The following is a 55,921-nucleotide window of genomic DNA, read 5'->3' on the forward strand; positions in this document are numbered from 1 at the left end:
GGGACGTGATCGTTCCCCTCTATTCGACATTGGTGAGGCCTCATCTGGAGTACTGTGTCCAGTTTTGGGCCCCACACTTCAAGAAGGATGTGGATAAATTGGAGAGAGTCCAGCGAAGGGCAACAAAAATGATTAGGGGTCTGGAACACATGAGTTATGAGGAGAGGCTGAGGGAGCTGGGATTGTTTAGCCTGCAGAAGAGAAGAATGAGGGGGGATTTGATAGCTGCTTTCAACTACCTGAAAGGGGGTTCCAAAGAGGATGGCTCTAGACTGTTCTCAATGGTATCAGATGACAGAACGAGGAGTAATGGTCTCAAGCTGCAGTGGGGGAGGTTTAGATTGGATATTAGGAAAAACTTTTTCACTAAGAGGGTGGTGAAACACTGGAATGCGTTACCTAGGGAGGTGGTAGAATCTCCTTCCTTAGAGGTTTTTAAGGTCAGGCTTGACAAAGCCCTGGCTGGGATGATTTAACTGGGAATTGGTCCTGCTTCGAGCAGGGGGTTGGACTAGATGACCTTCTGGGGTCCCTTCCAACCCTTATATTCTATGATTCTATGACACTAGCCAATATCTCTGGTCCTAGATAGAACCCTGGGAACCTCCATCTTGCAGTGTCCAGTTATGCCCCCTGGCCTGGACCCCTGCCGGCCTCGCCTGGCGGTCCCCTCCCACTGGCACAGCCCTGTCAACTGGGGCCCCCTGGACTGGCGGTGAAACCCCTCTCGGTGGGTTTCCATCCAGTTGACACCCCGCGGGTTCTGCTTGGCCGCCATTTCCTTCATCTTCAGGCATTGTGCTACCTTGTGTCCCTTTTGGCCACAGTAATTACATTTCAGGTCCCTCAGGTCCCATGAGGGGGGTCACCTGCCCCAGCATTCCCAGGCAACCCTGAGTTGGGCTTCCTGGAGTCCCACCTTTGAGAGGTCTCTGGGTGACTCCCCTTCTGAGTCCCAAATGTGGGTCTCCCTCCTGCCCCCAATCTGCTGTCCACAAACTCATCCGCCCATGCACCCGCACTGCGCAGATCTTTAGGCTTCCAGTCCACTAACCACACCTTAAGGTCTGGAGGGCAGATGTCATACAGCTGCTCCTGTAGTAGTAGGATTTATTGTTTGTATTTAGTATAATTTAGAATGAAGTATAAAGAATTAATAAGATAATAATGTAGCATGTATTAAATGTATTGATGTATGATTTGACCATATCCTGCCAGCCACCCTCTTTGAATAGCAGAAAGGAATGGCCTAATGGACCATTTGGTAAAGACGCATCAGCCGGAATCTGTGTCTGAGCTGATTTCAAGGCAATGACAGACCTTTGAGGTCATCACTTTGTTGTAGGTTTAGCATATTAAAATAAGTAAAAGAATGCCATGATTGTTTTTCTTCTGCACTGCAATTTGATGTTCCTGTTCAAAATGTTCTGTGTAAATTAATTCTGTTTTGTGTGTGAATGAGGAGTTGGTGTTAAGAGATAAGTGTGAAGGCCATCGCTGAACCAGAAGTTCTAGGGAGCACCGGAGACAGATGCAAGGGCGCAGGAGGCTGCAACACGCCCCTATTGAAATATCAGAGGAAGGCAGATTGACGACTCTAAAGATGAGACAGGCACCTATCAATGGAGACAAGATAGCTGTGATCAAAGCCAGCATGGGGTAACTCCCTGAGAGACTTGATGAAAGAACAAGATAAAGGATAATAAGGACAATTTAAGAAAACAAACAACAATTGATTACAGCATGACGGAGCAAAACTCATTGGTCCCAATGAAGGAAAATCACGATATAAACAGGGGGCCTTGCCATGAAACTTTGGGTTCGTCCTGCCAAGACTTCCCCGGAGCATTGTGTCACGACCGACAGAACCCGGCTCCTACCTACCTGTGATCCATCTAGCTGGCCACTAGATTGATCCAGACTCTGGACTGGTAAATATAACATCAACTGGCAGGGCAGTGTGTGTGTGTGTGTGTGTGTGTGTGTGGTGTGATTGAATGCATATGCTAATTGTTGTATCTTCAATAAATGCGGCGTATTGCCTTTTCCCCTGAAAAAGATCCTGTGTGCTTCTTATAAGCATAACACTCCAACCCCACCAGGTTATACACGTCCTCTACGGTAGTGGCCCCTCTGCCCTTCCCCCACTTGCGGAGCTATTCCCCCAGCAGGTTGGTGACCTTCTTGTAAGTGATGCCTGAGGTCTTGTGTACATCATGGAATCATTTCCTGTATGCCTCAGGGCTCAGATCAAACTTCAGAAGCAAAACCCGTTTGAACAGGTCATTGTCCTCCATCTCAATACCATCCATTTGGCTGAACCTTGGGACCCAGCAGGGGGATCAGACAGTGAAGCCTGTCTGCAGGATCAATCTGGTTCAGATCACAAGCTTTCTCGACATCAATATCCCCCCTCCCTTCCTTAAACTGGGGCAACAGTTTGGTGTCTAGATTCCCCACACTGGCGTCTCGGGGCCCTTCCCCACTTACCCCCTGGCAGGCCCTCTTGGCCCACATCTTCTCCAACTCCAACTCATGCTTTCGCTGTTCTGCACGGTCCACCAGCCTCCACTTCTCCAGCTCCAGCTCCTTCGCTTTCAGCTCCAGCTCCAGTCTCCACAGCTCCTCCAGGAAGAAACCTGACTGGGGTCCCCCTGTGCTGACTGGGGAGTCAGGTCTGATAGACACCCGACTGCTACACAGACTGCCCCCATGGCTACTCCCTGGCTCTCCAGGCACCTGGGATCTGGAGCTTGTTCCTCGGACTGGTCATTCTCTACAAGCTGAGCCATCAGTTGCTTCTTAGTGAGCCTCCCAAAGCTCAGCCATCTCCCCGTGCACAGACAGGCCAGGTCCCTCTTATGGAGCTGGTTATAGGCTATTTCCGCCCTCGTTCCTTTAATTCCCTTGTTTTATCACTGGCAGCCACGCACTGCAAAGCGCCTGCACTCACAGCCAATTGTTTACAGGCTGCCTCCGCCAACCATCCTCTGCTACCATGTTGTCATGGACTTACAGGTTGTGCCCACTCCTGGCCCCGTACGGTCCCTGGGGGGAACCCCCTTCAGTGTGACAGCCCTTCTCAGGGGTCCACTCTCTTTCGGGGGTCAAGCCCCTCTGCCTCCTGGAACCGCACCTCTCTGAGCCTTAGCATGCCTGTCTCTCGCTCTGGACCCCTGGGGCCTCCACTCCAAGCGGGAATAATGCAACCCTGATCGCTAGACCAGAGCAACTTCCAGCCAGCATAAAACAGGAGGGTTTATGGAGCGTCTGAACACAGCATAGGAAACTCTCAGGGCCTCAGGCCTGACCTCCCTCAGCACAGTACATTCAAGTCTCTCCTGCATCCAGGTGGGCTCTTCCTGCTCTCTCTCTCAAGTCCCGAGCCCCCGCCCCGTGCTTTCCAGCTGGGCATCCGATATCACCTCCCCCAAGTCCAGCCTCTGTCCATTGTCTTCTATCCAGGTAAACAGGGTCGCCTGGGCCTTCTCTCCTCTCATCCGTCCTCTGGCCCCCTCTGGCTGGAACCAGCTGGTCAAGTCACAGGGGTCCTCTCTCCGCAGCCCATTGTCCTCCCACTGGCCAGATTTGGTTGTGACTCCCAAGCTGGCCCTCTCAGTCACCAGGTTGCTAGTCGCTGGGGTATCCATTCTCCAGGCCATTGGCTGGGGTCCCAGTTCCATCGTGGGTCCTCTGTAACAACAAACTCTCTCTCCCATCACCTCATTAAACCAATAACACCCAGGGAAACTGTGTCCCACCCCCTCTGCATGCAAACCATTGACAAAATCAAGAAAATCCCCCACTTTGTCACACTCACAAAGGCTCACATACAACATAACAAGGGAATATCCCCACTTCGTCACACACCCCCATGGGCTGGGCTGTTCCCCCCATGGCACCATGTGAGAGCACCCCCGCTGTGGGCCTGGGCTGTTCCCCACATGGCACTGAGCCAGAGCCACCCCTATGGGGCTGGGCTGTTCACACCATTGCACTGAGTGATTGCCCTCCCCCATCGGCTGGGTTGTTCCCCCATGGCACAAAGCGAGAGCCACTCACATCAGCTGAGCTGTTTCCCCATGGCACTGAGCCAGGGACACCACCCAGCGTGGGCTGGGCTGTTTCCTCCATGGCACCAAGTAAGACCCACCCACTTGGGGCTGGGCTGTTCCCCCTGTGATAGGTTGGACCCCTGGGGGTGTCACCTCGTGTGCTTGGATGCCAGTGAGTCAGACTATTCTGCCAGTATGGGCCTCCTTTTAGCTGGTCTTGGTGGGCTAGACTCCCCTGCTTTTTCCAGCCAAGCACACAGGCAGGGCCATACCCAGCTACATAGAGGGACAGAGATCGGCTCTGAGAAAACTCAGCTTAAAGGGCTTGCCACAGCACCCAGATGTCCACCCCCTCCCTTGGAGTACAAACCCAAAATTATATGAAATTCACCTCTTCCCTCAATGTGGAAGAGGGTATACACAACTTCCCCCCGCCCCCAGTTAGAAATCACATAAACTGGGTTATACTGTAAACCAGAAATAAATTTATTGACTATAACATGTGTATTAGTAGGGGAAGCTAAAGTGGATGGGAACCTGGGAGGCAGTGACCATGAGATGGTTGAGTTCAGGATCCTGACACAGGGAAGAAAGGAGAGCAGCAGAATACGGACCCTGGACTTCAGAAAAGCAGACTTTGACTCCCTCAGGGAACTGATGGGCAGGATCCGCTGGGAGAATAACATGAGGGTGAAAGAAGTCTAGGAAAGCTGGCTGTATTTTAAAGAATCCTTATTGAGGTTACAGGGACAAACCATCCCGATGTGTAGAAAGAATAGTAAATATGGCAGGCGACTAGCTTGGCTTAACAGTGAAATCCTTGCTGATCTTGAACACAAAAAAGAAGCTTACAAGAAGCGGAAGACAAATGACCTGGGAAGAGTACAAAAATATTGCTCGGGGATGCAGGAGTGAAATCAGGAAGGCCAAATCACACCTGGAATTGCAGCTAGCAAGAGATGTTAAGAGTAACAAGAAGGGTTTCTTCAGGTATGTTAGCAATAAGAAGAAAGTCAAGGAAAGTGTGGGTCCCTTACTGAATGAGGGATGCAACCTAGTGACAGAGGATAATGTCACTCAAAAGATAATGTACTCAATGCTTTTATTGCCTCTGTCTTCACGAACAAGGTCAGCTCCCAGACTACTGCACGGGGCAGCACAGCATGGGGAGGAGGTCACCAGCCCTCTGTGGAGAAAGAAGTGGTTCGGGACTATTTAGAAAAGCTGGACGTGCACAAGTCCATGGGGCCGGATGCGCTGCATCCGAGAGTGCTAAAGGAGTTGGCGGATGTGACTGTAGAACCATTGGCCATTATCTTTGAAAACTCATGGTGATCCGGGGAAGTCCCGGATGACTGGAAAAAGGCTAATGTAGTGCCCATCTTTAAAAAAGGGAAGAAGGAGGATCCGGGGAACTACAGGCCAGTCAGCCTCACCTCAGTCCTTGGAAAAATCATGGAGCAGGTCCTCAAGGAATCAATTCTGAAGCACTTAGAGGAGAGGAAAGTGATCAGGAACAGTCAGCATGGATTCACCAAGGGCAAGTCATGCCTGACTAATCTAATTGCCTTCTATGACGAGATAACTGGCTCTGTGGATGAGGGGAAAGCGGTGGACGTGTTGTTCCTTGACTTTAGCAAAGCTTTTGACACTGTCTCCCACAATATTCTTGCCAGCAAGTTAAAGAAGTATGGAGTGGATGAATGGACTATAAGGTGGATAGAAAGTTGGCTAGATTGTCGGGCTCAATGGGTAGTGATCAATGGCTCCATGTCTAGTTGGCAGCCGGTATCAAGTGGAGTGCCCCAAGGGTCAGTCCTTGGGCCGGTTTTGTTCAATATCTTCATAAATGATCTGGAGGATGGTGTGGATTGCACCCTCAGCAAGTTTGCAGATGACACTAAACTGGGAGGAGAGGTAGATACGCTGGAGGGTAGGGATAGGATACAGAGGGCCCTAGACAAATTAGAGGATTGGACCAAAAGAAATCTGATGAGGTTCAACAAGGACAAGTGCAGAGTCCTGCACTTAGGACGGAAGAACCCCATGCACCGCTACAGACTAGGGACCGAATGGCTCGGCAGCAGTTCTGCAGAAAAGGACCTAGGGGTGACAGTGGACGAGAAGCTAGATATGAGTCAACAGTGTGCCATTGTTGCAAAGAAGGCCAATGGCATTTTGGGATTTATAAGTAGGGGCATTGCCAGCAGATCGAGGGATGTGATCGTTCCCCTCTATTCAACATTGGTGAGGCCTCATCTGGAGTACTGTGTCCAATTTTGGGCCCCACACTACAAGAAGGATGTGGAAAAATTGGAAAACATCCAGCGGGGGGGAACAAAAATGATTAGGGGACTGGAACACATGACTTATGAGGAGATGCTGAGGGAACTGGGATTGTTTAGTCTGCGGAAGAGAAGAATGAGGGGGGATTTGATAGCTGCTTTCAACTACCTGAAAGGGGGTTCCAAAGAGGATGGATCTAGACTGTTCTCAGTGGTAGCTGATGACAGAACAAGGAGTAATGGTCTCAAGTTGCAGTGGGGGAGGTTTAGGTTGGATATTAGGAAAAACTTTTTCACTAGGAGGGTGGTGAAACACTGGAATGCATTACCTAGGGAGGTGGTGGAATCTTCTTCCTTAGATATTTTTAAGGTCAGGCTTGACAAAGCCCTGGCTGGGATGATTTAGTTGGGAATTGGTCCTGCTTTGAGCAGGGGGTTGGACTAGATGACATCCTGAGGTCCCTTCCAACCCTGATATTCTATGATTCTATGATTTTAAGTAGTTAAGGAGGTAGCAGACAGAACAAGGCAGCTAACTACGAAAATAAAATGGAGCGTGCAAACTAAGCTTAATACACTAAAGAAACTGGTTGCATGTAAATTCTGACCCTAAATGTGGTTCTAATAATCGTCTTCACAGGCCAGATGTCCTTCCAGCCTGGGTCCAGTTCTTTCCCCAAGGTCAGTCTTAGCTATTTCCAGACGTCATCTTGGGTGGGGTAGCAGGGGAGAATTGATTACCTGGATTACCTCATTCCCCATCCTTAAATAGGATTTGCATAAGGCAGGAGTACTTTGTTTTCTAATTTGAGCCTCCCTCCTCAGCTTCTCGTGGAAAAGTACAGAATTCAAGATGGGTTCCAGTATCAGGTGACATGGTCACATGCCTCTGTAGGGCCCCTGTAGCCATTTTTCACAGGCTGACCCACAGGTTCACAGGAAGACTAAGCTCTTTTACAATCCATTGTCCTTGTTGATGGGCCATCCACCCTGTCTGGCTTTTTCATTGTTGTACCTGAAGTGTTAGCAGTGGGTGTCACCCAAAGTAGCATAGTTGAAATACAGAGACATAGTCAATATTCCTAATTTCAGGTATAGAAATGATACATGCAAACAAATAGGATAATTATATTCAGTAAATCATAACCTTCCCTATGATTCCTTGGAAGAGTTATCTTGCATAAAGCGTATCTTAGTTATGTCATATTCCTACCACAGGCATATTTTCACAAAGAATATGAAGTATAATCTCACACCTCCCATGGCACCAAGCGAGAGCCACCGCTGTGGGCTCGGCTTGGCTGTTCCCCCCCATGGCACCAAGCCAGAACCACCCCCATGGGGCTGGGCTATTCCCCCATGGCACTGAGCAAGAGTCACTCCCGTGTGGCCGGGCTGTTCACCCCATTGCACTGAGCGAGTGCCCTTCCCTGTCGGCTGGGCTGTTCCCACCATGGCCTTGAGCGAGAGCCCCCCTGCCCCGTGGGGCTGGGCTGTTCACCCCATGGCACCAAGCGAGAGTCAGCCACGTGGGCTGGGCTGTTCCTCTCATGGCACCGAGCCAGAGACCCCCCGTGGGCTGGGCTGTTCCCCCCATGGCACCGAGCCAGAGCCCCCCATCTCCCCGTGCGGTTTGGCTGTTTCTCCCATGGCACCAAGCAAGAGCCACCCATGTGGGCTGGGCTGTTCCCCTCATTACACCAAGACAGAGCCAACCGCCCCAGTCGGCTGAGCTGTTCCCCCCATGGCACCGAGCCAGAGCCACCCACATGGGGCTGGGCTGTTCCCCCCCATGGCAGCAAGCCAGAGCCACCTCTGTGGGCTGGTCTGTCCCCTCATGGCAGCGAGCCAGAGGCCCCCCTTCTATGGGGCTGGGCTGTTCCTCCCATGGCACCAAGCGAGAGCTACCCACGTGAGCTGGGCTGTTCCCCGCCCATGGCACCCAGCCAGATCCACCCTCTGAGGGCTGGGCTGTTCCCCCCATGGCACTCACCTAACCAGAGCCACCCCCGTGGGGCTGGGTTGTTCCCCCAATGGCACTTAGCCAGTTCCCCCCCCCCCCCCGCCACATGCGCAGGGCTTTCCCCCCATGGCACCAAGCAAGAGCCACCCACGTGGGGCTGGACTGTTCCCTCCATGGCACTGAGCGAGTGCCCACTCCATGGGACGGGGCTAGGTCCATGCCTCATCTCTGAATATACCTTGTCGTCTGATGACTATCCCCACCCCTCCCCAGTGTATGTCTTGCAGCGCCCCATAGCTGAGGTAGCTGCACACACAGCCCGGCGGAAGCTCACATCCCCTCCCAAGTATCTCTGTGCTGTGCCTGCCTCCAATAAGATCCTTTTCTAGAGCTCCTCAGACATTTTTATCCCCATGTGGAAAATTTCGAGCTTGCCCTGAAAAATCACCCCCTGGCAGATTTTGATTCTGAAATGCTGCCATGCAGCCTTGTGAGAGCCAGTGTCGCTTGGGTGGCCTCGAGCTCTCATTGGCCTCTGTAGGCCGAACTCCAGGATTGGACTACATGTCCCATGATGCACTATGCTCTCCATGCATCATGGCAGTGGTGTGACCAAAAGAATGATACAAAATGTAGTCCAGCTGGGGATCCCGGCCCATCAAGAAGAATGGGAATGTGAGGAACTCAAAGTACAACTCCCATGAGTCATTGCAGTGGCATTTCAGAACTGAAATGTTTCTGTTTTGAACTCAAAGCTGATTTTCTCCCCAGCTCTTCAGCATTTTTCCTTTGAGGAGAAATCCCAATTTTCTGTGCAAAGCAGGCACCTTGCATGAAATACTTTGTCCTGTCACACACCCATTAAAAACCAGTTTCGATGGAAAATTTTTGATCAGCACCATCTTCTACCTGCAGGCAGGATTATGGATAGCAGGATTATGGGGTCTCCAGCCTTCGTTCTGGCACTGTCCCCTGCCTGATCATTCCTGTCAGATCCTGGTGTTTGCTCAGTGTCAGCTGCACTCAGAAATCTGCTCCCACGTGAGTCATGAGCCAGTCTCAGCCTGGTGCATTCCAGGCAGCTGGATCCCAGGTTGCTGGCTCAAGGGCATGGGGCAGGGCAGTCTGACGGGGTGATCCTCTCTCTGTCCTCAGCCCAGCTGCTGTGCCTCTCTCGCAGTAATGCACCTGTGGGCCTTAGCTTTGCATATACCGCCTGGCCACTAATCTCCTCCCATGCTGCCTGAGATTGCTCCCTCCAGGTGCTCTATTCTGGACTGGCACCAGGGAAAGGCTTCTTAGCTTTTTCACTCCCAGGGCATCCTGGGGGGCTACTGCACTGTCTGCCCCTCTGTTGCAGCCTGCACTGGTGTCCCCTTCAGCTATGGTCCTACCACTCCCACCAGTCTCTACCCATGCCCAGTGCAGGGGGTGGGTGGAGGGCTGTGGGACATCAGTTCCTATGGGGTGTGGTAGCATGTGGGGTGTTCCACATGCTCTGGGTGTTCCCAGCCCTTGGTGGCTTCCCACAAACTATCATGGGAGCAGCAGAGGGCTGCCAAAAATAAGGGCTCCCAGCAGAGTACTGGATCAGCACTTTGCAACAGCAAATGGAACAAATTCCCAGTTTGGCCAAAAAAGGGCTTAGATGGGGTAAACAGTGGGGCTGGGGGGGAGGTGGGGGGCGAGTGACAGGGTTCAGGCCAGCCCCATGGAGAGGAGGAGGGAGTTCAGGCAAGTGGCTTGGGCCAGTTCCGTATGTGGGGAGGAGGGGCAGAGAGGGGCCCAGGCCAGCTCCACATGGGGGAGGGGGAGAGGGGGCTTGTGACAGCTCAAATCGTGGGGTGGGGGGGAAGAGGGGCTTGTGACAGCTACACATGGCTTTCTATTGGCACTCTAGACCCGCCCCTTCCCGAGGCCCCACCCCTGCACACTACATTCCCCTTCCCTCTATGACTCGCTTTTCCCCACCCTCACTCACTTTCACTGGGCTGGGGCTGGGGTTTGGGGTGTGGGAGAGGGTGAGGGCTCTAAATGGGGGTGTGGGCTCTGGGGTGGGGCCAGAAATGAGGGGTTCAGGGTGCGGGATGGGACTTCAGGCTGGGGCAGGGAGTTGGGGTGTGTGAGGGGGTGAGGGCTTGGCTGGGGATGAGGGGTTTGGGGTGCAGGAGGGGGCTCCAGGCTGGGGGGGGTGGGGCCTAGGGATTCGGACTGTGGGACGGGGCTGCAGGTTGAGGTAGGGGGTTGGGGTATGGGAAGGGTGAGGGCTCTGGGCTGGGGGTGCTGGCTCTGGGGTGGGGCCGGGGATGAGGGATTTGGGGTGCAGGAGGGGGCTCCAGGCTGGGGGGGTGGGGCCGTGGGATTTGGAGTGTGGGAAGGGGCTGCAGGTGGAAGCAGGGGTTGGGGTGCACGAGGGGGTGAGGGCTCTGGGGTGGAGCCGGGGATGAGCGGTTCAGGGTGTGGGAGGGGGCTCTGGGCTGGGGCAGGGGGGTTGAGGTGCAGGGACGGTGAGGGTTCTTTGCTGGGAGTGTGGGCTCTGGGGTGCAGGAGAGATCTCCGGGTTTGGGTGGGCTCAGGACTGGGGGTTGGGGTGCAGGAGGGGTATAGGCTCTAGGTTGGGGGTGCAGGCCCTGGGGTGGGGCCAGGGATGAGGGGTTTGTGATGCATGAGGGGGATCCGGGTTTGGGGGGGGCTCAGGGCTGGGGCAGGGGATTGGGGCTCAGGGTTGGGGCCCGGGCTTCCCATAGGCAGCTCCCAGTCAGCAGCCAGCAGGTCCTGGTCCTAGGCTGAGGCAGAGGGCAGGAGGCTCTATGGCACATACTGCTTTTTCCCGCAGGCACCCTGGAGCCAGTGTTCAGGCCAGAGGTAGTGCCTGGAGCCCCATGCCCCCGCCTAGGAGCCGAACCTGCTGGCCGCTTCCAGGGTGCAGCGCGGTGCCCCAGGACAGGTCTGGACTAGCCTGACTTAGCTAAGTAGCACCACCGACCAGACTTTTAACAGCTGGTCGGCGGCGCTGACCGGAGCCGCCAGGGTCCCTTTTCAACCGGGTGTTTGGATCGAAAACTGGACACCTTGCAACTCTACGGGGGGAGAGGGGCTTGGGACAGCTCCACACGGGGGGGGGGGGGGGGGGGGGGGGAGGGGGGAGAGGGGCTCGGGGCAACTCCGCATGGCATTGGGGGAGAGGGGCTCGGGACAGCTCCACATGGGGGGTGGGGGAGAGGGGAGAGGGGCAACTCCACGTGGCATTGGAGGAGAGGGGCTCAGGCCAGCTCCATACGGCAGGAGGAGGAGAGGGGCTTGGGACAGCTCCACACGGCAGGAGGGGGAGAGGGGCGCGGGACAGCGCCACAGCCAGGGGGGAGGGGAGGGAGAGGGGCCCGGGACAGCTCCACATGCTGGGGGAAAAGAGTCTCTGGCCTACTCCACATGGCAACAGAGAGAGAGGGGCTTGGGACAGTTCCACACGGTGGGAGGCGGGGAAAGGAGCTTGGGACAACTCCACACGGCGGGGAGAGGGGTTCAGGCCATCCACACAACAGAGGGGAGAGGAGCTCAGGCCAGCTCCACATGGAGCGGGGGACACAGGGACTCAGACCAGCTACACATGGCTCACCTTACCCGGTCACTCTCGTTACAGTGTGTATGGTAACACACATTGTTTCATGTTCTCTGTATATATAAAATCTCCCCACTGTATTTTCCATTGAATGCATCCGCTGAAGTGACTGTAGCTCACAAAAGCGTATGCTCTAATAAATGTATTAGTGTCTAAGGTGCCACAAGTCCTCCTTTTCTTTTTGCGTATACAGACTAACACGGCTGCTACTCTGAAAGCAGAGGGAGAGGGGCTCTGGCCAGATCCACGGGGGGTGGGGGGAAATGTTTTGGACAGCTCCACACCGGGGAGGGGGGTGTGACTTGTGGAGAGGGGCTCAGGCCAGTTCCACATGGCGGGGGGGTGAGGGCCAGCTCCATATGTCAGGGGGTAGAGGGGCTCTGGCCAGCTCCACACGGGGTGGGGGAGAGGGGCTTGGATTAGCTCCACATGGCAGTGGGGGAAAGGGGCTCGGGGGGAGGGGGGAAGTGGCTCAGGTCAGTTCCACACAGCGGGTTGGGAGAGGGGCTCAGGCCAGCTCCTCAGGGCAGTGGCGGGAGAGGGGCTTGGGCCAGCTCTACATGGTGGTGGGGAAATGGGCTCCAGACAGTTCCACATGGCGGGGGGAGGTGGGGAGAGGGGCTCCAAACGAGCAAGCTCCAAACGGCGGGTGGCTCAGGCCAGCTCCACACGGTGCAGAGGACACAGGGGCTCAGGCCAGCTCCACACGGCTTCGGGGGGGGGAAGAGGAGAGAGGGCCAGCCATTCCAGGCACTCCACCAGGGGCAGCCTAGCCCAGTGTAGCTCACCAGGGTGTGGCACTTGGGACAGGCCCTGCAAGTTCTGTCTCCCAGCAGCCAGGTGAAGCGGCGGTGCCCACTGCATTCCACTATGCTATAGAGGAGGAAATGTCCCCTGCACTCCAGTATCTGGGAGAGGTGTCAGTCTTCTCTGCACCCCAATATCCAGGAGATGGGGCAATGGCCCCTGAACCCCAATAGCTAGGAGAGGTGTCAGTTCTCTCTACACCCCAATACCCAGGAGATGGGGCAATGGTCTTGTCACAGAGTCACCGGGCGATGCTCTGGAACTGCTCCGTATAAAGCCAGCCAGGACTTTGGGGGAGCCTCCTCTGTGCCCTACACTGTCTCCAGGGCAAGAAACTTACACAGCTTCCATCTTCCTGGGTCTGACCTCAGAGCATTCAGCATTACCTTCCAAACTGTCCCATGCACTTCCCGCAGCAAGTCCGCCCAGTCAGGGTTCCTGGGGAAGCCAGAGAGCCCTGCACCCCAACTCTTGCAGTCAGCAGCGACTCTCAGCCAGCATAAAAACAGAAGGTTTATTAGTGAACAGGAACACAGCATAGAACAGAACTTGTTAGCACAGAAATCAGTGACTTTCAGCCAAGTCCAACTTGGGGAGTCCCGAACCAGATGGCCTGGACTCCCCCTCTTCCAGTCCCCCAAGCAGACTGCCCAGCTTCCAGCGACTCGAGCTCAGACACCCTCGTTGCTCCTCCTCCTTCTCTTTGTCTTGCTTCCTGGGCAGTAACCTGGTTGCATCCCCCTCCTGGGTCTCAGGTTAAGAAGGGCATGGGTCAAAGCATATGTGCAGGCAGTTGGAGCAGTTTCACCTGACCCAGAGGTCTCAGCCAAAGTCACACACCCCTGTTCCCACCACTGAGGTATTGGTGCAGCACACAGGGAAACTGAGGCACACACAGTATTCATGGAAAACAGTAAAACTCACATAGGCTCAACAGTAAGACTCACATACACCATTACAAGGGAAAATCCCCACTTCGTCACAGGCCCCTGCACCCCTATCTCTGGCAGAGGTATTACTCCTCTCTGCACCTCGATGCCCAGGAGCCTGTGCACTGACCCTGGCATCCTGTGAGCGAGGAGGGGGGGTCAGGCCCCTGGGGGGTCCCCAAACCTGGGAGAGGGGCTGAGGGTGATGGGACAGGATCTGGCCTTGGGAGGCAGGAGGGGAGTTCTCAGGGGTCAAGGCAGGGGTTGAGTCCGGGGGTCTCCCTTGGGCTAGGGGGACCCCTTCAGCTCCTGCCTCCCGGCGATACTGCAGCTGGCCTCCCAGTAATTATCGTAATCCAGGCCTTCATCCTCGCCATGCTCCCACTCCGTCTCATCAGTGTCGTCCCCGAGATGGTCTCTCAGGCAGCGGTAGCAGAACTCCATGCAGCACTCCGGGCACACCACCAGGGGGCAGCCTAGCCCAGTGTGTCTCACCAGGGTGTGGCACTGGGGACAGGCCTGCAGCGAGGGGCAGCCATGGACAGACGATCCCGGGGCCTGGATCTCCGGGGCATCATACAGCACCACCTGTAGGGGGCACTGGGGATTGGAGCAGGATTTTCCCTGGGGCAAGGGGTCCTTCCAGTCCATGCGGCAGCCCCAACAGAAACAGTACAGCCCCCCGGCCCGCTGGGAGCAGGGGGTGCGCAAGGTATCGGGATCCAGACGCTGGACGAGGTGCTGGCTGCGCGGGCACTGGGGGAAGTCATGAGGGGAGTTAGCCACTGAGGTGTGATTGTTCCCTGTGCTCTATTTCCCTGGGCTCTGAGCTCTCAGTCCTCCAGTTCTTGGGCTCCCAGCCCAGCCTGTTGGAGATGCCTCCCCCAACCCCATAAATGGGGACTTAAGAATTGTAGCCAGTTTCACAAGGTTATTGTCTGGAAATTTCCTTAGGTTTTGTTTTAATATAGAATCTATCTACCTACCTATCTCCATCTACTTCCTCTGTCTATATATCTGTCTACATACGCACCCATCAAGCCATCCATTCATCCCCATACATACCCCTCCACACACACCCATCCATCCCCATATACACAAATCTATCCATCCATCCCCACACTCATTCATGCATTCATCATTAGCTATTGAGACCCACCCCATCTGGGGAGTGGGGTGGGCGGGATCCCCCTTGCCTCTCCCAGGACTCACCTGGCAGTAGCTGCCCCTGGCCCCATCCTGTGTCAGGATTTGGGCCTCCAGCATGGCCTGGTCCTCATCTGAGAAAAGCCCAAGTTTGCACAGCTCCTGCCAGAGCCAAGAGGTATCCGGGCAGCAGGGGCAGCGGAATGAGGTGACGCCCTGGACGGGAATGAGGGGACCTGGATCAGCCACCAGCTCTCCCCTGATCTGCAGCCCCCGGCGACTCACATACCCCACCCCCATCCCTCCCCAACTGCCTTCCCCCTTGAACCCCCTGAACTCCCCTCCCCTTCCCCTGTCACTCCTCATCCAATCCTCCTGGCATCCCCAACCCCTTCCCTTCACCAACTAACCCCTCCCCATGGAACACCCCTCCCTTTCCCCTGTCACGCCGCATCCAATCCCCCTGGCACCCCCTAAACCCGCCCCTTCCCCATCACCCCAACTGATACCTCCCCCTAAACCCCTCCCCTTCCTCTGTCACTCCTCATCCAATCCTCCTGGCACCCCCGACCCCTCCCCTTCCCCATCACCCCAACTAACCCCTCTCCATGGAACACCCCTCACCTTCCCCTGTCACTCCGCATCCAATCCCCCTGGCACCCCCTAAACCTGCCCCTTTCCCATCACCCCAACTGACCCCTCCCCTTCCCCTGTCACCCCGCATCCAATCCTCCTGGCACCCCCAACCCCTCCCCTTCCCCATCACCCCCAACTGACCCCTCCCTAAACTCGCCCCTTCCCCATCATTCCAAATGACCCCTCCCCCCTAAACCCTCCCCTTCCCCATCACCCCAACTGACCCCTGCCTCCTAAATCCCCTCCTCTTTCCCTGTCACTCCACATCCAACCCCCTAGTACCCTCTAACCCTTCCCCTTCCCCATCACCCCAACTGATCCCTCCCCCCTAAACTCCTTCCCCTTCCCCTGTCACTCCTCATCCAATCCCCCTGGCACCCCCAACCCCTCCCCTTCCTCATCACCCCAACTGAACTCTCCCCCCTCCAACCCTCTGAACCCCGTCCCCTGTCACTCCTCATCCAATCCTCCTCCCCGGAACCCCCCCACCCAACTTGCCTCCCCATCACTCCCTCAATCACCCCCAAAATCTCCCCTGAAGATCGAGCCCCCTGTGCCCCCCTGCCCAGGCCCCCTCGAGGGGGTTACCTGGTCCAGCAGCGCCCGCACCCATCCCCGTAGCCCGGCCGTGCTCACCCAGTGCCCACAGGACACCTGGCCTCGGAGCGCCCCGGGGGACCCCGCACCTGCAGGGAGAGAGGGGGAAGGGTGAGACGGGGCTGATCCCCTGAGAGCTCAGCTGCTCCCGCCCTTCCCCAGGGGTGACCCCAAAGGGCCCCACTGGGCAAGGGGTAAGGGGAGGGGCCGGGTCTTACCTGGGGCCTCCCCGGGGGGGCAGATCACCTGGAACTGCTGGGCCAGCGCCTGCCACTGCCCCGACGCCATCGCAGGCTGTCGGGAACATCTGTCCTGGGCTGGGAAATTCCGCCCCCCCCCACACTTTCCCTTTCGCTTTCTCCCTCCCTGCGATGCCCAGCCCCCCAGCTCTGCCGCTGCCCCTGACTCCCGACCCGCAGCCCCTGCTAGCCCAGCCCTGCCCCCCCAGCCCCAGCTCTGCCAGTGCCCCTCACTCCCGACCCACAGCCCCTGCTAGCCCAGCCCTGCCCCCCCACCCCCAGCTCTGCCGGTGCCCCTCACTCCCGACCCGCAGCCCCTGCTAACCCAGCCCTGCCCCCCCACCCCCAGCTCTGCTGGGCTAATGTTACAAACTGCTGTTCTCAGACTGTGTTGGCAGCAGTTACTGACAGCTGGGGGAGAGCTGCAGCTGCCCTGGCACAACTGGCTGCTGTTGCCTTTCCTCAGCCTCCGGGCCAGGTGAGACCCAGGACCCTCCCCTTACCCCTCTCCCCATGGGGCTCTTTGGGGTCATCCCTTGGGAAGGGCTGGAGCAGCTGAGCTCCCAGCAGGATTGGGCCCTCTCTCACCCTTCCCCCTCTCTCCCTCCAGGTGGGGGGTCCCCCAGGGCGCTGTGAGGGCAGGTGTCCTGTGGGTATTGGGTGAGCGCGGCTGGGCTGCGGGGATGGGTGCGGGTGCTGCTGGACCAGGTCCCCCCCCACCCCCGGGGCATGGGTAGGTGGGCATGGGGGGTGCAGGAGGGAGGAGTTTAGGGGAGTGGGAGAGCTGGATCTTCAGAGCAGATTTTGGGGCCAGTTGAGGGAGTGATGGGGAGGGGAGGTTGTTGGGGTGCCAGCAGAAGGGGAGGGGAGTTCAGGGGGTTCAAGGGGGAAGGCAGTTGGGAGGGATGGGGGTGAGGTATGTGAGTGGCCGGGGGCTACAGGGGAGAATTGGTGGCTGATCTGGGTCCCTCCATTCCCGTCCAGGACATCACTTCATCCCACTGCCCCTGCTGCCCGGACACCCCTTGGCTCTGGCAGGAGCTGTGCAAACTCAGGCTCTTCTTGGACAAGGACCAGGGCATGCTGGAGGCCCAAATCCTGGCACAGGAGGGGGTCAGGGGCAGCTACCACCAGGTGAGTCCTGGGGGAAGGGAGGGGGACCTGATCCCCCCCTGCTGGATCTGGCTCAGGCTGGGATCTGGGGTGGGGGGGGTCTCAGTAGCTAACACATCCTCATTCTGCCCTCCAGTGCCCGCGCTGCCAGCACCTCATCCAGCGCCTGGACCCTGAGACCCTGCGCACCCCCTGCCTGCCCTGCTCCCAGCGGGCCGGGGGGCTGTACTCATAGAATCATAGAATATCAGGGTTGGAAGGGACCTCAGGAGGTCTTCTAGTCCAACCCCCTGCTCAAAGCAGGATCAAGCTCCAATTTTTGCCCCAGATTCCTAAATGGCCCCCTCAAAGATTGAGCTCACAACCCTGGGTTTAGCAGGCCAATGCTCAAACCACTGAGCTATCCCTCTCCCCTCTGCTTCTGCTGGGGCTACTGCACAGACTGGAGGGACCCCCTCATCCCATGCTGCCCTGTGATCCCCCCTACAGGCCGTGCGGCATGATGCCCCCCAAGATCTAGGCCCCAAGGGTGTCCATCCATGGCTGCCATCTTTAACCTGGTGCTTTTCCATTTAGAAGGACGGGTGGGAACCCAGAGAGGAACAAAGTATCCCCGCCTTGTGCAAAAGATATATAAGGGGGTGGAACAGAAAAAGGGGGGCAGCAGTCATGAGAAATCCCCTAGCTACCACCTGAGCTGGAACAAGGACTGTACCAGTGGAAAGGATTGGGCCCAGACTAGGAAGGTGTCCAGTCTGTGATAGAAACGTATTGAAACATCTCTGAGGGTGAGATTTTATCTGTATTCAGTTTTCTTACTGTATTAGGCTTAGACTTGTGTGTTTTATTTTATTTTGCTCAGTAATTCACTTTGTTCTGTCTGTTATTACTTGGAACCACTTAAATCCTCCTTTTTGTATTCAATAAAATCACTTTTTACTTATTAATTAATCCAGAATATATATTAATACCTGGAGTGGTAGGGGTGAACAGCTGTGCATATCTCCCTATCAGTGTTATAGAGGGTGAACAATTTATTATGAGTTTACCCTGTATAACTTTATACAGGACAAGACGGATTTATTTGGGGTTTGGACCCACGGGGAGCTGGGTATATGAGTGCTGGAACACTTCTTAAGCTGTTTTCAGTTAAGCCTGCAGCTTTTGAGGGATGTGGTTCAAACCTGGGTCTGTGTTTGTAGCAGGCTAGTGTGTCGGGCACAACCAGGCAGGGCTCTGAAGTCCCAAGCTGCCAGGGAAAAAGGGCAGTTCTCAAGGGGGTTTCTGTGACCCAACCTGTCACAATTGTATATGGAGATGGATGGATGGATAGATGGATGGATGTGTATGGGGTTGTGTATGGGGATGGATGGATGGATAGAGGATTGTATATTTGGATGGATGTGGATGTGGATGGGATGGGGATGCTGTAACAAAGCAGCCTTTGGCGGGACAGTACTGAGAGTATCAATTCAGGACAAATTGCTTAGAGCAGGGCAGTCACAGCCCAAGGCTGGGGGTCCTTTGCACACCAAACCAGCCAAACAGAGAGGACTTCGGTTTTACCCCACTGACTAACCAGAAGTCATACAAGCAATTCCCTCAGACACTTTAGTTTCCCAGTATCACCACATGCACCACTCTTTATGGGGACGAATGGTTATGAAAACCAATACCCCAGTAAAAGTAAAAAGGTTCTCCCGATCCCAAAGGACCAAGCCCTAGACCCCGGTCAATATACCAGTCAGATCTTATCCACAAATCACACTGTTGCCAATCCTTTAGAATCTAAAATCTAAAGGTTTATTCATAAAAAGAAAGAAATATAGATGAGAGTTAAAATTGGTTAAATGGAATCACATACATACAACAGTTGCAAAGTTCTTAGTTCAGGCTTGTTTCAGACTTGATGGGATTACTGCTGATTTATACCAATCAAGTCTCTGGAGTACAAACATCCCAGCTTGGATGGGTCATTCAGTCCTCTGTTCAGAGCTTCAGTTTCAAGCACTGTTCCTCCAGAGGTCAGAAGCAGGACTGAAGACAAAATGGAGGGGTTTCCAGTGCCTTTTATATCCTCTGCCATATGGAAGGACCATTTGTTCTTACTGTGGAAAATCACAGCAGCAAGATGGAGTTTGGAGTCACATGGGCAAGTCACATGTCCATGCACGACTCAGTTTGCAGGCAGCAGCCATTGCTCACATGCCACCTTGAACATTCCCAGGAAGGCTCCGCAGATGTGGATTGGCGTCTGTCATAAAATAAAAGGAAGGGTAAACACCTTTAAAATCCCTCCTGGCCAGAGGAAAAACCCTTTCACCTGTAAAGGGTTAAGAAGCTAGGATAACCTCGCTGGCACCTGACCAAAATGACCAATGAGGAGACAATATACTTTCAAAGCTGGAGGGAAGGGAGAAACAAAGGCTGTCTCTGTCTGTGTGATGCTTTCCTTAGAATCATAGAATATCAGGGTTGGAAGGGACCTCAGGAGGTCATCTAGTCCAACCCCCTGCTCAAAGCAGGACCAATCTCCAATTTTTGCCCCAGATCCCTAAATGGCCTCCCTCAAGGATTGAACTCACAACCCTGGGTTTAGCAGGCCAATGCTCAAACCACTGAGCTATCCCTCCCCCTTTGGGGCCTGATCCTTTTTATTTCAGATCTGCTAGAGGTTTCATGCAGGGGAAGCCTAAGCTACAAGGACTGAGATCCCAGTTCTAACTGAATCGCCCTGAAATATAAACATTGGACTATTACCTATGAATTATTTCTGAAAGAACTCTTTGCAACTACAAAGCTCACCATCTCTGCTATGAATCTGAACCTCAAAAACTGAACTCATGTCTGTGTGTATATTGATCTTTTAACTTATACTCTCACGCTTTTCTTTTTTAATAAATTTTAGTTTAGTTAATAAGAATTGGCTGTATGCATGAATTTGGGTGAGATCTAAAACATTCATTAACCTGGGAGATAATGTGTCTGAGCCTTTGGGATTGGTAGAACCTTTATTTTATATGATGAAATAAGATTTTCAGAAATTTTCATCATATTTGACTTGGGTACCTGGATGGAGTCCTGAGGCTGGGTTACTTTAAGGGAACGGTGTTGTTGGTTTCTGGACAACCAGTGAGGTAATAAAGAAACTGTTTTATGCTGTTTTGGTAAATCTAAGTATTGGACTATCTATCATCTTTGGGAATTATCTGCCCATTCTTTGCCGTTCAACCTAATTGAGTGACCTCAGATGTCCCACTGGGACCCTGGTCACAAAGATATTCTCCTCACTCTTCAGAGTAACAGCCGTGTTAGTCTGTATTCGCAAAAAGAAAAGGAGTACTTGTGGCACCTTAGAGACTAACCAATTTATTTGAGCATGAGCTTTCGTGAGCTACAGCTCACTTCATCAGATGCATACCGTGGAAACTGCAGAAGACATTATATACACAGAGACCATGAAACAATACCTCCTCCCACCCCACTCTCCTGCTGGTAATAGCTTATCTAAAAAGAAAAGGAGTACTTGTGGCACCTTAGAGACTAACCAATTTATTTGAGCATGAGCTTTCGTGAGCTACTGTAGCTACTGTAGCTACTGTAGCTCACGAAAGCTCATGCTCAAATAAATTGGTTAGTCTCTAAGGTGCCACAAGTACTCCTTTTCTTTTTGCGAATACAGACTAACACGGCTGTTACTCTGAAACCTGAGCTTATCTAAAGTGATCATCAAGTTGGGCCATTTCCAGCACAAATCCAGGTTTCCTCACTCTTGTTATATCATACTTATTGAAAATAGTGTCACACTAACTGTAAGGATGCCTTTGTTTACATGTTAGTTTGAACATTCCCAGGAAAGCTCAGGTGTTGATCGGTGTCTCCCAAAGTTCATTGTCAGTTAAGTAAAAAGAAAAGGAGTACTTGTGGCACCTTAGAGACTAACCAATTTATTTGAGCATGAGCTTTCGTGAGCTACAGCTCACTTCATCGGATGCATGCCGTGGAAACTGCAGCAGACTTTATTTATACACAGAGAATATGAAAAAATACCTCCTCCCACCCCACTGTCCTGCTGGTAATAGCTTATCTAAAGTGATCATCAGGTGGGCCATTTCCAGCACAAATCCAGGTTTTCTCACCCTCCACCCCCCCACACAAATTCACTCTCCTGCTGGTGATAGCCCATCCAAAGTGACAACTCTTTACACAATGTGCATGATAATAAAGGCCAACTTTATTATCATGCACATTGTGTAAAGAGTTGTCACTTTGGATGGGCTATCACCAGCAGGAGAGTGAATTTGTGTGGGGGGGTGGAGGGTGAGAAAACCTGGATTTGTGCTGGAAATGGCCCACCTGATGATCACTTTAGATAAGCTATTACCAGCAGGACAGTGGGGTGGGAGGAGGTATTTTTTCATATTCTCTGTGTATAAATAAAGTCTGCTGCAGTTTCCACGGCATGCATCCGATGAAGTGAGCTGTAGCTCACGAAAGCTCATGCTCAAATAAATTGGTTAGTCTCTAAGGTGCCACAAGTACTCCTTTTCTTTTTGCGAATACAGACTAACACGGCTGTTACTCTGAAACCTGTCAGTTAAGTGTTTCTTGATTGAGCATTTCTCAAGAAGCTGACCAAATGCTTCCCTGAGGCTACTTAGAATCAAACACATTGAGATACAAGTACAATAGCCAATAGTACAAGAGCCAATATTCATAACTTCAGCTACAAACCTGATACACACATACAGACATCATAATCATAACCAGCAAATCATAACCTGGTCATAGACACCTCACACAACAGCCTTTGTACTATATTTGCTGCAAATATATAACAGCGGGTACAACAATGATCTATACGGTCACAGTTTATGTCAATAACGTCACTCTAACACTACATATAAACTATGAAAATAGGTATCTAAAAATCACCTCCAGTCCCTCAGGAAGTTTTCTCATATCTCGTTTCATCGCACAAGGAGTAAATTATTAACAATACTTTTGCTTCCATTAATGTGATCTGTAAGTGTAAATACACATCCAGATGTTATTGACAATATGATAATTTCAACAATTGTATAATGATTTTTCAAAGCACTGCATGCAGATATTCTATTTGTAACGTCTCACTAATACACAAGAGAAAATCATATTTTGAATTCCTGGCTTAAAACACTATGAAATGGGTCTCAAACTTTAGCAACATGAGGACCCCATTTTGATTTAAAAATTTTCATGGACCCCAAGCACCCCCACTCAGCCCCAGGCTACAGCCCCATTCCACCCCTTCCCCCAAGCCCCCCCCCGCCCCACCTCTTCCTGCCCCCTGCTCTACCCCTGCCCCTCTTCTTCTCCACCTCTTTCTGCCCCCTCTCCCAAGCATGCCCCATCCCTGCTCCTCCTCTTCCCTCCCAGTGCCCCTTGCATGCCACTGAACAGCTGTTCCGCAGCCTGCAGGACGCACTGTGATGGAGGGGAAGGCATCGATCAGGGGGGCCGACGGCCCCGGATATGACTCATGGACCCCCTGGAGTGCCCTTGTGGACCTCCAGGGGTACAAGGACCCCAGTTTGAGAAATCCTGCACTACAGAGTATCTTCTTTAAATATACGTTACCAACATAATAACAAATTCTTCAAACTAGCATTTAATTTTTAAACTGCAGTTCTTGGAATTTCAAGCCTTAGACTGAAGTTCCATTTACATTTGTATTTATTAAACTTATTGAAACCCCACAATACAGGAAATTATATGATAGCCTCACATCTGTATATATGCATATTATGCAGTACTACATTAGTGGTTACAATCCCAAAGTATAACAATGGAAAACATCTTACTGCAATAACCCAATGACCTGGTATGGTGTAAGGAAGCAATTAATATCACTTTGCATAATTCCACTCTGTATTCATTGAAAAAAAGAAAAAAATGCAGTTATATTTGTCAATGAAGCAAATCATGCCATATAGATTACATTGTATTTCCCAATTTCAGTTCATGCTTACTATTACTCATTCCCCAGCATAGTATTTGCTGTTACTTACGACTGTGCTTAACAGCCATTATGAAAATGTGTTTTGCCCATGTTAGGCATGAACATGACTAACATTTATCTTCTCAGATTTCCTTTCTCTTGCTTGGCCAGACATAATGCTAGTAGACTTGGCTTGTACCTGTGGTCTGACAATAATTAAATGGATTAATCCTTCTGGCACACATAGAACATAATGTAGTTCATAAATACATCCGTGGAAGGGCTCCTTACTGTTACACAGACATAAGTTATGTAAGATGGATTACAGACCTTTTCTTTTTAAGACCACGTGTGGTCCTTCTTACTTGCTTCAAAAACTGATTAACCAGTACACATACTGAAGTGATGGCCCCATTGAACTTTATATCAAAACTAACATTGCCTTCCTCGAGGATTGTACCTCAGGTATATATCTCAAAAGACTTTTGAGAACATATTTGGGAGCAGTAAATATAGCAAAATGCTACAATTAGTGGCATATATCCACACTTCCATGCTATTTGGACTTAAATATGTTTTCAAATGTATTCGTGTGATGGTTTAATTAATTAATTTGATATTCCCATATAGCGTCACAATAGGTGGCCTTTCCACTTATTTTCCTGATTGACCACACAACAGAAATACACATCAATTACCTACAATAGGTGATGAGGGAATAGTGAACATTTCAAAAATATCTGACAACTCAATCCAGTCACCATCCATGTTTACCGCTATTTAAATTTACCTTATCACCCAACCAGCTTCTTGGCATCAGGCCATAAAATGACATCAGGCAAACTGATTTTTCTCACTTTGGCCTCCAGTCTCTCTGTAACCGATGTGTCTGGGCATTTTACTGGAAAAGAAATGTAACAAATTACATGCATGGCATTATAGTTTTCTTTTTCTCTGTTTTACCATTTTGTATGCTGCCATTTTTACATTAAAATTTTTACCACACTTCATCAATGGAAGTATAATAACAAATTGTTTTAAAAAAACATAAATGTGGTAAGCAGTTACCTTTGTGAAACCGTAAATGCTCTGTAAGTGTGTCATCAACATCGCTTGTATCGCCGCTTTCAACTTCTTCTGCTGCACAAGCCTTTTCTTCCCTGAGTGTGACCACCACGTTTATCACTGGGATCTCATAAGGCTTCTGAGATCCCTCGCCAACCATTTTTCCAATCTCTTCTGTGGGGACTGTTTTTTCAAGGTCACCCACTGCCGTTTCCATTTCTGTGTTTTCCTCTGAAGATCCATTTTCAGCACCTAACATTAATGGCTCTTTCAGTGGTTTTAAAGATATTGTCCGTAGATCCCAATTTCACTGAGATGGTTTCCACTTTAACTTTTTTACCCAGTGGTAGCTCTGTATGGTCCATGGTTGCAGTAGATTGCTTTGACCCGCCCTTTCTTGTTCTCCTTCTTGCATTCAGTAACATAACACATTCCCCAACCTTGAACTCTTCTAGCATAGTGTATTTATTGTTTTTCTTGGGCTTTAGAAATATCATTCTCATAATCTTTCTTACATGTCAAATTTTTGCTGTAAACTTTCTACTATTGTTCACTGAGTTCCTTGAAATTTGGTGTCTTTGTAAACAAATGGAGAAGGGGTTGTATTGGTGAAATGAAGAACCACAAGATAACTTACATTTACATGCAAGCTGATGGTACTTAAATACAAATACCATGTAATCATCTGAGACATGGTCTGGAAACGTTCCTTCAAAATCATACAATAGTTGAAAGGGTGACATTAGGAACGCTAATGCTAGTGCACAGAGCCCTACCAATTGGAACCTTAGCCCTAGCTCCAACTGGCCTACCTATAAGAACCCTTACACTAGGGCTGGGGGCCCTACCTACAGGAAACCTAACCCTAATTCAATAAGGCCAACCCTTAGGAAATGTAACCCTAGCTCCATGTGGCCTACCCATAGGAATCCTAACACTGGGGAGGCCCTACCCATAGGAATCCTAATCCTAGGGTAGGGAGCCCTACCCATGGGATCCATAACCCTAACTCCAAGTGGCCTACCCATAAGAACTGTAACCCTGGGGTGGGGGGATGGGGTGCTACCATAGAAACTCTACCTCTAACTCCAAGTGTCCAACCCATAGGAACCCTAACTGGAACTACAACTGGCCTACACATAGGAACCCTAATCCTAGGGCAGGGAGCCCTACCCATAGGAACCATAAACCTAACTCCAAGTGGCCTATCTATAGGAACCCAAACCCTAACTACAAGTGGCATACCCATAGGAACCCTAATCCTATCTTGAAGTGGTCTACCCACACGAACCCTAACCCTAAATCCAAGTGACCTACCTATAAGAACACTTACACTAGGGCTGGGAGCCCTACCCACAGGAAACCTAACTCTAATTCAATATGGCCTACCCTTAGGAGCCATAACCCTAATTCCAAGTGACCTACCCAAAGGTACCCTAACATTGGGAGGGGGAGCCCTACCCATAGGAACCCTAACCCTAGGGGGAGAGCGTACCCAAAGGAACCTTAATCCTAACTCCAAGTGGCATACTCTTAGAAAACCTAACCCTAACTCCAAATTGCCTACCCATAGGAATAGTAACCCTAGGGCAGGAAGCCCTAACTCTTAACTCCAAGAAGCACACCAGACTTTTTTCAGGGGAAAATGCAATACGTCACGTTTATAGTAGATAAAACAATTAGCATATGCATTCACACACACACACAAGCACACAAGTCAATGTTGTAGTTACCAGTCCAGAGTCCGGATCAATCTAGTGGCCAGCTAGGTTAATCACGGGTAGGGAGGAGCTGAGTTCTGTCAGTCATGACATGATGCTGCAGGGAAGTCTTGGCAGGATGAACCCAAAGTTTCTATGCAAGGGACCCTGTTTATATAGTGATTTTCCTTCATTGGGACCAATAAGTTGTGCACCATCATGCTGTAATCAATTGTTGTTTGACGAGTGCTTGTTTTCTTAAATTGTCCTTCTCATCCTTTATCTTGTTCTTTCATCAAGTCTCTCAGGGAGTTACCCCATGCTGGTTATGGTCACAGCTATTTTGTCCCCATTGATAGGTGCCTGTCTCAACTTTAGAGTCGTCAATCTGCTCTCTTCTGAAATGTCAATAGGGACGTGTTGTAATCTTCTGGCGCCCTTGCTTCTGTCTTTGGTTCCTCCCTAGAACATCTGCTTCTGCGATGACCTTCACACTTAACTCTTAACACACGTTCCTCATTCACACACATAACAGAATTGATTTACACAGTACATTTTGAATAGGAACATCAAGTTGCAAGGCAGAAGGGGAAACGAATGCATTCTTTTACTTATTTTAAAATGCTAAACCTACAACAAAGTGGTGACCCGAAATGGCATGTTAATGCCTTGAAATCAGCTCAGACACAGATTCTGATTATACACCAATACATTTAATACATGCAATATTATTCTTTAGCCTTCGTTCTAAATGATATAATATAACAACGTAAAATCCTACTACTACAATAGAAACTCTAACTGGAACTCCAAGTCGCCTACCGATAGGAACCCTAAACCTAGGGCAGGTTGCCCTACCCATAGGAACCCTAACGGTGGAGCCCAACCCATAGGCACACTAAGCCTAACTCCTACTCTTCTAACAGTAGGAAACAACTGCAACTGGCCTACACATGCCATTCCTCATGGCGTACACATTCCTCATGCACAGCACCCACCCCACTCCCCTTCACATCCCTGACTGTCCCCCATTCCCAGCACCCACCCTGCTCCCCTTCACATCCCTGACTGTCCCCATTCCTCATGCACAGCACCCACCCTGCTCCCCTTCACATCCCTGACTCTCCCTGATTCCTCATGCATGGCACCCACCCCGCTCTCCTTCACATCCCTGACTGTCCCTGATTCCTCATGCACAGCACCCACCCCGCTCCCCTTCACATCCCTGACTGTCCCCATTCCCAGCACCCACCCCACTCCCCTTCACATTCCTGACTGTCCCCCATTCCCAGCACCCACCCAGCTCCCCTTCATATCCCTGACTGTCCCCGATTCCTCATGCACAGCACCCACCCCGCTCTCCTTCACATCCCTGACTGTCCCTGATTCCTCATGCACAGCACCCACCCCGCTCCCCTTCACATCCCTGACTGTCCCCATTCCCAGCACCCACCCCACTCCCCTTCACATCCCTGACTGTCCCCCATTCCCAGCACCCACCCAGCTCCCCTTCATATTCCTGACTGTCCCCGATTCCTCATGCACAGCACCCACCCCGCTCGCCTTCACACCCCTGACTGTCCCCCATTCCCAGCACCCACCCCGCTCCTCTTCACATCCCTGACTGTCCCCTCTAGGGACCGAATGGCTAGGCAGCAGTTCTGCAGAAAAGGACCTAGGGGTTACAGTGGACAAGAAGCTGGATATGAGTCAACAGTGTGCCCTTGTTGCAAAGAAGGCCAATGGCATTTTGGGATGTATAAGTAGGGGCATTGCCAGCAGATCGAGGGACGTGATCGTTCTCCTCTATTCGACATTGGTGAGGCCTCATCTGGAGTACTGTGTCCAGTTTTGGGCCCCACACTACAAGAAGGATGTGGAAAAATTGGAAAGAGTCCAGCAGAGGGCAACAAAAACGATTAGGGGACTGGAACACATAACTTCTGAGGAGAGGCTGAGGGAACTGGGGATGTTTAGTCTGCGGAAGAGAAGAATGAGGGGGGATTTGATAGCTGCTTTCAACTACCTGAAAGGGGGTTCCAAAGGGGATGGATCTAGACTGTTCTCAGTGGTAGCAGATGACAGAACAAGGAGTAATAGTCTCAAGTTGCAGTGGGGAAGATTTAGGTTGGATATTAGGAAAGACTTTTTCACTAGGAGGGTGGTGAAACACTGGAATGAGTTACCGAGGGAGGTGATGGAATCTCCTTCCTTAGAAGTTTTTAAGGTCAGGCTTGACAAAGCCCTGGCTGGGATAATTTAATTGGGGATCGGTCCTGCTTTGAGCAGGCGGTTGGACTAGATGACCTCCTGAGGTCCCTTCCAACCCTGATCTTCTATGATTCTATGATTCCTGAAGACCAAGTTTGTCAGCTAGTTTCCTCTCTTCCCCAGAGTACTGAGGGGTCGGAAGCTTCCCCACTGATGAGATGAGGGTATGCATGTGGGCATCCTCAGCTTCCGGTGGAGTCAAGGTGGCGGCATGCTTGGCTTCTCTGTCCACCCTGGCATTGCCCCTGGCCATGTCTTGATTTTCCCTTTGATGGGCTCTACAGTGTACCACCGCTACTTCCGAGGGGAGTTGTACGGCTTCTAGGAGCCGGAGAATATGGGGCCCATACTTGACTGGGGAGTCTTGGGACGTTAGCATTCCCCTTTGCTTCCACAGGCCAGCATGGGCATGTAGCACTCCAAAAGCATATTTTGAATTGGTAAAAATGTTGACCCGCTTTCTCTTTGACAGTTCGAGCGCACGGGTCAGGGCTACCAGCTTAGCCAGCTGGGCAGAGGTCCCGGTGGGCAACCCCTCAGCCTCTACGGTATCATGGAGGGTCATGACAGCATAACCCGCCCTCCTTTGCCCATTCATGACAATACTGCTACCATCAGTGTACCACTCATAATCCGCATTTGGGAGCGGCTGATCCTTTAAGTCCTGGCGGCTGGAGTATTGGGCATCTATGATCTCTAAACAGTCGTGTTCCTGTTCCTCTGTTTCTGGCAAGAGGGTGGCTGGGTTAAGGGTGGGGCAAGACTGCAGGGTGACCTCGGGGTTCTCTAACAGCTTAGCCTGATACCGAGCTATCCGAGCCTGGGTTCGGACCATATGGGGAGTATATATTTGCATAACCCCTCCCAATGTTAGCTTCTCGGCTTCCTCGAGTACTAGGGCAGTAGCCATGACTGCCCGTAAACATGCCGGCCAACCCTTTGCAACCTGATCCAGTTGCTTAGAAAAATAAGCCACAGGACGTTTCCAGGTCCCCAACAACTGGGTTAGCACTCCCAGGGCCACCCCTTTTCGTTCATGTATATACAATCGGAATGGCTTAGAGAGATCCGGCAGACCCAGGGCTGGATCTCTGCTAGGGGGACCGCGTCCTCAGCAGTGAGGACATTATTTGGATCCCTTTCGTGTCTCTGCTGTGCCTCCTCCCTTCCCTTAGCTGTAACCTGATTCCGCTCCACCTCAGACAACAAGGTTCTCAGGAGGATATTACAGTCGTCCCAATCCGGCTTGTGACTACTGAGGCACCCCTTGAAGACTGAAATAAACCAACTTGGGTTCGTGGAGAATTCCCCAGCCTGTGTTTTAAAAGCTGCTAAGTCCATTGGATTGAATGGCACATGGGTGTAAACTTGCATGGTGGTGGCCTGGCGTCCGTCTACCCCGGGCGAGCCACAACAGTCTCGGTAATCAAAGGATAGAGTCCCACCGAGGGGGCAATCTCTGTAACCGGAGGTGTCCTACCCTTATAAGGTGGGGTTGTGGGGGCCGAAGAGGACACCGAATCTGCCATTACAACATTGGGGGGTACTGGGGGCTAACATTAGCTACTACCAGTCCTGTTGGAGTCAAATTACATCTCTGTAGAATGTCTGTTCTATCTCTTAAAGCCATAAACGCTTGTGCATACAGATGTTCATTCCATTTACCCGTTCGCTGACAAAACAGAACTAATTGAAGGATCATATTATAATTGACTGACCCTCCCGGTGGCCACCGTTCCTGGTCCTCTAGCTGATATTGAGGCCAGTCTACTGTACAGAACCTTTTTAATTTGCCTTTTGTCATTGAATCCGATCCAAACACCTTCCAGTTTGCTAGAATGCATTCTAGGGGCGTGCACTGTGTCCTGCCTGTAGTACTCTGTCCCTGTCCCATATTCCCGGATGACTCTGGGCGTCCCCAGGTCTTAACAGAGAAAGTCCAGACCACTGGACTGTTCCTACCTTTTCCAAGGGACCAGTTCCCCACCGTCGCCAGCAGTTGCTTCTCCACTATAGGGGCACGTTGCACCGTTGTGCCCTCTGGGGTCAAGCAAATCGCATCTCCTCCAAGGCCTCCCAATGAACTCATCGGTGCGCGCTGGGCGTTGGTCGTCGCCGCAATCCGTCAACCGCCAGGAGGGGTCCGGGCAAGGCTAAATAGCAGCCTCGAGTCCCATCTGGGGTTCCAAGAACTGTTGCTGGCACAGAGTGCCCGAGGCAAGCAACAGCTGGGTTCGTTATCCGGTATGCGTCGCGCCAATGACCACAACGGGGTGGAGAAGCAGAGAGATTTATTTGAAGCTTCAAATAGGGCGCAGGGAGACGGAGCTGTCTCAAATCCTGCAGCCCCGCATGCAGATTCCAGTATACATTTTATACCTTTGCCTACTTCACTACACAAGTTTATGCAACCAATTACCTGTTGCCCCGTACAATACCATAGCCAATCAGCTAAAGCAGCCAGTTGTGTTTTTCCTCAGTAGCATTGCCCGAGCCTTGCCTTATTTGGTCCTATTTGTTACTAGTTTTTGCTAAACATTTCTGCCTTATCTATACCTTTCCCAGGCCGAAGCTGGCCTTGGCTAGCGAGCCGTGTGCAAACCTGTCTGTTTGTGTGCTAGCTTCCTCATAATTTTGCAGGGTCACAGAAAGTTCAAGGAGCGGAGGGGCTTCAGTTTGCCTGGGCCTAGAGCAAGAGGGCTTCATCGACACTCGTGGTCTTCCACCCTCCCGACTTACCTAGGGTAGTGCCCAGTGTCACCAACAGGGGTGTCTATGCTGGGGGGGAGTTGTGAGGGGCGAGGCCGGAAGGAGCCATCTCACCCCCTCCCGGCTCTCTCCCCGTCCCTGTGTTCAGGTGGGAGCAGCCGGGGCAGTTCTCCCTGCCGGCGGAGCACCGCCAGGGCCTCACCTTGCAGCAGTGGCTGGAGCGCTGGACCCTGGCCCTCGAGACCCTCCAGCAGCACAGCTGGGCCTGATGGCCCTGTCCTGGGTGGGGCTAGGGGAGCCCCGCCCCCAAAGGGGTGCACAAAGGGGTGTAGGTAGCCACACCCATGTTAGGAAAGGAGTGTGGGTGGGACATGCCTATCTGGGGTGGAGTTTTTGGGGGCCTAGCCCAGTCCAGCTGTCCCCTCTTCTGCAAGGTGGGAGGTCAGTGTAAGGGGGGGGACCAGATGCTGGTGGTGGGAGGGTTGGTGGGGCTGAGTGGAGGTGGGGGAGCGGATGTCAGGTATGGGGGGGATCCCGGATGGTTTTTGTGGCGTTCTGTAATTCCCATTGTTCTGAATAAACTGACTAAAATCACATTCAGGTCTATGGCAGGGAATGGGACATGGGGCCTTTCCCCTCTGGGGGACGCCAGCTCCGATCTGCCCCAGGGCAGGCACTGGCAGGCTCAGGTAGGCAGGGAATGGGGGGCTCTGCCTCTGACTGGGCCCCAGGGCAGGGACTGGCTGGCTCAGGTGGGTGGGGAATGGTCCCCTGCTAGGGGGCACCCACTCTATCTGGCTGCTCCAGGCTGGTTGGGCCTGTGGTTCTGCCTGGACCACCCCGCCCGCCCTGGTGCCCTGCCCCAGGGACCAGTAAAAACAGCCCTGTCCCGGATTTTATTCCTGTGTTGAGGTAGCAACAGCCCTGGCTGCATCTTCCTCTCCTGTCCTACCTGGCGCAGCCCCCCTTGGGGCAGGCAGGGATCCCACCCCTGAGCTCCCCACCCTGGCTGGGGCCATCCCCTCCTTGGCAGAACTACCTCTGAAGCCTTTGTTGGGGGGTGGGGGTCGGGGGGTATCTATGTCCTTGTCTCTCTTCCTTGGAGAAACTGAGGAATGGAACAGGGAGATGTGAGTGGCCTAAACTCAGGAGTCCTGGCTCCCAGACTCACCCCTTCCCCCTTCCTGTTGGAAGTCAAGTGGGGGAAGCTTTGTTGGAAGGGCCCCCCAGCTAGGAAGTGGGGGTAGACAGCACCTATCACTGGGGGGTGGGGGGCCCGTCTCGGGCTGGTGCCTGGGTGCTGGGAGCATCCCAGAGCCGTCCACCTCCTGCCTCTTGGGTGATTTGCGGGGGGAAGGAGGGTGCCAGCACTCTACCCATCCCCCGGGAGCTGACAGGGGGCGTGGAGTACACTCAGCTGATTAGGGGTTCGGGGGACATGGGCTCCCGCTGCCCCACCCTGGCTGATAGCATATGCAGGCTCTAGGCTGATCCCCAGGAAACTGCCCCAACAAAGCTCCGCAGCACCCTGCAAATCAGACAATTTCCCTGAGCAATTCCACCGGGGCTGGTTTCCTATTGGTGTGACTGATTTTTGCAAACCTTTTTTTCCTCCCTGTCTTCTTCTTCTTTTGGCGCTAGGGCTGGGTGGCTTTCTGCGCTGCCATTGATGAGAGCAGCGGCACAAGGGGCTCAGGGCGGAGAATCAGGGAACTGGGGGGGGGGGGGATGCACGGGGGGCCACAGGGATAAGAATCACATTTAGCCCTTGCAAGGCAATGGCGGTGCCATGCCTTTTAGTATTCAGGACTATTGATCTGTACAACAGTAGCACCTAAAGAGACTGGGGCAGAAGCAGGGCCCCCGTTGTGATGGGGGCTGCACAGACACAGAGACAGTCCCTGCCCCAGCTGAGATCAGGGCCCTGTTAGGTGAGGCGCTGCCCAGACACAGCAAGAAGCAGGCCCTTCCCCAAAGAGTTTACAGTCTCCATACCCAAAAAGTGGTAGGAGAAACAGAGGCCCAGTGTCACAGAACAGCACTGAGAATAGAGCCCAGGAGTCCTGGCTCCTCCTGCTCTAACCAGTAGCCCCCAGGACTCCTGGGTTCCATTCCCAGCTCTGGGGTTAGAGTGAAGTTGGGTATGTTAGCCCAGCTGGGGCTGGGAGCCAGGACTCCTGGGTTCTTCCCATCCCCTCCTTAACGATCTCGCACAGCAGGAGGGGGCTAGGCAGGTAATGGTGATGGGGTGAAAACTACCAAGAAATGCAAAACCTCGAAGGAGTCTGTGCCAGGAACCGGGTGGTGCAGAAACCACGGCCCCCTCCCCACCTCTAACCCCCCCTTGGCTAGCATTTGATTGTGCCCCCTCGGCCCCTAATCTGCCCCCTATGAGCTCTGGGGTGCAGGGAATAGCCACAGCATAGGGTGGCCCAGCCACACCCCCAATCCACCCTCTACGGGCCCTGGGGGGCAGAGAATAGACATGGTACTGGGCACCCCATCCAATTGAAGTGTTAAGTGTTGCAGTGACCCAAGGTGTGTGTATAGGACGGGGATGGAATGTGTGTGTGTACGGATTTGTGCACGTGTTTGTGTATGTCTCGGGTTCTGCAGGGGTTGTGTGTGTGGGCGGGTATTTGTGTAGTTGTGGGGGGTGAGTTCTGTGTGTGGCTGTGCAGGTGTGTGTGTTCGTGTGGCTGGATTTGTGCATGTGTTTGCATCTGTTAGCAGTTGTGTTGGTGTGTGGCTGGATTTGTGCAGGTGTTTGTGTATGTTAGTAATAATGTATGCCTGTGGCTGGATTCATGCATGTGTTTGTGAATATTTGCAATTGTGTGTGTGTGTGTTTGTGTGTGTGCACGCTCTGCTGCCTTCTGCTGACTGCTTCTCCATGCATCACAGCCCCCATACCGTTGACCCCAGTGGCGATTCCCCCATCCTACAAGGGCTGGCTGGCCTGGCCCTTCGCCCTTCTGCGGAGTGTGGTGGAGGCTTCAGCTCGCCCACTGTGGCTCAGGAGGGTGCAGGTGCGGGGTGCTGGGCTCCAGTGCATCTGGGGGGCAGCTCAGGTGGGGTGGGGCAGGGCCTGTGGTTTCCGTTCCGCGTTGCCTGGTGCTCGGCCATTGCACAATCCCCAGCCACGACGCACAGCGCACCCCGAGAGGGAGTGGGGGGCCAAGCAGATGATCCAGCACCGGGGGGAGAGGATATGTGGTTGCGGGGAGGGAAGGCCTTGGGCTGCACTGGAGGAGTACAGAGCAGGGGTGACACCCCAAAAACGTGCAGCAAAGGGATGGACAGATGGAGAGGGTGGGGTAGGTGGATAGAAGAGGCAGTGAGCCTAAAATCTAAAAGGGGAGTGGGGTCTAGTGGTTGGGTGGGGGGGGGGGCTGGTGGTCAGAATTCCTGGGTTCTATCCCCAGCCCTGGTAGGGGAGTCGGGTCTAGTGGTTAGATTGGGGTGGGGGAGGGGCGAGCTAGGAATCCTGGGTTCTCTCCCTGGCTCTGACTCTTGTGCAATCCCTTGGCAGTTACCCAGCCTGCCAGCGTGTGGGAGCGAGGGGGTGGGGCCAGGTTGCGACATGGCCCAGAGTCCCATGCCACCTCTTTGTTACTCAACCAGGGGCAGGGTGGGGGATGGCCTGGGAGACCCGCTAAGAAAGGTGCTTCTGGTGGGTTTGTGTGTGGGTCACACTGCCCGCTGCTGGATAGACTGTTCTAGATCAGACCCATGGGCCCCTCTAGCCCAGTCTCAGCCCAGATCAGACCTTGGGAGCCCATCCGCCTCTGCCACCACGCCTATGTCTCTTGGTATCCTAGAAAGGTCCATTCCTATTGGTAGCTATCCAGTGGCAGTGAGTTCCACAGGCCTTGACACATACTGCGTGGGGCGGGAGGTCCTTGTGTTGGCAGCAGTGGGAGTGAACTGTGTGTGGTTGTGTCTCTGAGCATGATTGTGAATATTCCGGTGTGTGTGTGGGTGATTATGAATGTGGCTGGGGGTGTGATTGTCCCTCTCTTTGGGGCTAGTGTGTGCCCCTGGTGTGTTGTGTGTGAGTGTCTGTAGGTGTGCTTGGGATTGTGTGAGTCCCTTTGTGCATCAGAGTGTGTGACTGGCTGGCTGTGTGGAGTTGTGGAGGTGTGTGTGGTAGCTGTGGTGTGTTTGTGTGTGTGTGTGTGTCACCTCCTGCAGGATACAAAGTCCTGCAAAACCATTTCCTACTGGTTAGCCCAGCAACACACTGACATGGATGCAAACACAGTGTCTCACACATACACACACACACACACACAGCGCAGGGCTCAGACCCACCAGCAGGGGGCGGCAGGAACACACACATCTCCCTAGGACCAGCTTGGATGATTTCCCATCACAACCCCGCACAGTGTTGGTGCCCCCACACAGGGCGGTGGCAGATGTGATGGATTCGGAAGTAAGCACTTTAGGAAAAGCAGTTAAGGCCCTTAGCAGAGCTGGGATACAGACACAGTTACCCCTACACCACCCAGGCAGGGGAGTGGGGTCTAGTGGTCAGAGCGGGGTGGGGGCTGGGTGCCAGGACCCCTGGGTTCTCTCCCTGGCTCTGGGAGCGGAGTGGGGTCTAGAGGTTAGAGCAGGGGACTGGGATCCAGGACTCCTGGGTTCTCTCCCTGGCTCTGGGAGCAGAGTGGGGTCTAGAGGTTAGAGCAAGAGACAGGGAGCCAGGCCTCCTGGGTTCCATAGTGGCAGCTGTTTTTTCCTGTGTCTCCCTCCCTAGAGATCCCAGCCCAGCCCCTAGCCGAATGTGAACGGGGTCGAGGGGGGGGGTGGGAGGGAGGCTGCCCTGCCACTTCAGAGTCATGATTCGAGCCCCTCCACCCCAGGGTTCTGACATCATGGAAACTCCCCTCCCCGCCACAGCCCAAGTCAGAAAGTAGGACCCCCTCCCCACATGCGGAGGAAGCTAGTGGGTTTCTTGGGGGTCTCTGGCAGAGGTGACAGCACCCACCAGACACACCCTCATGGCTGCAAGGAGAGACTCCCCTGCACTGTCCTGGACAGCCCCCTGCTACGAGGGACCCAGGGGCACCAAGCCAGAGTCAGGAGGTGAGTGGCAGGAAGGGGGCAGAACTGGGCGCTGGTGCCAGGTCAGGGGGCTGGCTACAAGGGCGAAAACTGCGCTGGTCTGTTAAATATTTCCCAAAGTTATGGCTGAATACAGGTTTGGGAATGACTTTAGGGAAATATTTTGTTTTCAAACAGACACCATATACCAAACGATGGAGCTAATATGCTCCCCCTGCACCCCTCCCCCATTACCCCAGTATCTGAGCATCTTCCTAACCCAAAGGGTAGTTCTCCTCCCAGGCTCCTGTGAGGGCAGGAAGCTCCACCATCCCCATTTCCTGGACGGGAGAACTGAGGCCCAGAGAGACTGAGTGATGTGCCCGAGGGCACCTGGGAAGTGTGGGGCAGGGGGCTGGGACCAGATTATTTTTCCTAAGGACGTTTCTGCCATCCCACCACCCGGGTCTGGCCTGCTCCTGGGTACCTGGGTGGTGCAGGGGCGGGGCATCAGGTGAAGGGGCAGTGCGAGGGTGGGGCGTCGGAAGAATGGGCGGTGTGAGGGTGGGGCCTCAGGGGAAGGGGCGGTGCAGGGGTGGGGACTAGAGGGAAGGAGCAGTGTGGGGGCGGTGCCTCAGGGGGAATGGGCAGCATGGCAGTGGGAACTCAGGGAAAGGGGGGGCAGGGCCTTGGGGAAAGTGGCAGTGCAGGGGTGGAAACTCGGGGAGAAGGGGCGATGCGGGGAGAGGACTGGGAGAAGGGGCGGTGCAAGCTCAGTGGTTTGAGCATTGGCCTGCTAAACCCAGGGTTGTGAGTTCAATCCTTGAGGGGGCCATTTAGGGATTTGGGGCAAAAATTGGGGATTGGCCCTGCTTTGAGCAGGGGGTTGGACTAGATGACCTCCTGAGGTCCCTTCCAATCCTGATATTCTATGATTCTATGATTCTAAGGGTGGGAACTCAGGTAGAAGAGGAAGCATGAGGGCGGGGCCTCAGGGAGAAGGGGTGGTGTGAGGGCAGGGCCTTGGAGGAAGAGGCAGGGCAGGGGTGGGGCCTAGAGGGGAGGGGCAATGCAGGAGTGGGGATTGGGGGAAGGGGTGGAGTGAGGGTGGGGGTTTGGGGGAAAGGGGCGGTGTGGGGTGGAGTCTTGGGGAAGGGCTGGTTCGGGGGCAGGGCCTTGGGGGAAGGGGCGGTGCAGGGCCAGGGTTTCAGGAAGAAGGAGAAGCAAAAGGGCAGAGCCCTGGGGGAAGGGGCAGTGTGAAGGTGGGGAATAAGGGAGAATGTGAAGCACAAGGGTGGGAGCTCCTAGAGAAGGGGAAGTGTGAGGGCGGGGCCTTGGGGGACAGGGCGGTGTGAGGGTGGGGATTAGAGGGAAGGGGCAGTGAGGGGGCAGGGAATTGGGGGGAATGGGCAGCGTGGCAGTGGGGACTTGGGGAGATGGGGCGATGAGGGGACGGGACTGGAAGAAGGGGCAGTGCAAGGGTGGGAGCTGGGTAGAAGGGGAAGCGTGAGGGCTGGGCCTCAGGGAGAAGGGGCAGTGTGAAGGCAGGGCCTTGGAGGAAAAGTCGTGGCAGGGGCGGGCCCTAGAGGGGTGGGACAATGCCGGACCGGGGATTGGGGAAAAGGGGCGGAGTGAGGGCGGGGTTTGGGGAAAAGGGGAGGCTCGGGGCAGAGCCTTGGGGAAGGGGTGGTGCGGGGTGGGGATTCGGGGGAGAGGCGGCAGGAGATGGGGAGAAAGTGAAGTGCAAGGGGGGAACTCGGGAGAAGGGGCGGGGCCTTAGAGAAAGGTGCGGGGCCTGGGGGCAACGTGGGAGTGGGGATTCAGGGGAAAGCGTGAGAGCGGGATCGGGAAAGGGGCGATGCGGGGGCGGGGATTCGGGGGAATGGGCGGAGCGAGGGCGGGGCCTCGGGGGATGGGAAGGGCAAGGGTGGGGGCTAGGAGGAAGGGGTGCCGCGGGAGGGGGGTGGCCACGTTCCGGCGGTGGTGGCCCCCCACTTTTAGGGACCGGAAATTCCGTCGCCTCTGCACGTCCCCCACCCCCAGAAAACTCCCCTCAATACACAGTCCGGCTCTCACTGCCGGGTTCCCTGAGCAGAGTGCAGAAGCTGGGGGAGCTCAGGGCAGGGACTGGGCGGTGGCTGGATCAGTGGCGGCCGGAGGCGCCCCCAGGGGATGGGTCCGAGAGCGGGCCGGGGCAGAGAGGGGCAGCGGGGCTACGGTGTGGGGAGTTCGTGCTTTCAGTGAGTCACTTTGAGGCAGTGATTGCCACTTAGCCAGGAAGTTATCAGTCTTGTTAATGGGGTGTGGTGCATGGCTGCGAGCAGCTCCTGGTGACATATAAAGCAATGGGAGCAAGGGGGTAGCGTGGTGTTGTGGGGCGTAAGTATCGCTTCTCTGCTTTGTGGTTAAGATCAAGTCCTGGGACATCGATATGGAGCAGACGGTACCAAGAGGTGGGAGGGCTGGGGGAGAAGGGAGGTGGAGCTGAGGGAGAAGGAAGGAGCCCAGGAGTGAGCCTGGGGCGCTGGTGGGTGTGGGTGGGACAGTACGGAAGAGGTGCTTGAACAGTCTAGGGGTCCTGGAAGATGCGGTTTGAGGGTCCCCACAGGAGAGAATTGTTCCCTTCCTTTCCCCTTGTGAAAATGTCCCTGTTGTCACGGAGCGAGCAGTCTCTGTGACTGGTTTCCCCAGGGACTAGGGATAGTTTATAGGATCAGAAGAGGAGGACGGTTTGAGTCAGATTGGTAGACCCAGAGGCTGAATGGGAGGAGGGGACCCGACTCCCTAACAGCCCCCCCGCAAAAAAAGAAACTGTTCCGTACTCTCCCACCCACACCCAACAACCCTCCAGCTTCACTCCCAGGCTCCTTCCCTCTCCCTCAGCGCCTCCGTTCTCCCCTAGACTGGAGCGCCCCAGCGGCGCAGCCGTCGCGGTTTAGAGGGAGCCGAACCCTCAGCCTGGCCTTCCGGCTTTGTCCCGCCCTAGTGCTGGCCGCCGAACCGACACACGGTGGCGCTGTTGCAGCCCAGAAAGCCTCTGGCCAAAGGCGGAGGAGCCCCAGAGCTGACGGAGAGCGGGGGCGGGCGCCAGTCTAGGCTGGGCTTCCCCGACGGCTGCTTTCTGCGCAGGGGCTGCTCCCCTTGACAGGGATTGCAGGTTGGTTCAGTGGCTCTCAGCCCCCCCCCACGCACACACACACGTTGTCCCAGCGGGGACGCGACTCTTCTTCGCTCTTCGGCGGCCGCCCCATCACCCCGCCTCTGTGTTTGGCGGCGAGGTGTTGTTGTGTTGTGTTGTTGTGTTTGCCGCTTGGGGCGGCAAAAACGCTGGAGCCGGCCCTGGGCGCGTCCTAGTGCCAGGAATTAGGGCGGGACGTCGAACACCCCCCGCTGGCTCGGCGCTGGGGAAGCACCGAAGCCGCCGCGTCCGCCTTGGAGGAAGAGGAGGGCGCCCCGGGTGGCCTGGGGAGGTGGGAAGCCGGGTGGAGAAGGGGGTGGAAGGCCGAGGGGAGATGGGCGGAGGTAGCTGCTGAGGGAAGCACAGTGGGCCAAGGAAGGGGAGGTGGGGTGTATTGTGGCTGACTCTAAGGGATCTCCCTTCACGCAGCCCAAGCTGTGCTGGGAACCCTGGCATCTTGGGACTAGAGCCACATCCCCCCTCTCCCGTGCCTCCTGCCCAGTCCCACACACTGGAGCACTGCTCCCAATGCCAAACAGGGGGCGAGGCAGAGCCTGGAAGGGACCCAGGCATCTGGCAGCGTCCTGTGGTATGAGGAGAGGTCCACACCACTAACTGTGGGAGGGGGAATGGGGAAAGGGGCGGCAGCAGGGGGATTTGGGGAAGGGGGTCATGGCCCCCAGCAGTGGGCGGCAGGGGGGGTTCCAGCTCCGTCCCAAGGTTCCCACCCCATCATTCACAGCCGCAACCCACATCCAACTGGAGCTGCTTCAGGAGCTGCATGCTGCCCCCTCACCCACAGGACCGGCCCCATGTCTCGCTCTGTGACCCCCCCAGTCTGAGGAGAGACACCCCCTGGTGCTGACCCACACTTTCTCTCCCCCTGCAGGCGGAATTGTGCAGGGCCCAGCCAAAGAATAGGCCCTGCATGGTCCCACTACCCCCCAGGCACCACCACGGCTACATCTTCGCCAGCTGGGCCTCCCCACTGTGCCCTTGGGGGCAGCTGACACATGGGACCCCAATCAACCAGTGGGTACTCTGGAGTATTCCCAGCCCCCAATCAGCTGTGGGTACTCCAGCCCCCCCCCCCCCCCGTCAGCTCCCAGGGGATGCACAGAGCTCTAGCACCCCTCCTCCCACCTGGCATGAAGTGGTTTCCATCCAGCAAGCAGGAGGTGGCTGGCTTTGGGACGCGCTCCCACGGCCCAAGCTGAGGGAGCCAGAGGGATCAGCCTGAGAGAGGCCCCTGCCCCCCCCTCCACTTCCTAGCTGGGGCCCCCCCCAAGCAAAGTTTGACCAGCTCTTGTACTCTGTGAACACTGGTACCTGCTGCTCTCCCGGGGCTACCAATGCTGTACTACCCTGGCAGGCTGCTGTGATGATGAGGCCCCGCCAGTCTTTCCTTGGGAGCGGGAGACATGTGGGCTGGGGCCATCCCATGCTTGGCAGAGCCAATTCTGAAGCCCCGGGGGGGGGGGGGGAGGCTATGAAACTTTGTCCCTCTTCCAGATAACTGAGGCATGGAACAGAGAATGGTTCCAAACCCAAACCCAGGAGTCCTGGTTCCTAGCCCTGCCCTTGCTCTAACCACTAGACTCCCCTCCCAGAGCTGGGGACAGGACCCAGGAGTCCTGACTCCCAGCCTCACCCCATCCCTCTTCCTCTGGAAATCAAGTGGGGGAAGCTTTGCTTGGGGGGGTGGGAAGGAATGGAATAATTCGTTCCTGCGGGGACACAACTGAGAGACCAATGCAAAATGTGTGAGAACCGTCTTGGAAGAGAATAAAGAACCAAAAAGAAAAGGAGTACTTGTGGCACCTTGGAGACTAACCAATTTATCTGAGCATGAGCTTTCGTGAGCTACAGCTCACAAGTACTCCTTTTCTTTTTGCGAATACAGACTAACACGGCTGTTACTCTGAAACCTGTCAATAAAGAACCAGCCACTTAAGTGCTTTATGAAACAACACTAGAGTAGAAGTAAGAAAAGCAGTCACCCAACTGGAGAAACCCACATTAGAAAAACAAAACAGACCAACCAACTGTCAAGGTTCCTCCCCCACTCTGAACTCTAGGGTACAGATGTGGGGACCTGCATGAAAAACCTCCTAAGCTTATCTTTACCAGCTTAGGTCAAAACTTCCCCAAGGTACAAAATATTCCACCCGTTGTCCTTGGACTGGCCGCTACCACCACCAAACTAATACTGGTTACTGGGGAAGAGCTGTTTGGACGCGTCCTTCCCCCCAAAATACTTCCCAAAACCTTGCACCCCACTTCCTGGACAAGGTTTGGTAAAAAGCCTCACCAATTTGCCTAGGTGACAACAGATCCAGCCCCTTGGATCTTAAGAACAATGAACAATCCTCCCAACACTTGCACCCCCCCTTTCCTGGGAAATGTTGGATAAAAAGCCTCACCAATTTGCATAGGTGACCACAGACCCAAATCCTTGGATCTGAGAACAATGAAAAAGCATTCAGTTTTTTACAAGAAGACTTTTAATAAAAAATAGAAGTAAATAGAAATAAAGAAATCCCCCCTGTAAAATCAGGATGGTAGATATCTTACAGGGTAATTAGATTAAAAAACATAGAGAACCCCTCTAGGCAAAACCTTAAGTTACAAAAAAGATACACAGACAGAAATAGTTATTCTATTCAGCACAATTCTTTTCTCAGCCATTTAAAGAAATCATAATCTAACACATACCTAGCTAGATTACTTACTAAAAGTTCTAAGATTCCATTCCTGGTCTATCCCCGGCAAAGACCCAGCATACAGACAGACACAGACCCTTTGTTTCTCTCCCTCCTCCCAGCTTTTGAAAGTATCTTGTCTCCTCATTGGTCATTTTGGTCAGGTGCCAGCGAGGTTACCTTTAGCTTCTTAACCCTTTACAGGTGAGAGGAGCTTTCCCCTGGCCAGGAGGGATTTCAAAGGGGTTTACCCTTCCCTTTATATTTATGACACCAACAGAAAACACAGATTAATGTTAGAAATAAAACCCCAACACAACACAAGTTTTTTCTTTTCTTTTTCTTTCTTTCTTTCTTTCTTTTTTTTTTTTTTTTTTTTGAACCACCATGTTTTCCCTGGGGGGAGGGCGGTGTGCACCATTCCCGGAAGTACTGCAATACCAAGTTGATTGGGGAAGTGGATGGAGCAAGCTCCAATTCTATCTTCCTGTTCCAAAAATCCATTTAATATAAAGTTCTCAGATACAGAACATATCAGATATCAAACTGATAACAATAGATTTAAAGGTTTCAGAGTAACAGCCGTGTTAGTCTGTATTCACAAAAAGAAAAGGAGGACTTGTGGCAGCTTAGAGACTAACCAATTTATTTGAGCATAAGATTTCGTGAGCTACAGCTCACTTCATGGGATGCAAAATTTAAAAATTGTATTAAAGCTAATGTTAAAAAAATTATAATACATAGGTTGAGAAAAGAGTGTCTGTGCATCTGAGTGTAGTGCTTAGATGATCCACAAATGCAAAGTTTGTTTTTAAAGTCATATGATACATAGAGTACATAATCAGCAATAACCTAAATTTAGGTGAATAGATTTAACAATACCTTTTAGATATTAGAACCCAAATACTCCAGTACATCACTCAGGAAAAGTCATACAGAGATTTGGTTGTGGGAAATAGAATATAACAAAAAGTAAAGATTATCTCTCAGTAACTGAAAAATAGGTAGATTTTTCCATTACGAAAATGCAATCCATGCAGAAAAAATTTCACTTACTTTCCTGAAACTACTTGCACTTGAGCTTAGCCAAAAGGGACTATATTTGCTCTAAGATATAAAGCAAAGAAGCAATACTTTTACACCTCCCCACACCACACTGCCCTCTCGCTTCCACTGCTTTCTATATCACCAGGAGCTGCTTGCAGCCATGGACCACACCCCATTAACAAGACAGTGGCAATCACTGCTCCGAAGTGACTCCGATGCAGTCACTCAGCGCGCGAACTCCCCGCACCGGTTTCTGCTCAGACACAGAGAATTCTCTCCGCCCGCGTCCTCCGGCTCATCTCGCCGGGCCCCCTGGCTGCCGCCGGACGCGGCTGATCTGCATAACCCCGCCCCCCGCCAGGGGCCCCGCCCCGCGCCGCCCCCTCGTCTCCCCGCCCCAGGCGCTGAGTGCCGCGCTCCGCCGCAGCCCCGCTGCCCCTCTCGGACCCGCCCCGCTCTCGGACCCGGCCCCGGGGGGCGCCTCCGGCCGCCACTGGTCCAGCCCCGTCCCTGCCCTGAGCTCCCCCAGCTTCTGCACTCGGCTCGGGGAGCCCGGCAGTGAGAGCCGGGCTGTGCATGGAGGGGAGTTTCTGGGGGTGCGGGGCGCGCAGGGCGACGGAATTTCCGGTCCCTAAAAGTGGGGGGCCACCAGCGCCGGAATGTGGCCACCCCCCTCCCGCGGCACCCCTTCCGCCGAGCCCCCACCCTTGCCGCTCCCCATCGCTCGAGGCCCCGCCCCCGCACCGCCCCTTCCCCCAAGGCCCCTCCCCCGTACCGCCCATTTTGCCCAATCCCCCACCCTCGCCACGGCCCCTTTTCCCCGAGGCTCCGCCCTCGCTTCGCCCCTTCCCTCAAATCACCGCCCCTGCGTCGCTGCTTCCCCGAGACCCCGCCCCCACAGGGACCATTCCCCAGAGTCCCCGCCCCGCCCCTTTCCCTGAGGCTCCGCCCTTTCCCCACCCCTTCCCCCAAGTTCCTGCCATTGGCTTCCCCTTCTCCTTGAGACCCTGCTCCTGCACCGCCCCTTCCCCAGGCCCCACCCCCGGCTTGCGTCCTCCCCTCAGACCCCGCCCTCGCGCCACTTCTTTCGCCCAAGATCCCGCCCGCCCCTTGCTCCTTTCTGCCCCCACCATCGCTCCCCCTTACAGCAGGTATAAAGACAGGTTTCAGAGTAGCAGCCGTGTTAGTCTGTATTCGCAAAAAGAAAAGGAGGACTTGTGGCACCTTAGAGACTAACCAATTTATTTGAGCATGAGCTTTCACGAAAGGTCATGCTCAAATAAATTGGTTAGTCTCTAAGGTGCCACAAGTCCTCCTTTTCTTTTAGCAGGTATAAAGTGAGGGATCCTGGCCCCTGGTCCGCACCCCTGGGTGCATGGCACGGCTCATTGCGAAGAACGGAGGAGCCGGGAGGATGGAAACTAGAGCCTGGCACATGAATGAGTGGGATTGTGTTCTGTGATTGGCTGCAATGGGGGGAGACCAGGGGTGGCGCCCGCCTCTTCCCACTGCGGGGGTGGGTAAGGTGGGTTAGACAGAAAATTGTGGGGTGCTCCCCCCCCCTCGCTACAAGGCCTTGCCCCTCTCTGTGACCCTGCCCCTCCTCTCCCTCTCCCCAGACTCCGCACCCTAGGGAGGCTGGAAGCCGGAGCCCGGGCCGCCCCCAGCAAGCGTACATTGGCTTCTTGGTGTATGTAATTGCTGATTTATTTTGTTAAGTAGTGCCTTGCTGCTCTGGGGGTGTCGGGGGGAGGGACTTCTGCTGCTTTTCTGTTGTTGTTTTTTAATTTCCTGCCGGAGAGCGATTGGCTCCTGGTTGCACAATCTGCTAAAAACCCACCTTTGAAAGGCTGCTTGCTGCGTCATCTTTCCCTTTCAAGCCTCGGAGCCCCCTGCCCTCGGCAAAGCCTCCCTGTCCCGCGGCAGCCACCCAGGCTGATGGGTTTGTAAACCCACCTTATTATCCAGTAACAATAAACAAAACAAAGGCAATTCCCTGACGAAAACTGTGTTAAAGCTGAGAAAGGGGCTGGACCTGGAGGGAAACAGCAGCCTGGTGGGTAATGACACCTTGTCCATGTCTAGTGCTTTCCGGCCAGAGATCTCCAAGAGTTATTTAGTTGGGGATTGGTCCTGCTTTGAGCAGGGGGTTGGACTAGATGACCTCTTGAGGTCCCTGCCAACCCTGATATTCTAGGATTCTATACACAGGAGGGCAGGATCATTTTGGGGAAACTGAGGCACAGAGCAGGGCTGTGGTTTGCCCATGGGCAGGCAGAGCCCAGATAGATTGCCTCCCTCCCAGTCCTGTTCTCGATCTGCTAGGCCAGCCTGCCTCCCGAAAGCCAACACAGCCTGTAAAATAGGAGCTACAATTAAACTGCCCCAGAAATGCCTAGTTCCAGTGGCCCAAGTGGGACCTTGCCCCAGGGCTCTGCTGCAGGGTGGGAGGAGGGCTGGGAGTCAGGACACCTGGGTTCCTGTGGGTTTCCCCAGCTCATGGAGGAGGGTAAATGCTGCCCGGGGCATGAGTGGTGGACTCTTATAGAGATCCGGGTTGTGGCGGTGTGGAGGGGACCACGGATGGCAAGGATCTTGGCCGTGCTCAGTTACAATAGCCCTTGGGCCTGTTATAATAGTCTCTGGCGTCATCTGAGGGGCAGGGAATCTCCCCAGCACATGGGATTTCCTGCCGGGGACACAGGAAGAGAGACAGATTGTTTGAAAAAGGGGACACTCCCCCAGCAGGAGACAGGTATGTGATGTCTGCCTGTACCTGCAGTAATGGGGGCGGGGAGGGGAATCCAGGACTCCAGGGTTCTTTCCCCAGCTTTGGGAGGGGAGATGGATCTAAGTGGTTAGAACAGGGGGGAGGTCTGAGAGCCCAGACTCCTGGGTTCCATGCCCACTTTTACCTCCTTGCAGGGTTGTGAACTGCAGTTACTTGGTGCACTAACAACGAACATCCCCAGCTGTATTTGGGCAGAGATCTCCCAGCCTCCTGTGCCAGCGCAGGACCTGGCTATTGGATGTGAAGGAAAATCTCCCCTGAGCCATTAGCGGGACAGGGTCTATGGCGCATGCTCAGGTAGTGCTGATTCCATCCAGCTGGAGGCAGGGGTTCACCCTGAGGGGTGATGGGGGACCACAGGCTGCAGCGGCATACTCAACCCCAGCCAGTATGTGGAGGCAGTGGGGACCCAGGGGCTAACAGGCCCCTCCGTCACTGACCTCAGAATGAGTCTGTCTATGGGGCACTGGGGTCCTCTCTGCTGCCCCCTGGGGAAGGAGAGACAATTATCCCCTTTCACTGTTTATTTTCCTTCTTTAAACATTTCCCCCCAAATGGATCATTTCCCCCTCTGGCAACCCCTTCCCCTCCAAGCAGGCTGCTTCCGCCAACCCACACACAAACAGTGCAGTGCCCAGCCCCTCCAGCAGGGGGTGGCAGGGACACGCATACACACACCCAGCAGTGGGTTGATTTCCTTCACACACCCACACTCCAGGTTTTCCACAGTGCAGCCAGAGCCCCCCCTTTTCCTGCCCTTCCCCCAGTTCCCACCCAGGGGGAATCCCTTACCCTGCAGATTCCCCCCTGGTTCTTTCCATTGGTGGATTCTCCTGGCCAGACATTAAACCCTGAGGTTGCTCAGGAGGAAGAGCAGCGGGACCCCTGCTCCGAAGCCTGCCATGGGGCCAGGGCTCAGCTGGTACCAGTCACTGCCATCTGTGGGGGGGAGAGATGGAGAATAGGGTCATTATCTCCAGTGTCATGCGGGGTGCAGTGGGGCAGGCCAGGGGAAATGGGGAGGTGGGAGCTGATTGAGGGGGCAGCATAGTCCTAGGGGGGACAATGAAGGCAAGTCTCAGTGGAGGGGGCAGGAAGGAAGCTGGGTTTTTAACCAGGAGAATTTTCCTCCCAAGTGTTTATTGGATATTGGAGTTTCTTCCAGGTTCATAAAACCACCAATCTCCTCTTAGAATCATAGAAGATCAGGGTTGGAAGGGACCTCAGGAGGTCATCTAGTCCAACCCCCTGATCAAAGCAGGACCAATTCCCAGTTAAATCATCCCAGCCAGGGCTTTGTCAAGCCTGACCTTAAAAACCTCAAAGGAAAGAGATTCCACCACCTCCCTAGGTAACGCATTCTAATGCTTCACCACCCTCCTAGTGAAAAAGTTTTTCCTAATACCCAACCTAAACCTCCCCCACTGCAACTTGAGACCATTACTCCTTGTTCTGTCATCTGCTACCACTGAGAACAGTCTAGAGCCATCCTCTTTGGAACCCCCTTTCAGGTAGTTGAAAGCAGCTATCAAATCTCCCCTCATTCTTCTCTTCCGCAGACTAAACAATCCCAGTTCCCTCAGCCTCTCCTCATAAGTCATGTGTTCCAGTCCCCTAATCATTTTTGTTCCCCCCCGCTGGATGTTTTCCAATTTTTCCACATCCTTCTTGTAGTGTGGGGCCCAAAATTGGACACAGTACTCCAGATGAGGCCTCACCAATGTCAAATAGAGGGGAACGATCATGTCGCTCGATATGCTGACAATGCCCCTACTTATACAGCCCCAAATGCCGTTAGCCTTCTTGGCAACAACGGCACACTGTTGACTCATATCCAGCTCATATCGTCCACTGTCACCCCTAGGTCCTTTTCTGCAGAACTGCTGCGGAGCCATTCGGTTCCTAGTCTGTAGCGGTGCATGGGATTCTTCCGTCCTAAGTGCAGGACACTGCACTTGTCCTTGTTGAACCTTATCAGATTTCTTTTGGCCCAATCCTCTAATTCGTCTCTTATTACAATAGCACCTAGAAGCCTCCACTGAGATCAGGGCCCCGTTGTGCCGGGCGCTGCCCAGACACACAGCGAGAGACAGGCCCTGTCCCTGCTGAGATCACAGACTGCCCCAAGTGAGACCAGAGCTCCTTGTGCTGGCAGCTGCACAGGCCAATGCAAGAAAAATGTAAATGATCACATTTCTCCCTAAAAAAGTTTCCCCCTTTTTCCCAAAAAAAGTTTTAGGAATTTGGCATTTGAAATTTTGCTAAACTTTGAATCTACCCTTTCGCCAAAAATTGAATCTGACTTTGAGCAAACATTTCCTCCAAATTTTCATCCATTGTTTTATCTGCATTTTGATCAAGTATGGTTCTGTTCAGTCATCATAATTGTCTGTTTCCCAAAAACCTAAACAATTTTGTTTACCATTCCCCCACACACCATTTTCTGTTTAAAAGATTATTTAACTTTAATTTTAATTGATTATAATTTTCAACAATTCCCCATTGGGCAACAAGTATCAAAGGACGGGAAAGGCTGTACCTCCCCACACAGTCAGACGTGGCCCCACCCATGCTCCGCCCCCAGTTCCCTTCACTCTTTCGTGTCTGAGAGGCTGGGGCAGGCAGGCTGGGGTCGGTGCTTGTGAGGGCCAGGGCTGGGGGTGCTGAGGCTGGGGCCACGCCATGCCTCCTGGCGCTGGGGTTGGGGGTGCTCTGGGACTGGGAGCACTCAGGGCAGGGGGACAGCGGCTGCGGGGGGACAGGCAGGGACACACACACACACACACTCTCACAGAGAGCAGGGCTCAGCTCCTCCAGCAGGGGGCAGAGGACACACACACACACACCCCCCCACCAGGGCTCTGGACTCTTGAGAGGAAAGGGTGGAAGAAGGTGGGGGGCAGAAAGGGAGGGGTGGGACCTCAGAGAGGGAGGGGCAAGGGGCTAGCCTCCCCCAATGGCTTATTCACCCGCCGCCCATGAGTTGCCCCTTCAGAAACATTGTAGGTAAAAGCTGGGATGAAAAAATTAATAAAAAGTCTGGCGAAGAGCTAATTTTGAGGGTGGCAAACCAGACATTTTTTTCCCGATGATTAAAAAATATTAAATTTCAAACAAGTCTACATTATTTGAATAGGTGTTTTTTGGCCTGATGACAGGCTAATTTGCAATGTCATTCAGCTGCTAGATGGCTCTGTGTGCTGGACAGGGATACTGGAGCCTGGTCAACTAAGTGGACCAGCTGGAGCACGAGCTGGGAGCTTGTTTATTGTGGTTGGCCTTGGAGAAGGATGGTGCTGGGGTGGCATGGGGTGAGGGTTCAGCCATGGTGCATGGGGGGCTCTAAGCCATTCCTTGGCTATGTTATGCATAATGTGGAGTCAAATGCGCCTAGTACTTACAGACAACAGTGATAATGAATGGCAGGGAGGTGGATTTCCCTAGGGTATTGTGCACCTCAAACTGGGTACTCTTCCCCATCAGCCACCTAGACATGCAGGAAAGCCAGCTCCGGCTGTGCCCACCCCAGCTGCTTGCCATCTTTGTACCTCTCACTCCACCATAGGCGCTGGTGTCCAGCCAGCACATCAGGGACAGGGGTTCCCCCGTGCTGCGATAAGGGCCTGAGGTGGCCACCACATGCACCACGGGGGGAGGGGCCTGTGGAGGAAGCAGAACCAGATATTAGCTAATGGCGCCCAACAGCAGCTGGAGGCTTAGGCACAGCATGGCATGGGGTGGAGCTCCATGGCTCTGTCCCTAATGCTCTAGCCCCACTCCCATATTCAGTGATGATGTAAGGAGGGCCCCTGCCCTCTCCCGTTTGTGAACCTGGTTCCACCCCCTTGGCTATGGCACTGCCCCCAACTGGAATGTCAGTGACGGAATGGCCCTCCAATATGTGCTTTCGTGCTCTGCCCCCATGGCTGTGGCCCCACCCACAATTGGAATGTAGGTGAGAGGTCCCCTCCCACCTGTGCTCCTTGGTCCCACCCCCAGGGCTGTGGCCTTGCCCCCAGTTGGAATGTCAGTGACAGAAGGGCCCCTCCCATCTGTGTTTCTTGGCCCCCACCCCCAGAGCTGTGGCCCTGCCCTGGCACTTGCTACTCACCAAGGATGGCCACATAGGTGGTGGGGGATATGGCCTGGTAGCCGAGCCCGGTGCCAGAGACCCACTCTGTGCAGGTGTAATTGCCCCCGTAAGACAAGGTTGTCCCCTGCTCGAACTGCAGAAAGGGGCCCCTGGGCAGGTCCTCATAGTTGTGAACCCAGAAGTAGAACTGGTCCAGACCTGCTGTCCCCCACACAGCTCAGCGTGAACGAGTCACCCTCCTTGATCAGGTCCGGGCTATCTGCGTCCACCAGGACCTTAAAAGGCCATTGGAGATGGGTCAGAAGCAGCAGCCTTGAGGGGAAGGCCCCGTGCCCCATTCCCTGCCCCGGGGCCAGATGGGAATTGGAGCCCGCTAGAGGGGAAAGGCCCTGTGTCCCTTTCTCCACCCCCTGTGCCAGCGAGACCCCTGCCTTAGGATCGGATTAGAGCCCATGCCTGCTAAAGGGGTGTGATGTTATTGACATGAACTGTAACCGTATAGATCATTGTTGCAACCAAGGTCCTATAGGGCACCAAATCTTGTACAAAGGAGATCAAGTGAGGTGTCTACAAAAAGGTTATGGTTTGCTGGTTATGATTATGTTGTCTGTATGTGTGTATCATTTTGGTCGTTGAAATTACGAATATTGGCTTATGTACTTGTAGCTCAATGTGCTTGATTCTAAGAAGCATTAGTGAAGCATTTGGTCAGCTTCTTGAGAAAGGAATTTGCAGATTAAGTGCCCAATCAAGAAACACTTAACTGACAATGGACCTTGGGAGACTCCAATCCACATATGAGGAGTCTTCCTGGGACGTTCAAGGTAGCATGTGAGCAATGGCTGCCGCCTGCAAACTGAGTCATGGATGGACATGTGACTTGTCCGTGTGACTCCAAACTCCATCTTGCTGCTGTGATTTTCCACAGTAAGAACAAAGGGGAGTCCTTCCACATGGCAGAGAATATAAAAGGCTCTGGAAACCGCTTCATTTTGTCTTCAATCCTGCTTCGGACTTCTGGAGGAACTTTGCTACAAACTGAAGCTCTGAACGAAGGACTGAATGACCCATCCCAGCTGTGGATGTTCTCCAGAGACTTGATTTGAACCTGCAGCTTATTCCATCACTGCTACAAGCCTAAACTAAGAGCTTTGCCATTACTGTTGGTAACTGATTCCATTTAACCAATTTTAGCTCACATCTATATTTCTTTCTTTTTATGAATAAACCTTTAGATTTTAGGTTTCAGAGTAACAGCCATGTTAGTCTGTATTCGCAAAAAGAAAAGGAGGACTTGTGGCACCTTAGAGACTAACCAATTTATTTGAGCATAAGCTTTTATGAGCTACAGCTCACTTCATCAGATGCATCCGATGAAGTGAGCTGTAGCTCACGAAAGCTTATGCTCAAATAAATTGGTTAGTCTCTAAGGTGCCACAAGTCCTCCTTTTCTTTAGATTTTAGATTCCACAGGATTGGCAACAGCATGATTTGTGGGTAAGATCTAACTTGTATATTGACCTGGGTCTGGGGTTTAGTCCTTTGGGAACCTTTTCTCTTTTACTAGGGAATTGGTTTTTCATAACCATTCATCCCCATAGTGAGTGGCGCTAGTGGTGATACTGGGAAACTGGAGTGTCTGAGGAAATTGCTTGTGTGATTTCTGCTTAGCCAGTGGGGTAAAACTGAAGTCCTCTCTGTTTGGCTGGTTTGGTGTGCCTTAGTAGTGAAGGAAACCCAGCCTTGGGCTGCAACTGCCCTGCTCTAAGTAATTTGTCCTGAATTGATACTCAGTTGTGTCCCACCAGAGGTAGCATTGTTACAAGGGGAAAGGCCCCGTGCCCCATTCCCTGCCCCCCAGCCAGCCAGTTCCTACCCTGGGGCCTGATGGACACCCCCAGGAGGAGAAAGGCCCCATATGCAACTCACCTGTGGCTGGGGGCTGGGACCCTTTGGGGAGGCACCTATTCTGGTAGCCCCACACCCAGCACTCCAGCGCTGCCCCCTGGTGCTGCCAGATGATGCGCATGCTCAACCTGCTCTCGCGTTGGCCAGCTGCAGTTTCCTCCAGGATCCATGCGCCGGCTCTGTTGTACCAATACAGGCTGGAAGAGGTTCCCCCAGTCCCGGTGATGCCATAATTGAGCCTGCAGGGATGTTCTGTGCAGGGTGGGTGATGGAGGATCCAGTCACTGCTGGGGGCATGGCCATGGGCCCAGCTACCTCCAATCACCACCCACTACCCCTTCTTTGAGAGCTTCCTCAAGTGCAGGTTGGGGTGTGACCTGTACCAGGCTCCCCTCCCAGAGCTGGGAGAGAACCCAGGAGTTCTGGCTCCCAGGCCCCCCTGCTGTGACCACTAGATCCCACTCCCCTCCCAGAGCTGGGAGAGAACCAGGAGTCCTGACTCCAGTTTAGGAGATTCCACTGTTTCTTCACAGCTCTGCAGAATGTGGTCATTTGATTTGAGTGAAATGTTAAGAGCGGTGTACAGCAACCGTCCTTGGGGATGGTTCGATGGGTGTTGGGGTGCAGCCACCTCTGGGGCAGGGCAGCTGGGGAGCAGCCACACATAACGCTGCATGGGGCCAGGCTGGGTTGCTGGGGAAATGTTTCTGGAAGAGGAGCTGGGGATTACCTGACACCGTGAGGCTCAGGGGCTTCTCCAGCTTTGGCTCTGGGTCTGGAACTCAAAGGAGTAGGCGCCCCCGCCTCCGAGTGCCAGCGGGTCAAGGCACAGGGTGCAGTTGTGCTGCAGGTCGCCCAGGAACTGGGCGCGCTAGGCCTTGCCATAGCCCTGCCCCGCTTTTCTCATCCCCGGTCACTTTAGATAAGCTATTACCAGCAGTGAGTTTGTGTGTGGTGGGGGGGGCGGGGGGTGAGAAAACCTGGATTTGTGCTGGAAATGGCCCAACTTGATTATCATACACATTGTAAGGAGAGTGATCACTTTAGATAAGCTATTACCAGCAGGAAAATGGGGTGGGAGGAGGTATTTTTTCATGCTTTGTGTGTATATAATAAGATCTTCTAAACTTTCCACAGTATGCATCCGATGAAGTGAGCTGTAGCTCACGAAAGCTTATGCTCAAATAAATTGGTTAGTCTCTAAGGTGCCACAAGTCCTCCTTTTCTTTTTGCAATTTATTTGAGTGCAAGTTTCAGTGACTTAAGCAGCAATTGGATTGAAAGTGAAATTTACAAGGGCAGATGGCTGAACAGCTATGGCTCTTAACAAGCATCTTAATTGTCAATTAGCTAGTTATTGGGGTGACTGGTTTTATGAATGAATGTTGTTTCATTCATAAACTTTACTTATGAACAATTTCATTTATCAGTTCTACAGCTTGGGGCTAAGGCAGGAGATCTCGGATCTAGTCACAGCTGGAGCCGGATATAGGAGTCACATAGTCATTCTCTGGATTACTTCAGAATTCCCAGTGATCCCGCGGGGGTTTGACAGGTTTGTGTCCCCAGGTCAGGCCCAGGATTATGGAAACTGGGGTTCAGCTGGGAGCCCCTTGGGCACAGCTGTGACACTCGCACTTGAGGAATTATTAGCACATTTAACAAAGTCACAAAGGCTCCAGCCCAGCGAGATAGATAGAGAGATGGCAGTGGGTCCCTCTGAACCGTCCCATGCAGAACAACCCAGACTGTCAGCCAGTATCTTCCTCCTCACCATCACCTTCCTCGCTGTCACCCTGGCACCCCCCAAGGGCTACACGACGCTTCCTGCCCGCAGGCTGGGATGCGACTTGTACTTGATGTTACGCTGACGCCACCCTGCCTAATGCCTGTTCCATAGGGGTGTCTCCCCTCTTCCTTATGTTATCTCTTCCCCCTACCACTGATCGGGGCCCTTCCCCTATAGGTAGGTCATGGCTCTCTGGTGGTGAGACAGCTGCCAATGGGCCCATGCTAAAATATCCACAAGCTGGTGTTAGCTCATGTTCCTGGTGTCGTTGTGGACAAAGCTCCCCCTTAAACGCTCTGTTCCCACGTCCCAAAACGTAGGGGTCACCGTTAGGCCATTTCTCTGTGCCAGAGTCCATAGGCCCCAAGCCTTATGCTAACTGCTGATGCCAGCGTCTCACAGGAGACAGGCCTGTGGGTTCCTTGCATTGCTGCCACATAAAATAAATGCTAAAGCCAGTTCTATGGGCTACACAATGCTGCCACAGGGCCCCATGTGACCATGAGCAAGCCACACCGCTCCGTGCCTCAGTTTTCTCACCTGTACAAGGAGGATAAAAAACTTACTTTTGTCTCTTTAGACTTCAAACGTTTTGTGGCAGGGACTGTCTCTGGCTGTGTGTCTGGGCAGCTCCTGGCACAACAGGGCCCCAATCTCAGCTGGGGCAAGGACTGTCTCTCACTGTGTCTGGGCAGTGTCTGTCACAAGGGGGCCCTGATATCAGCTGGGGCAGGGACTGTCTCTCTCTGTGTCTGGGCAGCACCTGGCACAATAGGGCCCTGATCTCAGCTGGGCCATAAGACATGACCATGACACGTGGGATATAGTAATAATGACCTTGCAGTGTTTAGCTTTATTCAGCATTGCAGCTTCCTGCCTCCCCAGGGAGACCTGAGAAGCTCCCAGGCCAGCCGCTTATTGCTGCATTCCTTGATCTGCCCATCTTAATGTCAGAAGGGACCTTTATGCCCACACAGTCTGCCCAGCCCAGTGACCACCTCCAGGGATCCCGGCCTCCAGCCCAGATCTGATGGTCGAGCTACAGCAGTGCTTTTAGGGATGTCTGATCTCCATAGAAAGACTCTGAGGGCTGGAGACTCTGTCATGTCTCTGGAGCAGTCCTTCCCAGGGTCAGTTCCCCTCCCTGGGGAAGATCTGTCCCTTATTCCCAGTCTCGATTTCTCTGGCTCCATCCCCCAGCCATCAGCTCTCACTCTTCCCCTGTCTGTTTGGTTAATCCCTCTGCTCCCCAAAACCTCCCCCAGGGAGGTGCTGACAGACCGGGATCTAGTCCCCTCTGAGCCTTCTCTGGGTTAAACTCACTAGATCAAGCTCCTTGAGTGCTTGGCTCTTGGGCAGGTTTTCCAGCCCTCAGATCATCCCCGTTGTTCTTCTCCGACACCTCCCCCATTTCCGGACACCCCCTGTTTGCCGTGCGGCCCCCCAGAGCTGGACGCAGTCTCCCCAGTGTCACGTCCAGCGGGGATCCCAGCTATTCCCTTGCTATTTCCCTGTGTCATGCTTGGCCAATGAAGTGATACCACCACCCTCCTCCCTTGGAAGGAGATTTGGGGGCACAGAGGGCTCTTTAACCCAGCTGACAAAGGCAGAGCGAGATCTGATGGCTGGAGGATGAAGCCAGACAAATCCAGACTGGAAATAAGAAGCAGATTTTCCCCAGGGATGGAGCAGATTTTCCAGCCCTTGGAGGCTTTCCATTGAGATTGGGCGTCTCCTTCTAAAAGCTCTGCTCTAGCTCAGCTACCAGACATGGGCTTGTAATCTATGAAGGGCGTGGAGTTGACAGCACACATGCAAGGGCGCAGAGTTGAGGGTACTCTAGCTCGACCCCCAGATCTGTGCTGGAGGTGTGGGGTGGCGCAGCATGGATGCTCATAATAGTCCCTTCTGGCCTTAGGTCCTGTAAATCTCTGAGTCCTGCCTTCCAGCCCGCCCCCTCCCCCATCACTGCTTCTAACCACTGGGCTTTATCGTCTCCTAAACAGCAAGTCTCTCACCCTTGGGAGGCAGGAAGTTTCTCTTGGCTCCTTTCCCCAGGGTGGGAGGCTGCAGAAACACATGAGGAGGGATTATTTTTATCGGCCTTGACCCCACTGCCTCCATGATGAGTGTCAGCGGTGGGATCAGCCCAGACAACCAGCTGCTCTCCCAGCTCTGGGGGTAGGTGAGAGCTGCTCTTAGATCTCACCTCCCAGCAGCTTACCCTAGTCTGGGCCAACAAATGTCATGTTT

General features: G+C 53.5%; 1 protein-coding gene, 1 long non-coding RNA gene and 1 pseudogene across 6 annotated transcripts; all 3 read right to left on the reverse strand.

Annotated features, from left to right (window-relative positions):
- Positions 1-13,224: 13,224 nt before the first annotated feature.
- On the reverse strand, positions 13,225-16,334 carry LOC125625833 (uncharacterized). Of its 2 annotated transcripts, none has more exons than XM_048828358.2 (4): positions 16,256-16,334; positions 16,077-16,126; positions 14,871-15,020; positions 13,225-14,414 (listed from the first exon to the last, which is right to left on the reverse strand). In XM_048828358.2, the coding sequence occupies exons 1-4, from the start codon at positions 16,323-16,325 to the stop codon at positions 13,947-13,949; spliced, it is 738 nt and encodes a 245-aa protein (XP_048684315.2). In that variant the 5' UTR covers positions 16,326-16,334; the 3' UTR covers positions 13,225-13,946. The 2 variants fall into 2 exon arrangements, with proteins under 2 accessions (XP_048684315.2, XP_048684314.2); XM_048828357.2 differs by having other exon boundaries at positions 16,029-16,126.
- A 2,869-nt stretch (positions 16,335-19,203) lies between these two features.
- On the reverse strand, positions 19,204-30,912 carry LOC125625786 (uncharacterized). 4 transcript variants are annotated; one of them, XR_012665965.1, is made up of 5 exons: positions 30,368-30,912; positions 24,160-24,270; positions 23,233-23,575; positions 22,325-22,412; positions 19,204-19,643 (listed from the first exon to the last, which is right to left on the reverse strand). It is a non-coding gene; the product is annotated as an uncharacterized LOC125625786 (long non-coding RNA). The 4 variants fall into 4 exon arrangements; XR_007353637.2 differs by having other exon boundaries at positions 23,440-24,270; XR_012665964.1 differs by having other exon boundaries at positions 23,233-24,270.
- Positions 30,913-42,447: 11,535 nt separating this feature from the next.
- On the reverse strand, positions 42,448-42,611 carry LOC125626232 (U2 spliceosomal RNA; annotated as a pseudogene).
- Between the last annotated feature and the right edge of the window lie 13,310 nt (positions 42,612-55,921).

This window comes from Caretta caretta, chromosome 24 (genome assembly GCF_965140235.1).
Source record: "Caretta caretta isolate rCarCar2 chromosome 24, rCarCar1.hap1, whole genome shotgun sequence".
NCBI classification, from domain to species: Eukaryota; Metazoa; Chordata; order Testudines; family Cheloniidae; genus Caretta; species Caretta caretta.

Bases quoted from the DNA above. Each gene is read 5' to 3' on its own strand.
- LOC125625833 (XM_048828357.2), bottom strand. From the start codon at position 16,325: ATGGCGTCGGGGCAGTGGCAGGCGCTGGCCCAGCAGTTCCAGGTGATC. The intron at 16,127-16,255 runs GTAAGACCCGGC...CTCTCCCTGCAG, and splicing joins CCCCCCCGGGGAGGCCCCAG to GTGCGGGGTCCCCCGGGGCG. The intron at 14,415-14,870 runs GTGAGTCCTGGG...GACTTCCCCCAG, and splicing joins CCAGGGGCAGCTACTGCCAG to TGCCCGCGCAGCCAGCACCT.